This window comes from Oncorhynchus masou, unplaced genomic scaffold (assembly GCF_036934945.1).
Source record: "Oncorhynchus masou masou isolate Uvic2021 unplaced genomic scaffold, UVic_Omas_1.1 unplaced_scaffold_1209, whole genome shotgun sequence".
Lineage (NCBI taxonomy): Eukaryota > Metazoa > Chordata > Actinopteri > Salmoniformes > Salmonidae > Oncorhynchus > Oncorhynchus masou.
In genome coordinates, this window is record NW_027001878.1 from 110,241 (window position 1) to 182,329 (window position 72,089).

At 43.7% G+C, this 72,089-nt stretch overlaps 1 protein-coding gene across 1 annotated transcript; it reads right to left on the reverse strand.

Annotated features, from left to right (window-relative positions):
* Positions 1 to 3,869: 3,869 nt before the first annotated feature.
* Positions 3,870 to 41,508, reverse strand: LOC135529915 (NLR family CARD domain-containing protein 3-like). The gene is made up of 11 exons (XM_064958321.1): positions 41,380 to 41,508; positions 33,645 to 33,761; positions 14,658 to 14,774; positions 14,338 to 14,422; positions 13,960 to 14,208; positions 11,849 to 13,599; positions 9,763 to 9,936; positions 9,488 to 9,661; positions 6,065 to 6,238; positions 5,738 to 5,784; positions 3,870 to 5,287 (listed from the first exon to the last, which is right to left on the reverse strand). Exons 1-11 carry the CDS (start codon positions 41,502 to 41,504, stop codon positions 4,764 to 4,766), a joined length of 3,537 nt encoding a protein of 1,178 aa, XP_064814393.1. The 5' UTR covers positions 41,505 to 41,508; the 3' UTR covers positions 3,870 to 4,763.
* Positions 41,509 to 72,089: the final 30,581 nt, after the last annotated feature.

The window sequence follows — 72,089 nt, forward strand, 5'->3', positions numbered from 1 at the left end:
GAAGTCACTGTAGAAACAGAACAGAAACACGTCAAACGTTTTTTTTAAAGTCAATCCTCAGGTTGTTTTTAAAATACATATTCGAAAATATATCAACCGGGTGTGTAGGTTTTTCAGTAACACCGGGAGAAACAATGGCCGCTTTACTCTGTAGCGCAAAACTCACTCTGAGAGCCCCCACCTATCCACTTACGCAATGTGATCTTTCACGCTCATTTTTCAAAATAAAAGCCTGAAACCATGTCTAAAGACTGTTGTCACCTTAGGGAAGCCATAGAAAAAGGAATCTGGTTGATATCCCTTTAAATGGATGATAGGCATGCAAAGGAACAGAGAGGTTTCAAAATAAGAGGCACTTCCTGATTGGATTTTCCTCAGGTTTTCGCTTGCAATATCAGTTCTGTTATACTCACAGACAATATTTTTACAGTTTTGGAAACTTTAGAGTGTTTTCTATCCTAATCTGACAATTATATGCATATTCTCATTTCTGGGGCTGAGAAATAGGCCGTTTCAAATGGGTACATTTTTTAGCCAAAAACGAAAATACTGCCCCCTACACGCAAAAGGTTAAGCATTAAACAAAAGTGTGTACACTATTTTAAAAATCTAATCTTGTGTTTACAGAGGACGCCAACAAGAATACATCAGGCATTATGGACCCTACCGGTGACTGACTTCGGCGCTCAGGACATACATAGTAAAACACCTAAACTGATGATAATTTCAACGCTGTAAATATTATCTAGGATGCCCAGCTGCTGCCGGGACTAATTGATTTGGATCATCCAACATTAGATGTTATAACTATTGAAGATGCAAAAAGGTGTTTTAAGAAATACATTTGGTTGATTGATAAAAAATAATATAACATTATTATTATTATTATCATCATAATCTTTATTATTATTATGTTACAGGTGAGACATACCCAGAAATGTCAACATCTTGTCAAGTGCTCATATCTGTACAGCAGTGTTACGACTTCTATAAATGGTGAGTGGAGGACTCAAACGCAGCGAGCAGGTAATTCAGTATGTGGATCTTTTATTCCAAAGACAGCGGACACACGGACATGCAAAACCAGGGCGCATGAAACAACCTGTCCAAAATACACCGGACTAAATCTGTCCGGAAAATAGAGATCACACTAATACACCAACACCAATAAACAGAGAACAAGCCCACACAATACCCAGCGGGCCTAGTGCCCTTAAATAGCCTACAAACAACACTAACTCAAAACAGGTGTAACCAATTAGACCCAATTAACAGAAACAAACAGAAAGGGAATCGATGGCAGCTAATAGGCCGGCGACGACGACCGCCGAGCCCCGCCCCAACAGGAAAGGCACCATCTTCGGCGGGATTCGTGACATCTGGGTTGTAACAGGCTGCCTGGAAAATTAAATGTCTTTGGCCCCATTACAACAAAAACTATAAGTACAATGTTGTCCTCATCAATGTAATTTACAAAAACAGAATATTCAAACCGTTCTGTATATGAGGTCCCCTGCTCAATACTTTCATCAAACTGTCCAATGTTTCCAACAATTCACACCATTTTCCATTTCTCAATAGGATCCTGATTGTCCTCAACCACAGCAATATGTTCCTCAGTCACGTGATCTTCATTCACTTCAGTATTGTCCTCAACCACAGCAATATGTTCCTCAGTCACGTGATCTTCATTCACTTCAGTATGTCCTCAAATATAGCAATATGTTCCTCAGTCACGTGACCTTCATTCACTTCAGTATTGTCCTCAACCACAGCAATATGTTCCTCAGTCACGTGATCTTCATCCACTTCAGTATTGTCCTCAACCACAGCAATATGTTCCTCAGTCACGTGACCTTCATTCACTCCAGTATTGTCCTCAACCACAGCAATATGTTCCTCAGTCACGTGATCTTCATTCACTTCAGTATTGTCCTCAACCACAGCAATATGTTCCTCAGTCACATGATCTTCATTCACTTCAGTATTGTCCTCAACAACAGCAATATGTTCCTCAGTCACATGATCTTCATCCACTTCAGTATTGTCCTCAACCACAGCAATATGTTCCTCAGTCACGTGATCTACATTCACTTCAGTATTGTCCTCAACCACAGCAATATGTTCCTCAGTCACGTGATCTTCATTCACTTCAGTATTGTCCTCAACCACAGCAATATGTTCCTCAGTCACGTGATCTTCATTCACTTCAGTATTGTCCTCAACCACAGCAATATGTTCCTCAGTCACATGATCTTCATTCACTTCAGTATTGTCCTCAACCACAGCAATATGTTCCTCAGTCACGTGATCTTCATTCACTTCAGTATTGTCCTCAACCACAGCAATATGTTCCTCAGTCACGTGATCTTCATCCACTTCAGTATTGTCCTCAACCACAGCAATATGTTCCTCAGTCACGTGATCTTCATTCACTTCAGTATTGTCCTCAACCACAGCAATATGTTCCTCAGTCACGTGATCTTCATCCACTTCAGTATTGTCCTCAACCACAGCAATATGTTCCTCAGCCACGTGATCTTCATCCACTTCAGTATTGTCCTCAACCACAGCAATATGTTCCTCAGTCACGTGATCTTCATCCACTTCAGTATTGTCCTCAACCACAGCAATATGTTCCTCAGTCACGTGATCTTCATCCACTTCAGTATTGTCCTCAACCACAGCAATATGTTCCTCAGTCACGTGATCTTCATCCACTTCAGTATTGTCCTCAACCACAGCAATATGTTCCTCAGTCACGTGATCTTCATCCACTTCAGTATTGTCCTCAACCACAGCAATATGTTCCTCAGTCACGTGATCTTCATCCACTTCAGTATTGTCCTCAACCACAGCAATATGTTCCTCAGTCACGTGATCTTCATTCACTTCGCTCATTTAGCAGTTTTTAATTCCAAAGTTCTTTGGTTTAAGTGTAATTAACGTCCTGTCCTTTAATCACTATATATTATTACTATATATATATTATATATGTATATTCCTCCCTTTTTAATCAAGTTGTTTTCCCGCTCCGACATCCGTCTCGAATCCGTTTCTGCCTCCATGATGATGTTAACTCTCTCTGTTAGCTCCACTTCCCTCCATGATGATGTTAACTCTCTCTGTTAGCTCCACTTCCCTCCATGATGATGTTAACTCTCTCTGTTAGCTCCACTTCCCTCCATGATGATGTTAACTCTCTCTGTTAGCTCCACTTCCCTCCATGATGATGTTAACTCTCTCTGTTAGCTCCACTTCCCTTCATGATGATGTTAACTCTCTCTGTTAGCTCCACTTCCCTCCATGATGATGTTAACTCTCTCTGTTAGCTCCACTTCCCTTCATGATGATGTTAACTCTCTCTGTTAGCTCCACTTCCCTCCATGATGATGTTAACTCTCTCTGTTAGCTCCACTTCCCTCCATGATGATGTTAACTCTCTCTGTTAGCTCCACTTCCCTCCATGATGATGTTAACTCTCTCTGTTAGCTCCACTTCCCTCCATGATGATGTTAACTCTCTCTGTTAGCTTCACTTCCCTTCATGATGATGTTAACTCTCTCTGTTAGCTCCACTTCCCTTCATGATGATGTTAACTCTCTCTGTTAGCTCCACTTCCCTCCATGATGATGTTAACTCTCTCTGTTAGCTCCACTATGCACTTGCCTCTGCTAGTAATACACTGTGTTAACATTAGCCTAGACTGAACCACAGAAAATAACAGTTTTAAACAGTTGTAAAACAACTTCTTCCAGAAAGAATAGTTCCTGTAGATTCAGACTCATCGCCAATCTTTTGTTATGTTTTGTGGGTTTCATTACCTCGTCTGTATAACAATTCAATAATGATGAGACGGGAGACAGGAATCAGTTCAACCATTTATCTGGAACGTGATCATCTCAACACATACAAACCCCCATGATGCTCTGCGGCACAACCCCAAATACACAACAAATACATCAATAAATGAGTAAATGGACAGTAAACAAAACTCAGAGGACTTTAAATGTTCAGTTCTAGAAAGTAGGGCCATGGGACAGGGTCAGAAAGGTCAGTATGTTTGATACCTGGTTACAGAAGTGACATAACAAGCATAAGGTCCATTATAACACAGTGAAGTAGGGCCATGGGACAGGGTCAGAAAGGTCAGGATGTTTGATAACTGGTTACAGAGGTGACATAACAAGCATAAGGTCCATTATAACACAGTGAAGTAGGGCCATGGGACAGGGTCAGAAAGGTCAGTATGTTTGATACCTGGTTACAGAGGTGACATAACAAGCATAAGGTCCATTATAACACAGTGAAGTAGAGGTGGGAGCTAAAAGCAGACATGGACAGTGAGACGGTGTGAGGAGGTCAGGGGTCAAACACTAGATCAGGACAGGTAGAAATGGCAGGGCTGGAAATAGACAGAGACACATTCTGATCATGGCTCAGTCCTGACCTGACACCCAATCAGAAGATGCCATAACAAAGTCCTGACCTGAGACACCCAATCAGAAGATTTCATAACAAAGCCCTGACCTGAGACAGCCAATCAGAAGATGCCATAATAAAGTCCTACCATAAAGTCCTAACATAAAACATTTACAACTGATCTTTTTTATTACACTGAACAATAAAATTAACCGTGTGTGTGTCAATGTGTGTGTGTGTGTGTATGTGTGTGTGTGTGTGTATGTGTGTGTGTGTCTGTGTGTGTGTGTGTGTATGTGTGTGTGTGTCTGTGTGTGTGTGTCTGTGTGTCAGGTTATTATTTACAGGGACACTGAGGATTCATCACAAACCCAAATCCCTGCATAGAGGGGCTCAGTGAATATGGAGGTGAATGTGATCAGGTGGGTCAGTGTGTCAGAGGAGGCTCTATAGAAGGACAGAGTGCCGGCTGGCCAGTCCAGATACACTCCTACTCTGTGGTGGCTGGAGGAGGGGACGTCTATGGTAGTGGGTTTATTATTGTGCCAGGCTCTGTAACTGTTGTCAGAGCAGAACAGAGTCCAGGACTTGTCATTCCATCCAAGACAACAGTTCTTAACCCTTCCTCTCCTGCTGATTCCTTTATATGTCACTCCAATAGCAGCCCTTCTCCCACTCCACTCTACCTCCCAGTAACAGCGCCCAGTCAGACCCTCTCTACACAGCACCTGTCTACAGTCCTCAAATCTCTCTGGGTGATCAGGATACGGCTGCTCCTCTCTCCTACATGTCACCTTTCTGTTCTCCTCAGACAGAGAGAGGAGTCTGTTTACTGTGTTTGGGTCCAGTGTGAGATCACAGACATCTGATGGATGAAACCAGACACAATATTAGAAATCATCATCATTCACATTAGAATGTTAACTCACTTTTCACTCATTCATTTAATGTAGATGTTTCTAGGTATCAAAAGGAGAAGTTAAGGTAACTTGAGACTTGTTGAATGATCATATGTTACACTGTATGGTAATATAAAACACACTTATTCACATTAATCACACACACACACACACACACACACACACACACACACACATCATGAACACAAACACATTTCTTATGTAACACGACCACGCACACACAGACACACACATTGCCAAAGCAACTCTTTGTAAACTTTGGTGTCCCTGATTTCTGCTTCTGTAGAACTACAGCTGATATTTAATATGACCAAGTCAGTAATGATGGTGGTCTTTGACTTAACTTGAATTAAGACTTATTCTTGGTCATATTCTTCACAGCAGTCAACACTCACATTTTCTAAGTCCAGGTTTCATTCTGTTCTCTCCACAATGTTCCACACTGTAGCAGTAAGCAGAAGAACAGACAGTCATTGAGGGATACACCTGAACACACACACACACACACACACACACACACACACACACACACAGGACAGACGCGGATATACAGCATATAACTTTAAGCAAATGTTTGTCTGTGTGTGTGTGTATGTGTGTGTGTGTGTCACTGGACACACACAGATATAATTCTGTCCAAGTGGTGGTCAGAATGTTTGTCTTAACTAGCCTGATAAGTCCAACATGTCTGATATGAACATTGACATAAACCCTCTACATACTTGAGTTTCTCCAGTCTGCAGTGTGGATCCTCCAGTCCAGCAGAGAGCAGTCTGACTCCTGAGTCTCCTGGGTGATTGTAGCTCAGGTCCAGCTCTCTCAGGTGTGAGGGGTTTGACCTCAGAGCTGAGACCAGAGAAGCACAGCCTTCCTCTGTGACTAGACAGCCTGACAGCCTGCAAAGAGTCAAATCATATTAAAATCACACTGATAGTATTTGGTAGTGAAAATAGTGGCAGTATATTTTTTCAACATATTCAGATACATCAGTGTCCTGAAACCTGCCATATCTATTCATAAAATAGTGTATCATCATAAAAAATGACAAATGATCAAATCATCACCTGAGGATAGAAACATGTAAAGTACAAATATTATAGTAGACTGACCAGACCAGTTTAAAATGCAGTATCAGTCAGAAGACAGACAGTGAGGAATCAGATTTAGATTGTATTGAGTATACAGTCCACACCATATCTATTTAGACAGTGAGGTATCAGATTTAGATTGTATTGAGTATACAGTCCACACCATATCTATTTAGACAGTGAGGTATCAGATTTAGATTGTATTGAGTATACAGTCCACACCATATCTATTTAGACAGTGAGGAATCAGATTTAGATTGTATTGAGTATACAGTCCACACCATATCTATTTAGACAGTGAGGTATCAGATTTAGATTGTATTGAGTATACAGTCCTCACCATATCTATTTAGACAGTGAGGTATCAGATTTAGATTGTATTGAGTATACAGTCCACACCATATCTATTTAGACAGTGAGGTATCAGATTTAGATTGTATTGAGTATACAGTCCACACCATATCTATTTAGACAGTGAGGAATCAGATTTAGATTGTATTGAGTATACAGTCCACACCATATCTATTTAGACAGTGAGGTATCAGATTTAGATTGTATTGAGTATACAGTCCACACCATATCTATTTAGACAGTGAGGTATCAGATTTAGATTGTATTGAGTATACAGTCCACACCATATCTATTTAGACAGTGAGGTATCAGATTTTGATTGTATTGAGTATACAGTCCACACCATATCTATTTAGACAGTGAGGAATCAGATTTAGATTGTATTGAGTATACAGTCCTCACCATATCTATTTAGACAGTGAGGTATCAGATTTAGATTGTATTGAGTATACAGTCCACACCATATCTAGTTTGACATTTATTTATTTATTTACATAGTTAGACAGTGTAGCTAACATTTTAAATGTGTCTCTCTCACTTTATGTACAATGCCTTGAGAAAGTTTTCGGCCCCCTTGAACTTTGCCACCTTTTGCCACATTTCAGGCTTCAAACATAAAGATATAAAACTGTATTTTTTTGTGAAGAATCAACAACAAGTGGGACACAATCATGAAGTGGAACGACATTTATTGGATATTTCAAACCTTTTTAACAAATCAAAAACTGAAAAATTGGGCGTGCAAAATTATTCAGCCCCTTTACTTTCAGTGCAGCAAACTCTTTCCAGAAGTTCAGTGAGGATCTCTGAATGATCCAATGTTGACCTAAATGACTAATGATGATAAATACAATCCACCTGTGTGTAATCAAGTCTCCGTATAAATACACCTGCACTGTGATAGTCTCAGAGGTCCGTTAAAAGCGCAGAGAGCATCATGAAGAACAAGGAACACACCAGGCAGGTCCGAGATACTGTTGTGAAGAAGTTTAAAGCCGGATTTGGATACAAAAAGATTTCCCAAGCTATAAACATCCCAAGGAGCACTGTGCAAGCGATAATATTGAAATGGAAGGAGTATCAGACCACTGCAAATCTACCAAGACCTGGCCGTCCCTCTAAACTTTCAGCTCATACAAGGAGAAGACTGATCAGAGATGCAGCCAAGAGGCCCATGATCACTCTGGATGAACTGCAGAGATCTACAGCTGAAGTGGGAGACTCTGTCCATAGGACAACAATCAGTTGTGTATTGCACAAATCTGGCCTTTATGGAAGAGTGGCAAGAAGAAAGCCATTTCTTAAAGATATCCATAAAAAGTGTCGTTTAAAAAGTTTGCCACAAGCCACCTGGGAGACATACCAAACATGTGGAAGAAGGTGCTCTGGTCAGATGAAACCAAAATTGAACTTTTTGGCAACAATGCAAAATGTTATGTTTGGCGTAAAAGCAACACAGCTCATCACCCTGAACACACCATACCCACTGTCAAACATGGTGGTGGCAGCATCATGGTTTGGGCCTGCTTTTCTTCAGCAGGGACAGGGAAGATGGTTAAAATTGATGGGAAGATGGATGGAGCCAAATACAGGACCATTCTGGAAGAAAACCTGATGGAGTCTGCAAAAGACCTGAGACTGGGACGGAGATTTGTCTTCCAACAAGACAATGATCCAAAACATAAAGCAAAATCTACAATGGAATGGTTCAAAAATAAACATATCCAGGTGTTAGAATGGCCAAATCAAAGTCCAGACCTGAATCCAATCGAGAATCTGCGGAAAGAACTGAAAACTGCTATTCACAAATGCTCTCCATCCAACCTCACTGAGCTCGAGCTGTTTTGCAAGGAGGAATGGGAAAAAATTTCAGTCTCTCAATGTGCAAAACTGATAGAGACATACCCCAAGCGACTTACAGCTGTAATCGCAGCAAAAGGTGGCGCTACAAAGTATTAACTTAAGGGGGCTGAATAATTTTGCAACCCCAATTTGAGTTTTTGATTTGTTAAAAAAGTTTGAAATATCCAATAACTGTCGTTCCACTTCATGATTATGTCCCACTTGTTGTTGATTCTTCACAAAAAAATACAGTTTTATATCTTTATGTTTGAAGCCTGAAATGTGGCAAAAGGTCGCAAAGTTCAAGGGGGCCGAATACTTTCGCAAGGCACTGTATCTAGTCCCACCGTTTGAAGAAGTCATAAATATTCTGACAAATTAACGTATAGTGTATTAAACTTGTCAAAAGTTAATTATTTGGTCCCATATTCTTTAAATACAATGACTACATCAGCCTGTGACTGGCATGATTGAGAAAAATTATGAATGAATCATGAATAATGATGAGTGAGAAAGTTACAGAGGCTACAACAAAACATACTAACCTCTCACCATTACCAATAACAGAGTCTACAACAAAACATACTAACCTCTCACCATTACCAATAACAGAGGCTACAACAAAACATACTAACCTCTCACCATTACCAATAACAGATTAACCATTAACCTCAAATAAAAGGTGACATTCTGTACTGTTGCCTAATTTGAAACATTGTATCTCAAATCCAAAATGTTGGAGCACCAAATGTAAAACTAAGCTTCACTGTCCAAACACATATGGTGTGGACTATGTGTGTCTGGTAAACAAATGTGGATCTGGTGAACAGTTATCACTTGTTGACCAACTACAGGAATACTGACCTCAGAGTCTCCAGTTTACAGTGGGGATTCTCCAGTCCATCAGAGAGCAGCTTCACTCCTGAATCCTTCAGGTCATTGTTACTCAGGTCCAGCTCTCTCAGGTGTGAGGGGTTTGAGACCAGAGCTGAGACCAGAGAAGCACAGCCTTCCTCTGTGACTAGACAGCCTGACAGCCTGCAAAGAGTCAAAACATATTAAAACCACTGGACTGGTTTTAGCGAGCCTGAAAAGTCAAACATGTCTGATATGAACATTGACATAAACCCTCTACATACTTGAGTTTCTCCAGTCTGCAGTGTGGATCCTCCAGTCCAGCAGAGAGCAGTCTTACTCCTGAGTCTCCTGGGTGATTGTAGCTCAGGTCCAGCTCTCTCAGGTGTGAGGGGTTTGACCTCAGAGCTGAGACCAGAGAAGCACAGCCTTCCTCTGTGACTTCACAGCCTGACAGCCTGACAAAGAGATCATCATGACTTCACAAACACACAGTTAAATTAACACCAGTAGTGTAGAAGGACAATGGCAGATGCATTTGGTTTATTCTCTCAAACAGCATATATATTCATCTTCCGTTTCCTAGAATTGTTTGCTCATACAGTGCATTGCGAAGGTATTCGGCCCCCTTGAACTTTGCGAACTTTTGCCACATTTCAGGCTTCAAACATAAAGATATAAAACTGTATTTTTTTGTGAAGAATCAACAAGTGGGACACAATCATGAAGTGGAACGACATTTATTGGATATTTCAAACTTTTTTAACAAATCAAAAACTGAAAAATTGGGAGTGCAAAATTATTCAACCCCTTTACTTTCAGTGCAGCAAACTCTCTCCAGAAGTTCACTGAGGATCTCTGAATGATCCAATGTTGACCTAAATGACTAATGATGATAAATACAATCCACCTGTGTGTAATCAAGTCTCCGTATAAATGCACCTGCACTGTGATAGTCTCAGAGGTCCGTTAAAAGCGCAGAGAGCATCATGAAGAACAAGGAACACACCAGGCAGCTCCGAGATACTGTTGTGAAGAAGTTTAAAGCCGGATTTGGATACAAAAAGATTTCCCAAGCTTTAAACATCCCAAGGAGCACTGTGCAAGCGATAATATTGAAATGGAAGGAGTATCAGACCACTGCAAATCTACCAAGACCTGGCCGTCCCTCTAAACTTTCAGCTCATACAAGGAGAAGACTGATCAGAGATGCAGCCAAGAGGCCCATGATCACTCTGGATGAACTGCAGAGATCTACAGCTGATGTGGGAGACTGTCCATAGGACAACAATCAGTCGTATATTGCACAAATCTGGCCTTTATGGAAGAGTGGCAAGAAGAAAGCCATTTCTTAAAGATATCCGTAAAAAGTGTTGTTTAAAGTTTGCCACAAGCCACCTGGGAGACACACCAAATATGTGGAAGAAGGTGCTCTGGTCAGATGAAACCAAAATTGAACTTTTTGGCAACAATGCAAAACGTTATGTTTGGCGTAAATGCAACACAGCTCATCAACCTGAAGACACCATACCCACTGTCAAACATGGTGGTGGCAGCATCATGGTTTGGGCCTGCTTTTCTTCAGCAGGGACAGGAAGATGGTTAAAATTGATGGGAAGATGGATGGAGCCAAATACAGGACCATTCTGGAAGAAAACCTGATGGAGTCTGCAAAAGACCTGAGACTGGGATGGAGATTTGTCTTCCAACAAGACAATGATCCAAAACATAAAGCAAAATCTACAATGGAATGGTTCAAAAATAAACATATCCAGGTGTTAGAATGGCCAAGTCAAAGTCCAGACCTGAATCCAATCGAGAATCTGTGGAAAGAACAGAAAACTGCTGTTCACAAATGCTCTCCATCCAACCTCACTGAGCTCTAGCTGTTTTGCAACGAGGAATGGGAAAAAATTTCAGTCTCTCGATGTGCAAAACTGATAGAGACATACCACCAAGCGACATATAGCTGGAAACGCAGCAAAAGGTGGCGCTACAAAGTATTAACTTAAGGGGGCTGAATAATTTTTCACGCCCAATTTTTCAGTTTTTGATTTGTTAAAAAAGTTTGAAATATCCAATAAATGTCGTTCCACTTCATGATTGTGTCCCACTTGTTGTTGATTCTTCACAAAAAATACAGTTTTATATCTTTATGTTTGAAGCCTGAAATGTGGCAAAAGGTTGCAAAGTTCAAGGGGGGCGAAAACTTTCGCAAGGCACTGTATTGTTATACTAATGTGAAAATCCAATAATTTATTCCATATGTTTTTCAAAATAATATATTATACATATTATAATACATATTTTTCTCTAAACTGAATATTTCTTCCTCATGATTAGTTCTTAAATGTAATTTTATTTTCTCACAGAACAGCTCTGGAGGCTTTGACCACTGGCAGCAGCCTCAGAAGACCTTCCTCTGATCTGGAGTATTTCTTCAGGTCAAACACATCCAGCTCCTTTTCTGAAGTCAGCAACACGAAGACTAGAGCTGACCACTGTGCAGGTGACAGGTTGGGTTTTGAGAGACTTCCTGAGCTCAGGTAGAATTGGATCTCTTCCACTAGAGAATGGTCATTCAGTTCATTCAGACAGTGGAACAGATTGATGCTCCTCTCTGGAGAGAGATTCTCCCTGATCTTCTCCTTGATGTACTTGACTGTTTCTTCATGGGTCTGTGAGCTGGTTCTTGTCTTTGTCAGTAGACCTCGTAAGTGCTTCTGATTGGACTCCAGTGAGAGGCCCAGGAGGAAGCGGAGGAAAAGGTCCAGGTTTCCCGTCTCACTTTGTAAGGCTTTATCCACAGCACTCTTGTAGAAAGCAACTTCAGGCTCGTCTTTTGTTTGCAGTTTGTCCAGTAGATTCTCATTGTTGTTGATGAATGAGAGGAACACATATACAGCAGCCAGAAACTCCTGAATGCTCAGATGAACAAAGCAGTACACCTTGTCCTGGTAGAGCACACATTCCTCTTTAAAGAGCTGTGTGCACAATCCTGAGTACACTGAGGCTTCATTAACATCAATGCCAGACTCTTTCAGGTCTTCTTCATAGAAAATCAGATTGCCCTTCACAAGCTGTTGAAAAGCCAGTTTTCCCAGGGACAGAATGCTCTCTTTATTCCAGTGTGGACCTGTCTCTTCTTTCCCAAGATACTTGTTATTCTTCTGTTTGGTATGAAACTCCACAAGGTGTGTGTACATCTCAGTCAGAGTCTTGGGCATCTCTTCTCTCTTATGTTTCAGCATGTGTTCAAGGACTGTTGCAGAAATCCAACAGAAGACTGGAATGTGGCACATGATGTGGAGGCTCCTTGATGTCTTTATGTGTGAGATGATTCTGCTGGCCAGGTCCTCATTACTGAATCTCTTCCTGAAGTACTCCTCCTTCTGTGGGTCATTGAACCCTCGTACCTCTGTCACCTGGTCAACACACACTGAAGGGATCTTATTGGCTGCTGCAGGTCGGGTAGTTATCCAGACGAGAGCAGAGGGAAGCAGATTTCCCTTGATGAGATTTGTCAGCAGAACATCCACTGAGGTTGACTCTGTGACGTCCCAACAGATCTTGTTCTTCTGGAAGTCTAGGGGCAGTCGGCACTCATCCAGACCATCAAAGATGAACAGAACTTTGTACTTGTCATAGATGGAGATTCCTGATTGTTTGGTTTCAATTGAGAAGTGATTGAGAAGTTCAATGAAAGTGTGTTTGTCCTCTTTCATCAAATTCAGCTCCCGGAAAGGGAATGAAAATACAAATTGGACATCCTGATTTGCTTTTCCTTCAGCCCAGTCCAGAATGAACTTCTGCACAGAGACTGTTTTTCCAATGCCAGCGACTCCCTTTGTCAGCACAGTTCTGATACGTTTGTCTTGTCCAGTTAAGGGTTTGAAGATGTCGTTACATTTGATTGCAGTCTCTGGTCTTGCTTGTTTCCTGGTTGTTGTCTCAATCTGTCTCAGCTCATGTTCATTATTGACCTCTCCTGTTCCACCCTCTGTGATGTAGAGCTCTGTGTAGATCTTATTGAGAAGTGTTGGGTTTCCTTGTTTAGCGATCCCCTCAAATACACATTGAAACTTCTTCTTTAGATTAGATTTGATTTCACGTTGGCAAATCTGAATGAAGAAATACCACAGAGGATTTTAATATTACGTCTGTTTTAATGCCTACAGTATTGTAGGACCGTTATAAAGTTGTAATTTATAATAATTTGTTCTCGTAACTGACTATCTAAATCTGTAAATGTTTTCATAATGCATTACAGACAGGTGTGACTGATTACATTATTATTGGTATTATTGATGGGATTATTAATGTTCTCTCTTTCTCTAAATTAATCAGCACAGCACATCCCTGCTGCTACTTCATGAGGTCACTAGGTGTTGTGTTAAGGCTGCTACAATATCATTGAGTTACACAGCTACTTTAGCTGTAATTTAGCTACAGCTGTTAAATGTTATAAAACATCATTCATCATGAGTCAGACAGATCTTACTTTTCTCCAGTGTGTCAGCAAGCTCCTTCTGGTTCATTTTCCTCAGGATGTGCAGTGTGATCTTCAGAGCCCCCTCTCTGGCACTGCTCTCCTGCTTCTCATCTTCAGCATCCACCACTTCCTTATCCTGCTTCTGACTCTCAAAGCCTTCTGGGAGTTCTGGACTAAGAATCCTCTTGAACATCTTCAGCTCGTTCTTCACAAATGTCATAATTTTCTGTTCAAGCATCTGAAATAAATAAAGTAAATAAGTTAAGCAAGAGAAGAAATGCTTTCTCATTAACACATTAATGAATGATTGACAGATCAACTTTACTTGAGGTAAACAAAAACAAATGTACATAACAGGACCACATACACTGAATATGGAGGCCAGGTCTGTTTGATGACTCTGGGAAGACTGACCACTGAGAATCTTTGACTCTGATCCCCCCTGTTGGTTTCTGTGGACAAAACATGAGATTACATCTCTTCATCCAGGGAGTACACACACACAAACACACACACACAGGGATGGAATGTTGTGTTTGTTTAATATTGTTTTTGGACTATGAAAATGGACAAAAGGATTAGCCTATGGATTATGAAAACAACAACAATAAATGAGAAAATGGGAGATGAGAAATGACTAGAGACTGTTGTTTAACTCACTGACCAGGACCCATGAGTTCTTCTTACCTTTGTTCAGTAGAAAAGTCTCCCTCTCTAAAGTTTAGAGGAGGATTCATAGACCAGTCACTCTTCATGGACACACAGCTGGGAACAGGGGAGGCTGGTCTCTCCTGCTTGATTGGACTTCAACACAACAGAGACAAACATTACATCTCTCATCTACTCTGAGCTCAGATGGGGAAACGTAAGAAGAGTTTCATTCCTAAACGATATATATCACTTTTCAGAAATGTTCATAAATTAGCGTTTACTGCTTAAAAAAATTATGAAAGAGATTGGTGATTCTTCACTATCTAATCAGGGCATCGGATTGTTCAATGATAGACATGTTTTTGTTCAATATCTATCACTTGATGGTTTCATTTCAGAGAGACAAATATTTTTTGGGCTAAATGCTACATATCTGCCTCATTCTCATATAAATCAGTAGTACCACTAGAACAGCTGAGTAACATAACACCTGCCTCAGACCACTAGAACAGCTGAGTAATCTAACACCTGCCTCAGATCACTAGAACAGCTGAGTAATCTACCACCTGTCTCAGACCACTAGAACAGCTGAGTAATCTACCACCTGTCTCAGACCACTAGAACAGCTGAGTAATCTAACACCTGCCTCAGACCTCTAGAACAGCTGAGTAATCTAACACCTGTCTCAGACCACTAGAACAGCTGAGTAATCTAACACCTGCCTCAGATCACTAGAACAGCTGAGTAATCTAACACCTGCCTCAGACCACTAGAACAGCTGAGTAATCTACCACCTGTCTCAGACCACTAGAACAGCTGAGTAATCTAACACCTGCCTCAGACCTCTAGAACAGCTGAGTAATCTAACACCTGTCTCAGACCACTAGAACAGCTGAGTAATCTAACACCTGCCTCAGATCACTAGAACAGCTGAGTAATCTAACACCTGTCTCAGACCACTAGAACAGCTGAGTAATCTAACACCTGTCTCAGACCACTAGAACAGCTGAGTAATCTAACACCTGTCTCAGACCACTAGAACAGCTGAGTAATCTAACACCTGCCTCAGACCACTAGAACAGCTGAGTAATCTAACACCTGTCTCAGACCACTAGAACAGCTGATTGTGTTGTGTGATGTTTTTTGCCCTTCCACGTGACTTTATGCACAGAAGATGTCTGCTAAACATAGAATCACATGGTTTATCCGTCTCTCTGTGACCTCCGACAAATTCAGAAAGTTGACACAATGACAACGTGGCCCATGTAGCACATCTCTGAGTTCAGGAGTGACATTCCACAGATTCTAACAGATGTTGAACTGAAACCCAACTCCTATTTACAATTCGATACTGACCATTAGTACTCTAGTACTCTCGTCCTCTCAAACTCTGTGTTGTGTATTTATCTTCAAAATATTCTTACAATAGGGAAAGATTTGAATGGCGAAAACTGATCCGAGAGCAGCGATCCCCTTCTTTAGATCCTGTCAGTATTGATACATGATTCACCAGACGTGATACCTTGTAGTGCTGCTGATCCAGTTTCTACTGGTCTGACTGAGGATATGAACTCTGACCTGTTCACCAGACGTGATACCTTGTTGTTGCTCTCTCTCTCTCTCTCTCTCTCTCTCTCTCTCTCTCTCTCTCTCTCTCTCTCTCTCTCTCTCTCCGATCAATACATAAAACCGATGTATTGGTTGGTGATTGGTATTGGCGATGGCTCGAAGACCGGTGACGCCGAACGCTGTCCGAACAAGGAGAGGGACCGACTTCGGCGGAAGTCATGACAACACCTCTGAATGCTCGGCTATGAAAAGCCAACCAACGTTTTTTTTTTTTTTTCCCACCTTTATTTAACCAGGTAGGCTAGTTGAGAACAACTTCTCATTTACAACTGCGACCTGGCTTGGCTGAGGTGCACCCGTATACGGCTCTGAAACCAGATTGCACAGCGGAGAAGGTACGGTGGGATTCGAGATGGTCAGTGATCTGTTTGTTAACTTGACTTTCGAAGACCTTAGATAGGCAGGGCAGGATGGATATAGGTCTGTAACAGTTTGGGTCCAGGGTGTCTCACCCTTTGAAGAGGGTGATGACCGCGGCAGCTTTCCAATCCTTCGGGATCTCAGACGATACGAAAGAGAGGTTGAAAAGGCTGGTAATAGGGGTTGCGACAATGGCGGCGGATAGTTTCAGAAATAGAGGGTCCAGATTGTCAAGCCCAGCAGATTTGTATGGGTCCAGGTATTGCAGCTCTTTCAGAACATCTGCTATCTGGATTTGGGTAAAGGAGAAGCTGGGGAGGCTTGGGCGAGTAGCTGCGGGGGTGGCGGAGCTGTTGGCCGAGGTTGGAGTAGCCAGGAGGAAGGCATGGCCAGGCGTTGAGAAATGCTTGTTGAATTTTTCGATTATCATGGATTTATCGGTGGTGACCCTGTTACCTAGCCTCAGTGCAGTGGGCAGCTGGGAGGAGGTGCTCTTGTTCTCCATGGACTTTACAGTGTCCCAGAACTTTTTGGAGTTAGAGCTATAGGATGCACATTTCTGCTTGAAAAAGCTGGCCATGCTTTCCTGACTGACATTTACATTACATTTAAGTCATTTGGCAGACGCTCTTATCCAGAGCGACTTACAAATTGGTGAATTCACCTTATGACATCCAATACACGCTGACTGCGTGTATTGGTTCCTGACTTCCCTGAACAGTTGCATATCGCGGGGACTATTCGATGCTATTGCAGTCCGCCACAGGATGTTTTTGTGCTGGTCGAGGGCAGTCAGGTCTGGAGTGAACCAAGGGCTATATCTGTTCTTCGTTCTGCATTTTTTGAACGGAGCATGCTTATCTAAGAGGGTGAGGAATTTACTTTTAAAGAATGACCAGGCATCCTCAACTGACGGGATGAGGTCAATATCCTTCCAGGATACCCTGGCCAGGTCGATAAGAAAGGCCTGCTCGCAGAAGTGTTTTAGGTAGCGTTTGACAGTGATGAGGGGTGGTCGTTTGACCGCGGACCCGTAGCGGATACAGGCAATGAGGAAGTGATCGCTGAGATCCTGATTGAAGACAGCAGAGGTGTATTTGCAGGGCAAGTTGGTCAGGATAATGTCTATGAGGGTGCCCATGTTTAGGATTTAGGGTTGTAGCTGGTGGGTTCCTTGATGATTTGTCTGAGATTGAGGGCATCTAGCTTAGATTGTAGGACTGCCGGTGTGTTAAGCATATCCCAGTTTAGGTCACCTAACAGAAGCTAGATGGGGGGCGATCAATTCACAAATGGTGTCCAGGGCACAGATGGGAGCTGAGGGGGGTCGTTAGCAGGCGGCAACAGTGAGAGACTTATTTCTGGAGAGTCATTTTTTTTATTAGAAGTTCGAACTGGTTGGGTATGGACCTGGAAAGTATGACATTGCTTTGCAGGCTATCTCAGCAGTGGAATGCAACTCCTTCCCCTTTGGCAGTTCTATCTTGACGGAAAATGTTATAGTTGGGTATGGAAATCTCAGAATTTTTGGTGGCCTTCCTAAGCCAGGATTCAGATACGGCAAGGACATCAGGGTTGGCAGAGTGTGCTAAAGCAGTGAGTTAAACAAACTTAGGGAGGAGGCTTCTGATGTTGACATGCATGAAACCAAGGCTTTTTCGATCACAGAAGTAAACAAATGAGGGTGCCTGGGGACATGCAGGGCCTGGGTTTACCTCCACATCACCCGAGTAACAGAGCAGGAGAAGGATGAGGGTGCGGCTAAAGGCTATCAAACCTGGTCGCCTAGAGCGTTGGGGACAAAGATTAAAAAGAGCAGATTTCTGGGAGTGGTAGAATATATTCAGGTCATAATGTGCAGACAGGGGTATGGTGGGGTGCGGGTACAGCGGAGGTAAGCCCAGGCACTGGGTGATGATAAGAGAGGTTGCATCTCTGGAGATGCTGGTTGTAATGGGTGAGGTCACTGCATGTGTGGGAGGTGGGACAAAGGAGGTATCAGGGGTATGAAGAGTGGAACTAGGGGCTCCATTGTAAACTAAAACAATGATAACGTACCTGAACAACAGTATACAAGGCATATTGACATTTGAGTGAGACATACAGCGAGGCATACAGTAATCACAGGTGTTGAATTGGGAAAGCTAGCTAAAACAGTAGGTGAGACAACAACAGCTGATCAGCTAACACAACAACAGCAGGTAAAATGGTGGTGACTAGGCAGGGAGGGTCAGATTAACTACACACAGAGCCTGAGTGCGGCTGGGGCCGACAGATAAAATAAATAAACAGAATGAAGTACCGTGATTAATGGAGAGTCCAGCAGGCATCAGCTATGTGGCCAAGTGATCATAGTGTCCAGCAGGCATCAGCTATGTGGCCAAGTGATCATAGTGTCCAGCAAGCATCAGCTATGTAGCCAAGTGACCATAGTGTCCAGGGGGCAGCAGTAGATGGAACAGGGAAGCCGCCACTACGCTAGCACGCGGGCGACACGGCGTTTAAAGTTAGTAGCCTGGGGGTGGTAGGGGGGTCTGCTCAGACGGAGGTTGAAGGCACAGAGGATAGAATATACGTCGGCAGACCAGTCGTATAGCTTGTAGCTAATTAGCTGATTAGCTTCTGGTGGTTCTTGAATGTGTTCTAAAATGAAAAATAATAGTGATTCCGTATCACATTGGGTGAGGCAGGTTTACTCCTGAGGTACTGACCCAATCGCACCCTCTATAACCATTGTTGTTTGACCCTGCTAGTAGGGTATGAACATTTGAACATCTTGAAGAATGATTTGAACTTAATGGCCATGTTCTCTTATTATCTCTCCCCAGCACAGACAGAAGAGGACTGGTCACCCCTCAGAGCCTGGTTCCTCTCTAGGTTTCTTCCTATGTTCGTAACTTTCTAGGGAGTTTTTCTAGCCACCGTGCTTCAACATCCGAACATGATCTCTTCAGCACGAGACGACTATTACACCCAACGACGTGTTTCTGCCAATGAGCTTCAAATCAGATCAAATTGTATTTCTCACATGAGCCGAATACAATAGGTGTACACTTTACTGTGAAATGCTGACTGATAAGCTCTTTCCCAACAATGCAGTTAAAAGTACAAAAAATGTGCTAAAAAAACAATAATGAGACTATAAGGAGAACCAGTACTGAGTCAACGTGCAGGGTACCAGGTAGTTGAGGTAATAATGAGACTATAAGGAGAACCAGTACTGAGTCAATGTGCAGGGTACCAGGTAGTTGAGGTAATAATGAGGATATAAGGAGTACCAGTACTGAGTCAATGTGCAGGGTACCAGGTAGTTGAGGTAATAATGAGACTATAAGGAGTACCAGTACTGAGTCAATGTGCAGGGTACCAGGTAGTTGAGGTAATAATGAGTCTATAAGGAGAACCAGTACTGAGTCAATGTGCAGGGTACCAGGTAGTTGAGGTAATAATGAGACTATAAGGAGTACCAGTACTGAGTCAATGTGCAGGGTACCAGGTAGTTGAGGTAATAATGAGTCTATAAGGAGAACCAGTACTGAGTCAATGTGCAGGGTACCAGGTAGTTGAGGTAATAATGAGACTATAAGGAGTACCAGTACTGAGTCAATGTGCAGGGTACCAGGTAGTTGAGGTAATAATGAGTCTATAAGGAGTATCAGTACTGAGTCAATGTGCAGGGTACCAGGTAGTTGAGGTAATAATGAGACTATAATTGAGATAGTATATACATGTAGATAGGGGTAAAAGTGACTACACAATCTGGATAGAGTTTACATCTCCACATCCAGGGAGTGCACACACACACACACACACACACACACAGGGAGGGAATATTGTGTCTGTTTAATGTTGTTTAGGACTATGAAAATTGACAAAATGATTAGCCTATGGATTATGAAAACAACAAAAATAAATGGGAAAATGGGAGAGGAGAAATGACTAGAGACAGTGTTGTTTAACTCACTGACCATGACCCATGAGTTCTTCTTACCTTTGTTCAGTAGAAAGGTCTCCCTCTCTAAAGGATATAGGAGGACTCATAGACCGGTCACTATCACAGCTGGATACAGGGGAGGCTGGTCTCTCCTGCTTGATTGGTCTTCAACACAACAGAGACAAACATTACATCATCTACTCTGAGCTCAGATTCCAAAAAGCTATATGTCACTTTTCAGAAATGTTCATAAATGAGCTTTTATTGTTTATAGAAATTATGAATGAGATGTTTTTTTCACTATCTAATCATGACATGGGGTCGTTCAGTGACAGACATGTATTTGTTCAATGTCTTTCACTTGATGTTTCATTTCAGAGAGAAAAATCATCATGTTTATTTTGCTAAATGCTATATATCTGCCTCACTCTCAGAGAAATCAGTGATACTGCTAGGTTTTACACAGTAATAATATATATCAGTCTCACTCTCAGTGAAATCAGTAGTACTGCTAGGTTTTACACAATAATAATATATATCTGCCTCACTCTCAGTGAAATCAGTAGTACTGCTGGTTTTACACAGTAATAATATATATCTGCCTCACTCTCAGAGAAATCAGTAGTACTGCTAGGTTTTATACAGTATTAATGTATATCTGCCTCACTCTCAGTGAAATCAGTAGTACTGCTAGGTTTTATACAGTAATAATATATATCTGCCTCACTCTCAGAGAAATCAGTAGTACTGCTAGGTTTTACACAGTAATAATATATATCTGCCTCACTCTCAGAGAAATCAGTAGTACTGCTAGGTTTTACACAGTAATAATATATATCTGCCTCACTCTCAGAGAAATCAGTAGTACTGCTAGGTTTTATACAGTAATAATATATATCTGTCTCACTCTCAGAGAAATCAGTAGTACTGCTAGGTTTTACACAGTAATAATATATATCTGCCTCACTCTCAGAGAAATCAGTAGTTCTGCTCGGTTTGACAGAGTTTCATAAAGAACTGTACAAATGATACATTTGACATCAATATACAACATTTTTTAAACCATTATTAAATACAGTAATATAAGATTTGTATTTAAACATTTAGTTTTGAAATCAGCAAATGTTTTTATCCAGGGCCTGGGGTAGGGGTACCAGGAAAACAATGAGACTATAAGGAGTACCAGTACTGAGTCAATGTGCAGGGTACCAGGTAGTTGAGGTAATAATGAGACTATAAGGAGAACCAGTACTGAGTCAATGTGCAGGGTACCAGGTAGTTGAGGTAACAATGAGACTATAAGGAGAACCAGTACTGAGTCAATGTGCAGGGTACCAGGTAGTTGAGGTAATAATGAGACTATAAGGAGTACCAGTACTGAGTCAATGTGCAGGGTACCAGGTAGTTGAGGTAATAATGAGACTATAAGGAGTATCAGTACTGAGTCAATGTGCAGGGTACCAGGTAGTTGAGGTAATAATGAGACTATAAGGAGAACCAGTACTGAGTCAATGTGCAGGGTACCCGGTCGTTGAGGTAATAATGAGACTATAAGGAGCACCAGTACTGAGTTGATGTGCAGGGTACCATGTAGTTGAGGTAATAATGAGACTATAATTGAGGTCAAATGTACATGTAGGTAGGGATTAAAGTGACTAGACAATCTAGACAATTTTACATCTACTCATCCAGGGAGTACACACACACACACACACACACACACACATTCCGACACACACATTCCGACACACACAGGGAGGGAATGTGTGTTCGTTTAATATTGTTTTAGGACTATGAAAAGGGACAAAATTATTAGCCTATGGATTATGAAAACAACAACAATAAATGGGAAAATGGGAGAGGAGAAATGACTAGAGACAGTGTTGTTTAACTCACTGACCAGGACCCATGACTTCTTCTTACCTTTGTTCAGTAGAAAAGTCTCCCTCTCTAAACTGTATAGGTTGTTCCATAGACCAGTCACTCTTCATGGACACACAGCTGGAAACAGGGGAGGCTGGTCTCTCCTGCTGGATTGGACTTCAACACAACAGAGACAAACATTACATCTCTCATCTACTCTGAGCTCAGATGGGGAAACATAAGAAGAGTTTCATTCCAAAACACTATATATCACTTTTCAGAAATGTTCATAAATTAGCTTTTATTGTTTAAAGCATTTCTGAAAGAGATTGGTGTGTTTTTTCACTATCTAATCATGGTATGGGATTGATATGTAGAGATATGTATTTGTTTAAAATCACTTGATGTCTTCATTCAGGGAGACAAATTAATCATGTTTTTTTTCCGCAAAATGCTATATATTTGCCTCACTCTCAAATGTTACCGACCGGAATAATGAGGCTATAAGGAGAACCAGTACTGAGTCAATGTGCAGGGTACCAGGTAGTTGAGGTAATAATGAGACTATAAGGACTACCAGTACTGAGTCAATGTGCAGGGGTACCAGGTAGTTGAGGTAATAATGAGACTATATGGAATACCAGTACTGAGTCAATGTGCAGGGTACCAGGTAGTTGAGGGAATAATGAGACTATAAGGAGTACCAGTACTGAGTCAATGTGCAGGGTACCATGTGGTTGAGGTAATTGAGGTAATATCCACATGTAGGTCAGGGTATAAGTGACTAGGCAATCAGAATATAGATTACATCTCTTTATCCAGTATTTGTGACATGGGATTGTTCAATGACAGACATGTATTTGTTGAACATCTATCACTTGATGGTTTCCTTTCAGAGAGACAAATAATCACGTTTTATTTCCTGAATGCTATATACAGTGCCTTGCGAAAGTATTCGGCCCCCTTGAACTTTGCGACCTTTTGCCACATTTCAGGCCTCAAACATAAAGATATAAAACTGTATGTTTTTGTGAAGAATCAACAACAAGTGGGACACCATCATGAAGTGGAACGACATTTATTGGATATTTCAAACTTTTTTAACAAAGCAAAAACTGAAAAATTGGGCGTGCAAAATTGTTGATTCTTCACAAGAAAAATACAGTTTTATATCTTTATGTTTGAAGCCTGAAATGTGGCAAAAGGTCGCAAAGTTCAAGGGGGCCGAATACTTTCGCAAGACACTGTATCTGCCTCACTCTTGGTGAAATCAGTAGTGCTGCTAGGTTTTATACAGTAATAATATATATCTGCCTCACTCTCAGAGAAATCAGTCGTACTGCTAGGTTTTACACAGTAATAATGTATATTGCCTCACTCTCAGTGAAATCAGTAGTACTGCTAGGTTTTATACAGTAATAATATATATCTGCCTCACTCTCAGAGAAATCAGTCGTACTGCTAGGTTTTACACAGTAATAATATATATCTGCCTCACTCTCAGAGAAATCAGTAGTTCTGCTAGGTTTTGCACAGTCAAATGTGAACAACCGGCTCGAATTGGTCATATGTCGCACCGCTTGAAAATTTGCAGTGGTGTTTTTCACATTGGACCAAAGTAGAGTTTCAGGGCTAGAAAATGGTATATCATACGCTACAGTTGAATAACAATGGGAAAGTAATTATGTTTTGAACGGTGATTAACTTGTAACCTCACGTTTGAGGTAGACTATCGGACCACCATTTCATTATGTTTGCAATTGCAACAAATAATCTGCTCAGACCCCAACCAAGGAACATCAAAAGTCGTGCTACAAATTCACAGACAACACAAAGATTCCTTGATGTCCTTCCAGATTCCCTCTGTCTACCCAAGGATGCCAGAGAACAAAAATCAGTAAACCACCAAACTGAGGAACTCAATTTAACCTTGCGCAATACCCTAGATGCAGTTGCACCCCTAAAAACTAAAAACATTTCTCATAAGAAACTTGCTCCCTGGTGCACAGAAAATACCCGAGCACTGAAGCAAGCTTCCATAAAACTGGAACGGAAATGGCACCACACCTCTTTAAATCTGCGTATTCCTTCAAAGCTCAGTTGTCCTGAGTCTGCACAACTCTGCCAGGACCTAGGATCAAGAGAGACACTCAAGTGTTTTAGTACTATATCTCTTGACACAATGATGAAAATAATCATGGCCTCTAAACCTTCAAGCTGCATACTGGACCCTATTCCAACTAAACTCCTGAAAGAGCTGCTTCCTGTGCTTGGCCCTCCTATGTTGAAGGAACATAAACTGCTCTCTATCCACCGGATGTGTACCAAACTCACTAAAAGTGGCAGTAATAAAGCCTCTCTTGAAAAAGCCAAACCTTGACCCAGAAAATATAAAAAACTATCGGCCTACATCGAATCTTCCATTCCTCTCAAAAATGTTAGAAAAGGCTGTTTTGCAGCAACTCACTGCCTTCCTGAAGAGAAACAATGTATACGAAATGCTTCAGTCTGGTTTTAGACCCCATCATAGCACTGAGACTGCACTTGTGAAGGTGGTAAATGACATCTTAATGGCATCGGACCGAGGCTCTGCATCTGTCCTCGTGCTCCTAGACCTTAGTGCTGCTTTTGATACCATCGATCACCACATTCTTTTGGAGAGATTGGAAACCCAAATTGGTCTACACAGACAAGTTCTGGCCTGGTTTAGATCTTATCTGGCAGGAAAGATATCAGTGTGTCTCTGTGAATGGTTTGTCCTCTGACAAATCAACTGTAAATTTCGGTGTTCCACAAGGTTCCGTTTTAGGACCACTATTGTTTTCACTATATATTTTACCTCTTGGGGATGTTATTCGAAAACATAATGTTAACTTTCACTGCTATGCGGATGACACACAGCTGTACATTTCAATGAAACATGGTGAAGCCCCAAAATTTCCCTTGCTAGAAGCATGTGTTTCAGACATATGGAAGTGGATGGCTGCAAACTTTCTACTTTTAAACTCGGACAAAACAGAGATGCTTGTTCTAGGCCCTAAGAAACAAAGAGATCTTCTGTTGAATCTGACAATTAATCTTAATGGTTGTACAGTCGTCTCAAATAAAACTGTGAAGGACCTCGGCGTTCCTCTGGTCCCTGATCTCTCTTTTGAAGAACATATCAAGACCATTTCAAGGACAGCTTTTTTCCATCTACGTCACATTGCAAAAATCAGAAACTTTCTGTCCAAAAATGATGCAGAAAAATTAATCCATGATTTTGTCACTTCTTGGTTAGACTACTGCAATGCTCTACTCTCCGGCTACCCTGATAAAGCACTAAATAAACTTCAGTTAGTGCTAAATACGGCTGCTAGAATCCTGACCAGAACCAAAAAAAATTATCATATTACTCCAGTGCTAGCCTCTCTGCACTGGCTTCCTGTCAAAGCAAGGGCTGATTTCAAGGTTTTACTGCTAACCTACAAAGCATCACATGGGCTTGCTCCTACCTATCTCTCTGATTTGGTCCTGCCGTACATACCTACACGTACGCTACGGTCACAAGACGCAGGCCTCCTAATTGTCCCTAGAATTTCTAAGCAAACAGCTGGAGGCAGGGCTTTCTCCTATAGAGCTCCATTTTTATGGAACGGTCTGCCTACCCATGTCAGAGACGCAAACTCGGTCTCAACCTTTAAGTCTTTACTGAAGACTCATCTCTTCAGTGGGTCATATGATTGAGTGTAGTCTGGCCCAGGAGTGGGAAGGTGAACGGAAAGACTCTGGAGCAACGAACCGCCCTTGCTGTCTCTGCCTGGCCGGTTCCCCTCTTTCCACTGGGATTCTCTGCCTCTAACCCTATTACAGGGGCTGAGTCACTGGCTTACTGGGGCTCTCTCATACCGTCCCTGGTAGGGGTGCGTCACCTGAGTGGGTTGATTCACTGATGTGGTCATCCTGTCTGGGTTGGCGCCCCCCTTGGGTTGTGCCGTGGCGGAGATCTTTGTGGTCTATACTCAGCCTTGTCTCTGGATGGTAATTTGGTGGTTGAAGATATCCCTTTAGTGGTGTGTCATGTTCCGGTTCCGGTTGGAGCGAGCGGTCGCATCTACACTTCGGTCCGCAGGTAGTATAACTTTTCATTACATTTCGTTATAGTACAACGGTTTGATTTGTCTAATCTTAGCAATTTATTCTTAGCTAGCTACATAGCCGTCTTTGTATCAACGATAATTGCATAATTATCGTATTTCGTCGTCCTAACGTATCTGCCCAGCAGCTAGCTAAGCAGCTAGCTAACATCCACTGTCCACCAGCACTGTAGAAACTATTACACTCAACTGAACGACTCGATTAGCGTAGTGTCAGCTAGCTACATAGTTGTCTTCGCTGTCTTCGTATCCAAGATAATTGTGCAGTTTAGAGTGTGTAGACTTAGAGTGATTATCTTAATTTACCGAGGTTAGCTAGCCAGCTATTTGTCGTCCTTAACGTAGGAAATGCTGCTAGCTAGCTAGCCAACAGCTAGCCAACCTCTACCGAATTGAACTCCAACTACCCGGTCAACATTCCGCGTCGCTCCACAGGTAGTATCACATTTTCATTTCACTTCATTACAGTACAACGGTTTGATTTGTTTGATCGTAGCTAGCCAGCTACATAGCCGTCTTTGTATCTAAGACAATTGTGTAGTCTAGAGCGATTTTCTAGGTTAGCTGGCCAGCTATTGTCGTTCTTTTAACGTAGCTAGCCAGCTAGCCCCGAATAGCAGCACTGTAGTAACTATTACAGTACAACGGTTTGTTTTGTTTGATCGTAGCTAGCTAGCTACATAGCCGTCTTTGTATCTAAGACAATTGTGTAGCCTTGAGCGATTTTCTAGGTTAGCTGGCCAGCTATTGTCGCTCTTTTAACGTAGCTAGCCAGCTAGCCCCCGAATAGCAGCACTGTAGTAACTATTACAGTACAACGGTTTGTTTTGTTTGATCGTAGCTAGCTAGCTACATAGCCGTCTTTGTATCTAAGACAATTGTGTAGCCTAGAGCGATTTTCTAGGTTAGCTGGCCAGCTATTGTCGTTCTTTTAACGTGGCTAGCCAGCTAGCCCCCGAATAGCAGCACTGTAGTAACTATTACAGTACAACGGTTTGTTTTGTTTGATCGTAGCTAGCTAGCTACATAGCTGTCTTTGTATCTAAGACAATTGTGTAGCCTAGAGCGATTTTCTAGGTTAGCTAGCCAGCCATTGTCGTTCTTTTAAGGTAACGTAACGCAATCAACCTGCTAGCTAGCCAGCTAGCCCCCGAATAGCAGCACTGTAGAAACTATTACACTCGACGGAACGACTTGATTAGTGTAGTGTCAACATCGCAGCCACTACCAGCTAGCCTACTCCAGCAGTACTGTATCATTTCAATCATTTTAGTAATAAGATTCTTGCTACGTAAGCTTAACTTTCTGAACATTCGAGACGTGTAGTCCACTTGTCATTCCAATCTCCTTTGCATTAGCGTAGCCTCTTCTGTACCCTGTCAACTATGTGTCTATCTATCCCTGTTCTCTCCTCTCTGCACAGACCATACAAACGCTCCACACCGCGTGGCCGCGGCCACCCTAATCTGGTGGTCCCAGCGCGCACGACCCACGTGGAGTTCCTGGTCTCCGGTAGCCTCTGGAACTGCCGATCTGCGGCCAACAAGGCAGAGTTCATCTCAGCCTATGCCTCCCTCCAGTCCCTCGACTTCCTGGCACTGACGGAAACATGGATCACCACAGATAACACTGCTACTCCTACTGCTCTCTCTTCGTCCGCCCACGTGTTCTCGCACACCCCGAGAGCTTCTGGTCAGCGGGGTGGTGGCACCGGGATCCTCATCTCTCCCAAGTGGTCATTCTCTCTCTCTCCCCTTACCCATCTATCTATCGCCTCCTTTGAATTCCATGCTGTCACAGTTACCAGCCCTTTCAAGCTTAACATCCTTATCATTTATCGCCCTCCAGGTTCCCTCGGAGAGTTCATCAATGAGCTTGATGCCTTGATAAGCTCCTTTCCTGAGGACGGCTCACCTCTCACAGTCCTGGGCGACTTTAACCTCCCCACGTCTACATTTGACTCATTCCTCTCTGCCTCCTTCTTTCCACTCCTCTCCTCTTTTGACCTCACCCTCTCACCTTCCCCCCCTACTCACAAGGCAGGCAATACGCTCGACCTCATCTTTACTAGATGCTGTTCTTCCACTAACCTCATTGCAACTCCCCTCCAAGTCTCCGACCACTACCTCGTATCCTTTTCCCTCTCGCTCTCATCCAACACTTCCCACACTGCCCCTACTCGGATGGTATCGCGCCGTCCCAACCTTCGCTCTCTCTCCCCCGCTACTCTCTCCTCTTCCATCCTATCATCTCTTCCCTCTGCTCATACCTTCTCCAACCTTTCTCCTGATTCTGCCTCCTCAACCCTCCTCTCTTCCCTTTCAGCATCCTTTGACTCTCTATGTCCCCTATCCTCCAGGCCGGCTCGGTCCTCCCCTCCCGCTCCGTGGCTCGATGACTCATTGCGAGCTCACAGAACAGAGCTCCGGGCAGCCGAGCGGAAATGGAGGAAAACTCGCCTCCCTGCAGACCTGGCATCCTTTCACTCCCTCCTCTCTACATTTTCCTCCTCTGTCTCTGCTGCTAAAGCCACTTTCTACCACTCTAAATTCCAAGCATCTGCCTCTAACCCTAGGAAGCTCTTTGCCACCTTCTCCTCCCTCCTGAATCCTCCTCCCCCCCCCCTCCTCCCTCTCTGCAGATGACTTCGTCAACCATTTTGAAAAGAAGGTCGACGACATCCGATCCTCGTTTGCTAAGTCAAACGACACCGCTGGTTCTGCTCACACTGCCCTACCCTGTGCTCTGACCTCTTTCTCTCCTCTCTCTCCAGATGAAATCTCGCTTCTTGTGACGGCCGGCCGCCCAACAACCTGCCCGCTTGACCCTATCCCCTCCTCTCTTCTCCAGACCATCTCCGGAGACCTTCTCCCTTACCTCACCTCGCTCATCAACTCATCCCTGACCGCTGGCTACGTCCCTTCCGTCTTCAAGAGAGCGAGAGTTGCACCTTCTGAAAAAACCTACACTCGATCCCTCCGATGTCAACAACTACAGACCAGTATCCCTTCTTTCTTTTCTCTCCAAAACTCTTGAACGTGCCGTCCTTGGCCAGCTCTCCCGCTATCTCTCTCAGAATGACCTTCTTGATCCAAATCAGTCAGGTTTCAAGACTAGTCATTCAACTGAGACTGCTCTTCTCTGTATCACGGAGGCGCTCCGCACTGCTAAAGCTAACTCTCTCCTCTGCTCTCATCCTTCTAGACCTATCGGCTGCCTTCGATACTGTGAACCATCAGATCCTCCTCTCCACCCTCTCCGAGTTGGGCATCTCCGGCGCGGCCCACGCTTGGATTGCGTCCTACCTGACAGGTCGCTCCTACCAGGTGGCGTGGCGAGAATCTGTCTCCTCGCCACGCGCTCTCACCACTGGTGTCCCCCAGGGCTCTGTTCTAGGCCCTCTCCTATTCTCGCTATACACCAAGTCACTTGGCTCTGTCATAACCTCACATGGTCTCTCCTATCATTGCTATGCAGACGACACACAATTAATCTTCTCCTTTCCCCCTTCTGATGACCAGGTGGCGAATCGCATCTCTGCATGTCTGGCAGACATATCAGTGTGGATGACGGATCACCACCTCAAGCTGAACCTCGGCAAGACGGAGCTGCTCTTCCTCCCGGGGAAGGACTGCCCGTTCCATGATCTCGCCATCACGGTTGACAACTCCATTGTGTCCTCCTCCCAGAGCGCTAAGAACCTTGGCGTGATCCTGGACAACACCCTGTCGTTCTCAACCAACATCATGGCGGTGGCCCGTTCCTGTAGGTTCATGCTCTACAACATCCGCAGAGTACGACCCTGCCTCACACAGGAAGCGGCGCAGGTCCTAATCCAGGCACTTGTCATCTCCCGTCTGGATTACTGCAACTCGCTGTTGGCTGGGCTCCCTGCCTGTGCCATTAAACCCCTACAACTCATCCAGAATGCCGCAGCCCGTCTGGTGTTCAACCTTCCCAAGTTCTCTCACGTCACCCCGCTCCTCCGCTCTCTCCACTGGCTTCCAGTTGAAGCTCGCATCCGCTACAAGACCATGGTGCTTGCCTACGGAGCTGTGAGGGGAACGGCACCGCAGTACCTCCAGGCTCTGATCAGGCCCTACACCCAAGCAAGGGCACTGCGTTCATCCACCTCTGGCCTGCTCGCCTCCCTACCATTGAGGAAGTACAGTTCCCGCTCAGCCCAGTCAAAACTGTTCGCTGCTCTGGCCCCCCAATGGTGGAACAAACTCCCTCACGACGCCAGGACAGCGGAGTCAATCACCACCTTCCGGAGACACCTGAAACCCCACCTCTTCAAGGAATACCTAGGATAGGATAAGTAATCCTTCTCACCCCCCTTAATGATTTAGATGCACTATTGTAAAGTGGCTGTTCCACTGGATGTCAGAAGGTGAATTCACCAATTTGTAAGTCGCTCTGGATAAGAGCGTCTGCTAAATGACTTAAATGTAAATGTTAAATGTGTGGGGGCTGTGCTTTGGTAAAGTGGGTGGGGTTATATCTTTCCTGTTTGGCCCAGTCTGGGGGTGTCCTCGGATGGGGCCACAGTGTCTCCTGACCCCTCCTGTCTCAGCCTCCAGTATTTATGCTGCAGTAGTTTATGTGTCGGGGGGCTAGGTTCAGTTTGTTATATCTGGAGTACTTCTCCTGTCCTATTCGGTGTCCTGTGTGAATCTAAGTGTGCGTTCCCTAATTCTCTCCTTCTCTCTTTCTATCTCTCTCTCGGAGGACCTGAGCCCTAGGACCATGTCCCAGTACTATCTGACATGATGACTCCTTGCTGTCCCAGTCCACCTGAGTGTGCTGCTGCTCCAGTTTCAACTGTTCTGCCTTATTATTATTCGACCATGCTGGTCATTTATGAACATTTGAACATCTTGGCCATGTTCTGTTATAATCTCCACCCGGCACAGCCAGAAGAGGACTGGCCACCCCACATATGCTCTCTCTAATTCTCTCTTTCTTTTTCTCTCTCGGAGGACCTGATCCCTAGGACCATGCCCCAGGACTACCTGACATGATGACTCCTTGCTGTCCCCAGTCCACCTGACCGTGCTGCTGCTCCAGTTTCAACTGTTCTGCCTTATTATTATTCAACCATGCTGGTCATCTATGAACATTTGAACATCTTGGCCATGTTCTGTTATAATCTCCACCCGGCACAGCCAGAAAAGGACTGGCCATCCCACATAGCCTGGTTCCTCTCTCGGTTTCTTCCTAGGTTTTGGCCTTTCTAGGGAGTTTTTCCTAGCCACCGTGCTTCTACACCTGCATTGCTTGCTGTTTGGGGTTTTAGGCTGGGTTTCTGTACAGCACTTCGAGATATCAGCTGATATACGAAGGGCTATATAAATAAATAAATTTGATTTGATTTTGAGAAAATGTCCTTTGAATGTTTTGGTTCCTACTGGAGAGCTCTTCTTTGTCTACAGGGCTGTCACTTTGGCAGATAATGTCACCCATCTAAATACATTATTTTTTAAATAATTAACTAAATGTAAAATGTTTTTGGTTTATGGCAGTTTCATTTTTTTAAGGAATAAATTGTTGTTTTATGGTTGTACATTTACACTGTTATACAAGCTGTACACTCACTACTTGACATTGTAGCAAAGTGTCATTTCTTCAGTGTTGTCACATGAAAAGATATGCTCAAATATGTACAAAAATGTGAGGGGTGTACTCACTTTTGTCATATACTGTATATATAATATATATATTTAATTATCTAAATGTATGATGTTTTTCGTTGATGTCATTTGAATTGTCTGTTATGCTATAATGGTTATTTTTTATTTATTTTTTATTTGTGAGTGGCAAAATTAACTAGAAAATGTTATATTTGACAATTCTGAGTAATACTACATTAGCAAGGAATAACACATTATTCAGTACTACTGCAGTTGCTACATAATTCCAATAGATGGCAGCATAAGACCACTAATGACATTTCAGAAGATTAGTTTAGTTTTCTCCCTGGATACACCACCACTCCCCTCACAGGAAAACTCATGTGTGCTTCTTCCTGTCCCTTTCCACACTGCTAACACAAGAGGAAGGACTGAAAAAGCATTTAACAGATTACTGTGAAGTCATATAATGATGATTCATGTTTATTATTCACCTGTTTTGAAATGATTCTTCACTTTACTATAACGATAATCAATAAGCCGGAACATTCAGTCACCTCTGGTCGAGAAAAAATTATTTTCCATGTACATTATTGTCAAATTCATCAACCAGCATCGAGCCAGACTGGAAGATGCACTCTTGTCTTATCTATTCAGAGGTTGTTAACTCGCAACTGAGAAATGAAGAAAATATTTTTTAATGTAGACTAGAGTTGAGGTTAAGATTACTTTTTATAATGTATTTTATAATGTTAATACTGAGGTTGAAGTTGTGATGAGTGATGATTTGCGCGGGGTTCAATACCTGCTATAATCACTATTTTGTTGCTGTACCAAAAGCAACACAGCCCTAATACAAGATATATCTAATTAAAGTAATGAGTTACCATTTTAGAAAATCATGGGACATATAGGCTCTATAAAGCATAGACATATAGACATATAGTTTGTGGTTGAATGCTATTTTATGTCAATCATATTGCTGCTTGTTGCCTGTAACTGATGCTTCGTGGTCGTATGCTGCCATCTATTGGAAATATTTGGAAATTAAAGGTTATTAATTCACAAACAGACATTGGTGAGGCAGCTGAGAAATAAAGTGTATTTTTCTCATTAATTACTTAGATCAGTCTCAAAACTTTTTTCGGTGACATCTGCTGATGTAAAAAGGGCTTTATAAATACATTTGATTGATTGTTTGGTTTAGTTTTTTTAAGGCAAAAAACTGTATGGGTTTATAGCTCTCTTCCTCCTCCCTGCGGACTTATACGGTACTACATAACTCATTAGCAACACCTGCTAATTTGACTACTATTAAAATTGTTTTAGGACTATGAAAATGGAAATGGAAATAAGGAGTAGCCTATGGATTATGAAAACAACAAAAGAAATGGGAAAATGAGGGTGGAGAAATGACGAGAGACAGTGTTGTTTAACTCACTGACCAGGACCCATGAGTTCTTCTTACCTTTGTTCAGTAGAAAAGACTCCCTCTCTAAACTCTATAGGTTGATTCATAGACTGGTCACTCTTCATGGACACACAGCTGGGAACAGGGGAGACTGGTCTCTCCTGCTGGATTGAACTTCAACACAACAGAGACAAACATTACATCTCTGATCTACTCTGAGTGGCCTTATGTGGGTACTACATAACTCATTCACAACACCTGCTTGGCTCATAAACTGAGGTAGCAACTGTGTCAGATCTACAAATCAATGAGCTAGACTCCATTTGTTTTCCAACTAAGTGAACCTGTACAAAATTCGCTCAATCCGATGACTACGAATTAAGATTTAGATGCACATCAAATTACCCAGCAGCCATTTAGAAAAAATGTCGTAAAACAAATAGTAATCTTATTTAAAAAATGTAGCCATTTAGAAACAACAATTAGTCAAAAAAACGTATTATTAATATATTATATATTAACTGATAATAATAATAATTTAATAAAGATATACCCATCTAAAATATATTAACTAATAATAATAATAATTTAATAAAGATATACCCATCTAAAATCTATTAACTAATAATAATAATAATTTAATAAAGATATACCCATCTAAAATATATTAACTGATAATAATAATAATTTAATAAAGATATACCCATCTAAAATATATTAACTGATAATAATAGTAATTTAATAAAGATATAACCATCTAAAATCTATTAACTAATAATAATAATAATTTAATAAAGATATACCCATCTAAAATCTATTAACTAATAATAATAATAATTTAATAAAGATATACCCATCTAAAATATATTAACTGATAATAATAGTAATAGTAATTTAATAAAGATATACCCATCTAAAATATATTAACTGATAATAATAGTAATTTAATAAAGATATACCCATCTAAAATATATTAACTGATAATAATAGTAATTTAATAAAGATATAACCATCTAAAATCTATTAACTGATAATAATAGTAATAGTAATTTAATAAAGATATACCCATCTAAAATATATTAACTGATAATAATAGTAATTTAATAAAGATACACCCATCTAAAATATATTAACTGATAATAATAATAATTTAATAAATATATACCCATCTAAAATCTATTAACTGATAATAATAATAATTTAATAAATATATACCCATCTAAAATCTATTAACTGATAATAATAATAATAATAATTTAATAAAGATATACCCATCTAAAATATATTAACTGATAATAATAATAATTTAATAAAGATATACCCATCTAAAATATATTAACTGATAATAATAATAATTTAATAAAGATATACCCATCTAAAATCTATTAACTGATAATAATAGTAATTTAATAAAGATATACCCATCTAAAATCTATTAACTGATAATAATAGTAATTTAATAAAGATATACCCATCTAAAATATATTAACTGATAATAATAATAATTTAATAAAGATATACCCATCTAAAATATATTAACTGATAATAATAATACTTTAATAAAGATATACCCATCTAAAATCTATTAACTGATAATAATAATAATTTAATAAAGATATACCCATCTAAAATATATTAACTGATAATAATAATAATTTAATAAATATATACCCATCTAAAATATATTAACTGATAATAATAATAATTTAATAAAGATATACCCATCTAAAATATATTAACTGATAATAATAGTAATAATAATTTAATAAAGATACACCCATCTAAAATCTATTAACTGATAATAATAGTAATTTAATAAAGATATACCATCTAAAATCTATTAACTGATAATAATAATAATTTAATAAAGATATACCCATCTAAAATATATTAACTGATAATAATAGTAATATTAATTTAATAAAGATACACCCATCTAAAATCTATTAACTGATAATAATAATAGTAATTTAATAAAGATATACCCATCTAAAATCTATTAACTGATAATAATAATAATTTAATAAAGATATACCCATCTAAAATCTATTAACTGATAATAATAGTAATAATAATTTAATAAAGATACACCCATCTAAAATCTATTAACTGATAATAATAATAATAATAATTTAATAAAGATATACCCATCTAAAATCTATTAACTGATAATAATAATAATTTAATAAAGATATACCCATCTAAAATATATTAACTGATAATAATAATAATAATAATTTAATAAAGATACACCCATCTAAAATCTATTAACTGATAATAATAGTAATAATAATTTAATAAAGATATACCCATCTAAAATCTATTAACTGATAATAATAATTTAATAAAGATATACCCATCTAAAATCTATTAACTGATAATAATAATAATTTAATAAAGATATACCCATCTAAAATATATTAACTGATAATAATTGTAATAATAATTTAATAAAGATATACCCATCTAAAATCTATTAACTGATAATAATAATAATTTAATAAAGATATACAAATCTAAAATCTATTAACTGATAATAATAGTAATATTAATTTAATAAAGATACACCCATCTAAAATCTATTAACTGATAATAATAATAATTTAATAAAGATACACCCATCTAAAATCTATTAACTGATAATAATAGTAATAATAATTTAATAAAGATATACCCATCTAAAATCTATTAACTGATAATAATAGTAATAATAATTTAATACAGATATACCCATCTAAAATCTATTAACTGATAATAATAATAATAATAATTTAATACAGATACACCCATCTAAAATCTATTAACTGATAATAATAGTAATTTAATAAAGATATACCCATCTACAATCTATTAACTGATAATAATAATAATTTAATAAAGATATACCCATCTAAAATCTATTAACTGATAATAATAATAATAATAATTTAATAAAGATACACCCATCTAAAATCTATTAACTGATAATAATAATAATTTAATAAAGATATACCCATCTACAATCTATTAACTGATAATAATAATAATTTAATAAAGATATACCCATCTAAAATCTATTAACTGATAATAATAGTAATTTAATAAAGATATACCCATCTAAAATATATTAACTGATAATAATAGTAATTTAATAAAGATATACCCATCTAAAATATATTAACTGATAATAATAGTAATTTAATAAAGATACACCCATCTAAAATCTATTAACTGATAATAATAATAATAATAATTTAATAAATATATACCCATCTAAAATATATTAACTGATAATAATAGTAATTTAATAAAGATATACCCATCTAAAATCTATTAACTGATAATAATAGTAATTTAATAAAGATATACCCATCTAAAATATATTAACTGATAATAATAGTAATTTAATAAAGATATACCCATCTAAAATCTATTAACTGATAATAATAGTAATTTAATAAAGATATACCCATCTAAAATATATTAACTGATAATAATAATAATTTAATAAATATATACCCATGTAAAATATATTAACTGATAATAATAATAATTTAATAAAGATATACCCATCTAAAATATATTAACTGATAATAATAGTAATAATAATTTAATAAAGATACACCCATCTAAAATCTATTAACTGATAATAATAGTAATTTAATAAAGATATACCATCTAAAATCTATTAACTGATAATAATAATAATTTAATAAAGATATACCCATCTAAAATATATTAACTGATAATAATAGTAATATTAATTTAATAAAGATACACCCATCTAAAATCTATTAACTGATAATAATAATAGTAATTTAATAAAGATATACCCATCTAAAATCTATTAACTGATAATAATAATAATTTAATAAAGATATACCCATCTAAAATCTATTAACTGATAATAATAGTAATAATAATTTAATAAAGATACACCCATCTAAAATCTATTAACTGATAATAATAATAATAATAATTTAATAAAGATATACCCATCTAAAATCTATTAACTGATAATAATAATAATTTAATAAAGATATACCCATCTAAAATATATTAACTGATAATAATAATAATAATAATTTAATAAAGATACACCCATCTAAAATCTATTAACTGATAATAATAGTAATAATAATTTAATAAAGATATACCCATCTAAAATCTATTAACTGATAATAATAATTTAATAAAGATATACCCATCTAAAATCTATTAACTGATAATAATAATAATTTAATAAAGATATACCCATCTAAAATATATTAACTGATAATAATTGTAATAATAATTTAATAAAGATATACCCATCTAAAATCTATTAACTGATAATAATAATAATTTAATAAAGATATACAAATCTAAAATCTATTAACTGATAATAATAGTAATATTAATTTAATAAAGATACACCCATCTAAAATCTATTAACTGATAATAATAATAATTTAATAAAGATACACCCATCTAAAATCTATTAACTGATAATAATAGTAATAATAATTTAATAAAGATATACCCATCTAAAATCTATTAACTGATAATAATAGTAATAATAATTTAATACAGATATACCCATCTAAAATCTATTAACTGATAATAATAATAATAATAATTTAATACAGATACACCCATCTAAAATCTATTAACTGATAATAATAGTAATTTAATAAAGATATACCCATCTACAATCTATTAACTGATAATAATAATAATTTAATAAAGATATACCCATCTAAAATCTATTAACTGATAATAATAATAATAATAATTTAATAAAGATACACCCATCTAAAATCTATTAACTGATAATAATAATAATTTAATAAAGATATACCCATCTACAATCTATTAACTGATAATAATAATAATTTAATAAAGATATACCCATCTAAAATCTATTAACTGATAATAATAGTAATTTAATAAAGATATACCCATCTAAAATATATTAACTGATAATAATAGTAATTTAATAAAGATATACCCATCTAAAATATATTAACTGATAATAATAGTAATTTAATAAAGATACACCCATCTAAAATCTATTAACTGATAATAATAATAATAATAATTTAATAAATATATACCCATCTAAAATATATTAACTGATAATAATAGTAATTTAATAAAGATATACCCATCTAAAATCTATTAACTGATAATAATAGTAATTTAATAAAGATATACCCATCTAAAATATATTAACTGATAATAATAGTAATTTAATAAAGATATACCCATCTAAAATCTATTAACTGATAATAATAGTAATTTAATAAAGATATACCCATCTAAAATATATTAACTGATAATAATAGTAATTTAATAAAGATATACCCATCTAAAATCTATTAACTGATAATAATAATAATTTAATAAAGATATACCCATCTAAAATCTATTAACTGATAATAATAATAATTTAATAAAGATATACCCATCTAAATTCTATTAACTGATAATAATAATAATTTAATAAAGATATACCCATCTAAAATCTATTAACTGATAATAATAATTTAATAAAGATATACCCATCTAAAATATATTAACTGATAATAATAATAATTTAATAAAGATATACCCATCTAAAATCTATTAACTGATAATAATAATAATAGTAATTTAATAAAGATACACCCATACCATTTCCGGAGACCTTCTCCCTTACCTCACCTCGCTCATCAACTCATCCCTGACCGCTGGCTACGTCCCTTCCGTCTTCAAGAGAGCGAGAGTTGCACCCCTTCTGAAAAAACCTACACTCGATCCCTCCGATGTCAACAACTACAGACCAGTATCCCTTCTTTCTTTTCTCTCCAAAACTCTTGAACGTGCCGTCCTGGCCAGCTCTCCCGCTATCTCTCTCAGAATGACCTTCTTGATCCAAATCAGTCAGGTTTCAAGACTAGTCATTCAACTGAGACTGCTCTTTCTGTATCACGGAGGCGCTCCGCACTGCTAAAGCTAACTCTCTCTCCTCTGCTCTCATCCTTCTAGACCTATCGGCTGCCTTCGATACTGTGAACCATCAGATCCTCCTCTCCACCCTCTCCGAGTTGGGCATCTCCGGCGCGGCCCACGCTTGGATTGCGTCCTACCTGACAGGTCGCTCCTACCAGGTGGCGTGGCGAGAATCTGTCTCCTCGCCACGCGCTCTCACCACTGGTGTCCCCCAGGGCTCTGTTCTAGGCCCTCTCCTATTCTCGCTATACACCAAGTCACTTGGCTCCGTCATAACCTCACATGGTCTCTCCTATCATTGCTATGCAGATGACACACAATTAATCTTCTCCTTTCCCCCTTCTGATGACCAGGTGGCGAATCGCATCTCTGCATGTCTGGCAGACATATCAGTGTGGATGACGGATCACCACCTCAAGCTGAACCTCGGCAAGACGGAGCTGCTCTTCCTCCCGGGGAAGGACTGCCCGTTCCATGATCTCGCCATCACGGTTGACAACTCCATTGTGTCCTCCTCCCAGAGCGCTAAGAACCTTGGCGTGATCCTGGACAACACCCTGTCGTTCTCAACCAACATCATGGCGGTGGCCCGTTCCTGTAGGTTCATGCTCTACAACATCCGCAGAGTACGACCCTGCCTCACACAGGAAGCGGCGCAGGTCCTAATCCAGGCACTTGTCATCTCCCGTCTGGATTACTGCAACTCGCTGTTGGCTGGGCTCCCTGCCTGTGCCATTAAACCCCTACAACTCATCAAGAACGCCGCAGCCCGTCTGGTGTTCAACCTTCCCAAGTTCTCTCACGTCACCCCGCTCCTCCGCTCTCTCCACTGGCTTCCAGTTGAAGCTCGCATCCGCTACAAGACCACGGTGCTTGCCTACGGAGCCGTGAGGGGAACGGCACCGCAGTACCTCCAGGCTCTGATCAGGCCCTACACCCAAACAAGGACACTGCGTTCATCCACCTCTGGCCTGCTCGCCTCCCTACCACTGAGGAAGTACAGTTCCCGCTCAGCCCAGTCAAAACTGTTCGCTGCTCTGGCCCCCCAATGGTGGAACAAACTCCCTCACGACGCCAGGACAGCGGAGTCAATCACCACCTTCCGGAGACACCTGAAACCCCACCTCTTCAAGGAATACCTAGGATAGCATAAGTAATCCTTCTCACCCCCCCCCCCTTAATGATTTAGATGCACTATTGTAAAGTGGCTGTTCCACTGGATGTCAGAAGGTGAATTCACCAATTTGTAAGTCGCTCTGGATAAGAGCGTCTGCTAAATGACTTAAATGTAAATGTAAATGTAAAATCTATTAACTGATGATAATAGTAATACTAATGTAATAAAGATATACCCATCTAAAATCTATTAACTGATAATAATAATAATAATAATTTAATACAGATATACCCATCTACAATCTATTAACTGATGATAATAATAATTTAATACAGATATACCCATCTAAAATCTATTAACTGATTATAATAATAATTTAATAAAGATATACCCATCTAAAATCTATTAACTGATAATAATAATAATAATAATTTAATAAAGATATACCCATCTAAAATCTATTAACTGATGATAATAATAATTTAATACAGATATACCCATCTAAAATATATTAACTGATAATAATAGTAATTTAATAAAGATATACTCATCTAAAATATATTAACTGATAATAATAATAATGTAATAAAGATATACCCATCTAAAATCTATTAGTCAAAAATCTGAGAAGGTACACATTAGCAACCATTTCTGATGAAAAAACAAATGTGATGCATTTTGGAAATAAACTCTTAATAATTATTTAAAAAATTCTCATCTCACCTCTTAGCTTTGGTGTCATGTTCCCCAGAGAGACACATTTTAGAGGCAGGTCCCCCCTCCTCTCTCTCCCCAGAGAGACGCCTTTTAGAGGCAGGTCCCTCCTCTCTCTTCCCAGAGAGACTCATTTTAGAGCACTGACCCCTAAACAGAGATCAAGCATGTTGGTTGTGTTTAACACAGTGACAACTAAACAGAGATCCAACATGGAAGTTGTGGTTAACACAGTGACAACTAAACAGAGATCCAACATGTTGGTTGTGGTTAACACAGTGACAACTAAACAGAGATCCAACATGTTGGTTGTGGTTAACACAGTGACAACTAAACAGAGACCCAGCATGTTGGTTGTGGTTAACACAGTGACAAGTAAACAGAGATCCAACATGTTGGTTGTGTTTAACACAGTGACAACTAAACAGAGATCCAACATGTTGGTTGTGTTTAACACAGTGACAACTAAACATAGATCCAACATGTTGGTTGTGTTTAACACAGTCATTTTTGAATGTCAATTGTTCTCATTTATTCATTTAACTCTTTGAGAAATAAAACATTTACTAACAGACATAGAAACAGTCAGGTGATTTAATGTCGTGACATTTCATCTCCATGGCAACTGTCTGTAATAATAATAAGTCACTGTTTGTTAAGGGAGTTCTAGACAGTACAGCAACAATAATAATAATAATAATAATAAGTCACTGTTTGTTAAGGTAGTTCTAGACAGTACAGAAACAATAATAATAATAATAATAATAATAAGTCACTGTTTGTTAAGGTAGTTATAGACAGTACAGCAACAATAATAATAATAATAATAAGTCACTGTTAGTTAAGGTAGTTCTAGACAGTACAACAACAATAATAATAATAATAATAATAATAAGTCACTGTTTGTTAAGGTAGTTATAGACAGTACAGCAACACAAGGCCATGTCTCACACTCATTTTTATTATTTAAAGGTGGGCTATTTATTGTCTTTCAATCTGTTATTTTCTAAACGTATCTGAGGATGTAGACAGAAGGGATAAAACTGGAATGATTGATCTGAGGAGGAAATCATTGATCCATTCAGAAATGTTTTTTTGCATCAAGTAAGAGATGTTATATTATGTAAAGTAGACTAGGTTATAATGTATAGTAGTGGGTTGTTAGTGATATGTTATATTATGTAAAGTAGGCTAGGTTATAATGTATAGTAGTGGTTTGTTAGTGATATGTAGATGTTATATTATGTAAAGTAGGCTAGGTTGAGGATCCCGTTGGTGGCACCGGGATCCTCATCTCTCCCAAGTGGTCATTCTCTCTTTCTCCCCTTACCCATCTGTCTATCGCCTCCTTTGAATTCCATGCTGTCACAGTTACCAGCCCTTTCAAGCTTAACATCCTTATCATTTATCGCCCTCCAGGTTCCCTCGGAGAGTTCCTCAATGAGCTTGATGCCTTGATAAGCTCCTTTCCTGAGGACGGCTCACCTCTCACAGTCCTGGGCGACTTTAACCTCCCCACATCTACCTTTGACTCATTCCTCTCTGCCTCCTTCTTTCCACTCCTCTCATCTTTTGACCTCACCCTCTCACCTTCCCCCCCTACTCACAAGGCAGGCAATACGCTCGACCTCATCTTTACTAGATGCTGTTCTTCCACTAACCTCATTGCAACTCCCCTCCAAGTCTCCGACCACTACCTTGTATCCTTTTCCCTCTCGCTCTCATCCAACACTTCCCACACTGCCCCTACTCGGATGGTATCGCGCCGTCCCAACCTTCGCTCTCTCTCCCCCGCTACTCTCTCCTCTTCCATCCTATCATCTCTTCCCTCTGCTCATACCTTCTCCAACCTATCTCCTGATTCTGCCTCCTCAACCCTCCTCTCTTCCCTTTCTGCATCCTTTGACTCTCTATGTCCCCTATCCTCCAGGCCGGCTCGGTCCTCCCCTCCCGCTCCGTGGCTCGACGACTCATTGCGAGCTCACAGAACAGTGCTCCGGGCAGCCGAGCGGAAATGAAGGAAAACTCGCCTCCCTGCGGACCTGGCATCCTTTCACTCCCTCCTCTCTACATTTTCCTCCTCTGTCTCTGCTGCTAAAGCCACTTTCTGCCACTCTAAATTCCAAGCATCTGCCTCTAACCCTAGGAAGCTCTTTGCCACCTTCTCCTCCCTCCTTAATCCTCCTCCCCTCCCCCCTCCTCCCTCTCTGCAGATGACTTCGTCAACCATTTTGAAAAGAAGGTCGACGACATCCGATCCTCGTTTGCTAAGTCAAACGACACCGCTGGTTCTGCTCACACTGCCCTACCCTGTGCTCTGACCTCTTTCTCCCCTCTCTCATCAGATGAAATCTCGCTTCTTGTGACGGCCGGCCGCCCAACAACCTGCCCGCTTGACCCTATCCCCTCCTCTCTTCTCCAGACCATTTCCGGAGACCTTCTCCCTTACCTCACCTCGCTCATCAACTCATCCCTGACCGCTGGCTACGTCCCTTCCGTCTTCAAGAGAGCGAGAGTTGCACCCCTTCTGAAAAACCTACACTCGATCCCTCCGATGTCAACAACTACAGACCAGTATCCCTTCTTTCTTTTCTCTCCAAAACTCTTGAACGTGCCGTCCTTGGCCAGCTCTCCCGCTATCTCTCTCAGAATGACCTTCTTGATCCAAATCAGTCAGGTTTCAAGACTAGTCATTCAACTGAGACTGCTCTTCTCTGTATCACGGAGGCGCTCCGCACTGCTAAAGCTAACTCTCTCTCCTCTGCTCTCATCCTTCTAGACCTATCGGCTGCCTTCGATACTGTGAACCATCAGATCCTCCTCTCCACCCTCTCCGAGTTGGGCATCTCCGGCGCGGCCCACGCTTGGATTGCGTCCTACCTGACAGGTCGCTCCTACCAGGTGGCGTGGTGAGAATCTGTTTCCTCGCCACGCGCCTCACCACTGGTGTCCCCCAGGGCTCTGTTCTAGGCCCTCTCCTATTCTCGCTATACACCAAGTCACTTGGCTCTGTCATAACCTCACATGGTCTCTCCTATCATTGCTATGCAGACGACACACAATTAATCTTCTCCTTTCCCCCTTCTGATTACCAGGTGGCGAATCGCATCTCTGCATGTCTGGCAGACATATCAGTGTGGATGACGGATCACCACCTCAAGCTGAACCTCGGCAAGACGGAGCTGCTCTTCCTCCCGGGGAAGGACTGCCCGTTCCATGATCTCGCCATCACGGTTGACAACTCCATTGTGTCCTCCTCCCAGAGCGCTAAGAACCTTGGCGTGATCCTGGACAACACCCTGTCGTTCTCAACTAACATCAAGGCGGTGGCCCGTTCCTGTAGGTTCATGCTCTACAACATCCGCAGAATACGACCCTGCCTCACACAGGAAGCGGCACAGGTCCTAATCCAGGCACTTGTCATCTCCCGTCTGGATTACTGCAACTCGCTGTTGGCTGGGCTCCCTGCCTGTGCCATTAAACCCCTACAACTCATCCAGAACGCCGCAGCCCGTCTGGTGTTCAACCTTCCGAAGTTCTCTCACGTCACCCCGCTCCTCCGCTCTCTCCACTGGCTTCCAGTTGAAGCTCGCATCCGCTACAAGACCACGGTGCTTGCCTACGGAGCTGTGAGGGGAACGGCACCGCAGTACCTCCAGGCTCTGATCAGGCCCTACACCCAAACAAGGGCACTGCGTTCATCCACCTCTGGCCTGCTCACCTCCCTACCACTGAGGAAGTACAGTTCCCGCTCAGCCCAGTCAAAACTGTTCGCTGCTCTGGCCCCCCAATGGTGGAACAAACTCCCTCACGACGCCAGGACAGCGGAGTCAATCACCACCTTCCGGAGACACCTGAAACCCCACCTCTTCAAGGAATACCTAGGATAGTATAAAGTAATCCTTCTCACCCCCCCCCCTTAAATGATTTAGATGCACTATTGTAAAGTGGCTGTTCTACTGGATGTCAGAAGGTGAATTCACCAATTTGTAAGTCGCTCTGGATAAGAGCGTCTGCTAAATGACTTAAATGTAAATGTAAATGTAGGTTATAATGTATAATAGTGGGTTGTTAGTGATATGTTATATTATTTAAAGTAGGCTAGGTTATAATGTATAATAGTGGGTTGTTAGTGATATGTTATATTATGTAAAGTAGACTAGGTTATAATGTATAATAGTGGGTCGTTAGTGATATGTAGATGTTATATTATGTAAAGTAGACTAGGTTATAATGTATAGTAGTGGGTCGTTAGTGATATGTAGATGTTATATTATGTAAAGTAGACTAGGTTATAATGTATAGTAGTGGGTCGTTAGTGATATGTTATATTATGTAAGGGAATTCCCCCCTGAAATGGACAAAAATGAATGGGAAACCATTGGCATAGTACAAACCATGTACACGATGGCCAATACCACCCAAATCGGCGTTGATTCATGCAAAATGTTTTGCAAATGCCATATGGCAATTGCCAGTTCTAACACTTCAAAAATCCAACAGGTGGCGTGTGCGCTCCACCTTGGTTTTTCATATAGGAAAGTCAACATCCAAAAGCCAAATTTTGAAAAAATGAATTTTTTGTCAACAACTTATCACCTCTTAAAAAAGTGCTTTCTGGACCGTTTTTCGAAATTCTTTAGCTTTTTTTGCCAATTACACATGTGTAAGAACTGTATGAATATACCTTTGTCCAACTTTACTATCATAATTTTTTTATTTTTTACTTGTGCATTAGGCATATGTTTTCTCCATTTGGAATATGATTTCACAGGAAGTCAAAAGTCAAAAATAGCTAAATTTTATAAAAACTTCACACACCCTTAAAAAGTGGCATATGTTTTGTGGGGGCCAAATGTCATAAGAAATTTGAAATGCTCAAAAATCCTACAGAAATGCAAAATTGACTGGCTTGATGAACTCGGGATGGCCGGGCAGTGATTGTTGTTCCTTTCCATCACTCGTGGTGTTGATTTCATCATGTCCATTTGTTCATGTTTTCTCACTCTTGCAAAGTCACTGTGCATTTGCAATATGGTTAACTGGGCATTCACCATCACAAATTTGTCATGCTATAAAAATCGTGCAGGAATGCCAAATTGACTGGCCCGATGACCTCGGGATGGCTGGGCAGTGATTCTGGTACCTCTCCATCGCTCGTTAGGGTTGATTTCAGAATGTCACTTTTGGTGATGGTACCTCACTGTTAAAACATATTGCAAATGTTTTCTCACTTTTGCAAATTCACTGTGCATTTGCAATATGGTTAACTGGGCATTCACCATCACAAATTTGTCATGCTATAAAAATCGTGCAGGAATGCCAAATTGACTGGCCCGATGACCTCGGGATGGCTGGGCAGTGATTCTGGTACCTCTCCATCGCTCGTTAGGGTTGATTTCAGAATGTCACTTTTGGTGATGGTACCTCACCGTTTAAACATATTGCAAATGGACAAGAGTCACCAGCAAGTCATCGTCCATCATTCAATTTGATATCATTCTGACACCAAACTGATACAAACTGACACCAAACCCACTTTTCCCAACTCGTTTAGGAGCCAAGTATCACATACTTCAGAGCTGGCCCAAAATTCAGAAGGCCTTCGGTTCAAACCATAAAAAAAAACATAAAACACGTAGTTACGTTCTAGCTGTGGGTCCATTTCTTGTGTTATGTGTAGGCCTAGCTGAGGCGACCCCGAATCCCAAGTTTCGGCTCGATAGGTCATTTGGTGTCCGAGTAAAACCCTAATTGGTGCTGAAAATCCACTTTTTTCAATTACTTGCTACGGGGTCCTTGAATGAGCTATCGGACAGAAACGTTGGGTTCTGTCTCTATGGGCCGAGACGGTCACAATGCACCTAGTCTTGTTACTCTGGGGCATTTTTAAATGTCGCCATTTTCGTAATGGTCAAAATGAATTGTAGTCATTGCAAATGTACGAGGCTGTTTCTCGGTCCGAGAACCTTCTAGAGCGACGTAACTCACCACGCACTATCGACCTGAGGTCTAGAACAGGATTCTACAGTTTCAGAACTCTAGGTCTGACGGTTCTTTAAAAGTTCCAACAAGGTTAACTAATGTAGGGATTGTATGTCTCTACGCACCCCAATGGGTCCCTACTTCCAAGCTGTGTGTGTGTGTGATTTAGTTTTCCTTTGAAATTTTATGGGAAAAATGACTGATTTACAGTTCATGGGGGTTGCCTAATCACATATATGAAGTTTTGGAAAGATCTGTTTTTTTTAACCCCTCGAAACAGCCCATGAGACACACTTATTAGGTCACTTCCGGTTGGCACAGGAAGCTATAACTCAACACACATCCTCATTGGTGTATTCCATTACAGAATCCTGAGTCTTAAGTCTTTACCATAAAAACTGACTGATTTACACAGGGTTGAATGCACTATGTCTATCAAACTGCAGGCAGGGTATGGGTATACATTTTAGGGTGATTTTAACCACTTCCGGTTGGTCCAGGAAGCTTAGAATCGACACAGGTAGACCTTATAGTGGCCTGATGGACTGGTACCGAAGACAGGTTCATACAGCATTCATAACCAATATAGGCTCCAGGTTGAATTTATGGGAGTAGGCAATGTATTCCTATGGGGAGAGATATCATTGTATTCTATGAACACCCTGTTTCACTGTTAAGGGTTAATGCCACACGGTCAAACTTAGGCTTGCACGGATCGGAAGGACCTTAGGAAAATTCCTGTGGTTGAATTGTCTTTCTAAACCTAACGGTTCCGCCGATGTCACCCAAAATCAAATGACGTGGTGCAGGCTTAATTTTGGGCCTACTTTTCTCAATCCACTTTTTTCAATTACTTGCTACGGGGTCCTTGAATGAGCAATCGGACAGAAACGTTGGGGTCCGTCTCTATGGGCCGAGCCGGTTTCAATGCACCTAGTCTTGTGTCTCTGAGACTTTTCTAAATGTCACCATTTTCGTAATGGTCAAAATGAATTGAAGTAATTGCAAATGTACGAGGCTGTTTCTCGGTCCGAGAACCTTCTAGAGCCACCTAACTCACCACGCACTATCGACCTGAGGTCTAGAACAGGTTTCTAAAGTTTCGGAACTCTAGGTCTGACGGTTCTTTTTTAGCTCGAACAAAGCTAACTATTGGAGGCAGTTTCAGTCTCTACGCACCCCAATACGTCCCTCCTTCCAAGTTGTGTATCTGTGTGATTTAGTTTTCCTTTGAATTTTTATGGGGAAAATGACTGATTTACAGTTCATGGGGGTTGCCTCATCACACATATGAAGTTTTGGACAGATCTGATTTTTGTAACCTTTCCAAACAGCCCCTGAGACACCAATTATGGCACAGGAAGCTATAAGTCAACACATATCCTCATTGGGGTATGCTTTTACAGAATCCTGAGTTTTAAGTCTTTACGTTAAGAATTGACTGATTTACACAGGGTTCAATGCACGATGTCTATCAAATTGCAGGCAGGGTATGGATATACACTTTCAGGGTGATTTTAAGCACTTGCGGTTGGTCCAGGAAGCTTAGAATCGACACAGGTAGACCTCATAGTGTCCTGATTGACTGTCATCAAAGACAGGTTCATAAGGCATTCATAACCCACATAGGCCTCAGGTTGAATTTAGAGGAGCAGGCAATGTATTCCTATGGGGAGAGTAGTCAATGCAAACTGTTTGATGTAAACACCTTCTTTTAACTGTGAAGGGTTAATGCCACACGGTCAAGGTTAGGCTTGCACAGATCGGGAGGACCTTAGGAACATTCCTGTGTTTGAATTGTCCTTCTAAACCTAACGGTTCCGCCGCTGTCACCCAAAATCAAATGATGTTGTGGTGCAGGCTTCATTTTGGGCCTACTTTTCTAATGGTCGCTACGCTTAGACCGAGCGAGCTACGGTCAAGCGGGATATCTCGTTGAACTCGGCACGCCTTGGGATTATGTTTATGCCATTGCCTGCTCTCTGTGTCTTTAAACACAGCGCTTTGTCACTCCATCCTTGCTGTGTGTGTGTGTGTGAGCTTTTCTTAGACATCTGTTGGGAGAAATGACTGATTTTACAGTTCAGGAGGGTTGCCTAATCACACATATGAAGTTTTGAAAATATCTGACCTTTTTAACCCTTGGATACAGCCACTATGACACCATTTAAGGCACTTCCTGTTGGCACAGGAAGCTATAAATAAACTCATATCCTCATTGGTGTATGCCTTTACAGAATCCTGAGTTTTAAGTCTTTACGTTAAGAACTGAGTTATTTACGGAGGGTTTAGTGAGTGTGTGTTATATCAGAAAATCATAGAAAATCACAGAAATCTCGCAGAGCTCCGCAGCACACTTTGAAAATATTCGTATGAACACCCTGCAACTGGATCTATAACTGTTGAAAAAAAACACCTATATTTGAACATCACAAATCTGTCATTGTACGATTTCTCTTAAATGACGATAGATAAATGGCTGATTTTTTTGTTATTGACACCGGAGGCTCCTTGACTTTGACGTGAAGTGAAAAAATAATTTCTCTATTTTCATTTTGGACCTTTAATCCCAGAAAAATGGCCATAACTCAAAAACCGTTGAGGCCTAGACGCCATCTTGTTCGGGGCCAACTGCCCATTATGCCAAACCTATGCTCACCAAGTTTCGGCTTCGAACTATTTTCAGTTTTCGAGATAAGGCCCGTCGTGATTCGTGATGTTTTGTCAAATTGCAGTATGATTGCTTATGCCCTCTTGTGGGATTTTCCGGGATAGCGGAAAAATTACCAAAATTTGATTATTTTATAAAACGAAAACCGAATGTCCGACAAAGTTCATTTGATGACTTCCCGGTAGGTCTGGCCCTGCCGCTCGGCCCGACGCTGTCCCCGAATTTAACAAATGTTTTCGCACGTCTAGTAAGGGACGGTACATTTGCAATATGGACTTTCTCACTAACCATACAGAAAATGTCGAAATGTTCCCTTAAGGTATGTAAAGTAGACTAGGTTATAATGTATAGTAGTGGGTTGTTAGTGATATGTAGATGTTATATTATGTAAAGTAGACTAGGTTATAATGTATAGTAGTGGGTTGTTAGTGATATGTTATATTATGTAAAGTAGACTAGGTTATAATGTATAGTAGTTGGTTGTTAGTGATATGTAGATGTTATATTATGTAAAGTAGACTAGGTTATAATTAATACGAGTGTGTTGTTAGTGATATGTAGATGTTATATTATGTAAAGTAGACTAGGTTATAATGTATATTAGTTGGTTGTTAGTGATATGTTATATTATGTGAAGTAAACTAGGTTATTTTGTATTTTTTTTATTTAACCAGGCAAGTCAGTTAAGAACAAATTCTTATTTTCAATGACAGCCTGGGAACAGTGGGTTAACTGCCTGTTCAGGGGCAGAATGACAGATTTGTCAGCTCGGGGGTTTGAACTCGCAACCTTCTGGTTACTAGTCCAACGCTCTAACCACTAACCACTAGGCTACCCTGCCGCCCCGGCATAGTAATGGGTTGTTAGTGATATGTTATATTATGTTATATATTATATTATGTAAAGTAGACTAGGTTATAATGTATACGAGTGGGTTGTTAGTGATATGTAGATGTTATATTATGTAAAGTATGCTAGGTTATAATGTATAATAGTAGTTTGTTATTGATAAGCAGATCAAGGTCTATACCTCGGATATAGCCTACATATCATAGATGACCAGTCTAAACCTGTTCAGATCAGTTGACAGAGAACATCAGGTTTGTCAGCATGGTAAGTGATCATAACCTTATAATAGTTTGTTGGTAGACCAGACCTACGAGAGTCTGCCCGTGTTTCCTACCTATCAACACATTTATTTAATGTTACAGAGAAATATGTGTCACAGTTTCAACAGCCATTTTCTAACTGCGTAGGCTACAAACACATTTTTAATTTAATTTGAGGAAATCACATAACTTACAGTCACTTACCAACTGGCCACCTGGCCCATAGAGAATAAAGGACTATGCTGTGGCCCTCACCAACTGGCCACCTGGCCCATAGAGAATAAAGGACTATGCTGTGGCCCTCACCAACTGGCCACCTGGCCCATAGAGAATAAAGGACTATGCTGTGGCCCTCACCAACTGGCCACATGGTCCATAGAGACTAAAGGACCATGCTGTGGCCCTCACCAACAGGCCATATGGTCCATAGAGACTAAAGGACTATGCTGTGGCCCTCACCAACTGGCCATATGGTCCATAGAGACTAAAGGACTATGCTGTGGCCCTCACCAACTGGCCATATGGTCCATAGAGACTAAAGGACCATGCTGTGGCCCTCACCAACTGGCCATATGGTCCATAGAGACTAAAGGACTATGCTGTGGCCCTCACCAACTGGCCACATGGTCCATAGAGACTAAAGGACTATGCTGTGGCCCTCACCAACTGGCCATATGGTCCATAGAGAATAAAGGACTATGCTGTGGCCCTCACCAACTGGCCACATGGTCCATAGAGACTAAAGGACTATGCTGTGGCCCTCACCAACTGGCCATCTGGCCCGTAGAGACTAAATGACTATGCTTTGGCCCTCACCAACTGGCCACCTGTCCCATAGAGACTAAAGGACAATGCTGTGGCCCTCACCAACTGGGCATCTGGTCCATAGAGAATAAAGGACTATGCTGTGGCCCTCACCAACTGGCCACCTGGTCCACAGAGACTAAAGGACTATGCTGTGGCCCATAGAGACTAAAGGACTATGCTGTGTTCCATAGAGACTAAAGGACTATGCCGTGGCCCTCACCAACTGGCCATCTGGTCCATAGAGACTAAAGGACCATGCTGTGGCCCTCACCAACTGGCCATCTGATCCATAGAGACTAAAGGACCATGCTGTGGCCCTCACCAACTGGCCATCTGGTCCATAGAGACTAAAGGACCATGCTGTGGCCCTCACCAACTGGCCATATGGCCCATAGAGACTAAATGACTATGCTGTGGCCCTCACCAACTGGCCATATGGTCCATAGAGACTAAAGGGCCATGTTGTGGCCCTCACCAACTGGCCATCTGTGCCATAGAGACTAAAGGACTATGCTGTGGCCCTCACCAACTGGCCATCTGGTCCATAGAGACTAAAGGACTATGCTGTGGCCCTCACCAACTGGCCATCTGGCCCATAGAGACTAAAGGACTATGCTGTGGCCCTCACCAACTGGCCATCTGGTCCATAGAGACTAAAGGACTATGCTGTGGCCCTCACCAACTGGCCATCTGGTCCATAGAGACTAAAGGACTATGCTGTGTTCCATAGAGACTAAAGGACTCTGCTGTGGCCCTCACCAACTGGCCATATGGTCCATAGAGACTAAAGGACCATGCTGTGGCCCTCACCAACTGGCCATATGGTCCATAGAGACTAAAGGACCATGCTGTGGCCCTCACCAGCTGGCCATATGGTCCATAGAGACTAAAGGACCATGCTGTGGCCCTCACCAACTGGCCATATGGTCCATAGAGACAAAAGGACCATGCTGTGGCCCTCACCAACTGGCCATAGGGCCCATAGAGACTAAAGGACTATGCTGTGGTCCTCACCAACTGGCCACCTGGTCCATAGAGACTAAAGGACTATGCTGTGGCCCTCACCAACTGGCCACCTGTCCCATAGAGACTAAAGGACTATGCTGTGGCCCTCACCAACTGGCCACCTGGTCCATAGAGACTAAAGGACTATGCTGTGGCCCTCACCAACTGGCCATCTGGCCCATAGAGACTAAAGGACTATGCTGTGTTCCATAGAGACTAAAGGACCATGCTGTGGCCCTCACCAACTGGCCATCTGGTCCATAGAGACTAAGGGACCATGCTGTGGCCCTCACCAACTGGCCATCTGGCCCATAGAGACTAAATGACTATGCTGTGGCCCTCACCAACTGGCCACCTGGTCCATAGAGACTAAAGGACCATGCTGTGGCCCTCACCAACTGGCCATCTGGTCCATAGAGACTAATGGACCATGCTGTGGCCCTCACCAACTGGCCATCTGGCCCATAGAGACTAAATGACTATGCTATGGCCCTCACCAACTGGCCATCTGGTCCATAGAGTCTAAAGGGCTACGCTGTGGCCCTCACCAACTGGCCACCTGGCCCATAGAGACTAAAGGACTATGCACTCTACGCTCCACATCAAGCCATCTCTGGACAGGACACTAAATAACTGAATGGTACTACATTATCTCTCTGTTCATCTCTCTTAGATATATTTATACTGATACTGTAAATGTGGACATCCACTGTTTATCAACTGCATATCCACTGTAATGTTTATCGACTGTACTGTTTATCAACTGTATATCAACTTTATATCCTCTGTACTGTATATCAACTGTACGGTATATCAACTGTATATCCACTGTAATGTTTATCAACTGTATATCCACTGTACTGTATATCAACTGTACTGAATATCAACTGTACTATATATCAACTGTACTGTATAGCCACTATACTGTATATAAACGGTATATCAACTGTACTGTATATCAACTGTACTGAATATCAACTGTACTATATATCAACTGTACTGTATAGCCACTATACTGTATATAAACGGTATATCAACTGTACTGTATATCAACTGTATATCCACTGTAATGTTTATCAACTGTATATCCACTGTACTGTATATCAACTGTAATGAATATCAACTGTACTATATATCAACTGTACTGTATAGCCACTGTACTGTATATAAACGGTATATCCAATGTACTGTATATCAACTGTATAGATACTGTACTGTATATCAACTTTATATCCACTGTACTGTATATCAACTGTATAGCTACTGTACTGTATATCAACTGTATATCCACTGTACTGTATATCAACTGTATATCCAATGTACTGTATATCAACTGTATATCCACTGTACTGTATATCAACTGTATATTCACTGTACTGTATATGTGTATATCCACTGTACTGTATATCAACTGTATAGCCACTGTACTGTATATCAACTGTATATCCACTGTACTGTATATCAACTGTATATCCACTGTACTGTATATCAACTGTATATCCACTGTACTGTATATCAACTGTATATCCACTGTACTGTATATCAACTGTATATCCACTGTACTGTATATCAACTGTATATCCACTGTACTGTATATCAACTGTATATCCACTCTACTGTATATCAACTGTATATTCACTGTACTGTATATCAACTGTATATCCACTGTACTGTATATCAACTGTATATCCACTGTACTGTATATCAACTGTATATCCACTGTACTGTATATCAACTGTATATCCACTCTACTGTATATCAACTGTATATCCAATGTACTGTATATCAACTGTACATCCACTGTACTGTATATCAACTGTATATCCACTCTACTGTATATCTACTGTATATCCACTGTACTGTATATCAACTGTATATTCACTGTACTGTATATCAACTGTATATCCACTGTACTGTATATCAACTGTATATCCACTGTACTGTATATCAACTGTATATCCACTGTACTGTATATCAACTGTATATCCACTGTACTGTATATCAACTGTATATCCACTGTACTGAATATCAACTGTATAGCCACAGTACTGTATATCAACTGTATAGCCACAGTTCATTCTCTTATAGCTCTATGCTCCCTCTATCCAGTTTACGCCCAAGGCTTCGTTCAGGTTTCAGCATCAGGCAGGTATAAACAGCCGAGTCGTAGGCTACAACCTGGGTTGTATTCATTAGTTTACTCCACAGCCAACCGTTTTAAATGTTACAGAAACATTTTATTCCAAACACTGTAGAACGTGACCTAAACGGTTTCTGATACATGTTGCTATGGTTGGCACTAATGAATACACACAACCTGTTTTGTGGAAGTGTAATTTGATGTTAGGCTTTCCACAATATTTATTTGTCTCGCTTTCACACAACTGAGTGAAAAGCATAAAAAGTAGATTGTTTGTTGCTTGTTGTGTTTTACGCCTGTTGTGAGAAGACAAGTCTACAGACCTATGATACAGTAGGAGATCACGCTGGTCTATAGACCTATGATGCAGTAGGAGATCACCCTGGTCTATAGACCTATGATGCAGTAGGAGATCACCCTGGTCTATAGACCTATGATGCAGTAGGAGATCACCCTGGTCTATAGACCTATGATACAGTAGGAGATCACGCTGGTCTATAGACCTATGATGCAGTAGGAGATCACCCTGGTCTATAGACCTATGATACAGTAGGAGATCACCCTGGTCTATAGACCTATGATACAGTAGGAGATCACCCTGGTCTATAGACCTATGATGCAGTAGGAGATCACCCTGGTCTATAGACCTATGATACAGTAGGAGATCACGCTGGTCTATAGACCTATGATGCAGTAGGAGATCACCCTGGTCTATAGACCTATGATACAGTAGGAGATCACCCTGGTCTATAGACCTATGATGCAGTAGGAGATCACCCTGGTCTATAGACCTATGATACAGTAGGAGATCACCCTGGTCTATAGACCTATGATACAGTAGGAGATCACCCTGGTCTATAGACCTATGATACAGTAGGAGATCATTCTGGTCTATAGACCTATGATACAGTAGGAGATCACCCTGGTCTATAGACCTATGATACAGTAGGAGATCACCCTGGTCTATAGACCTATGATACAGTAGGAGATCACCCTGGTCTATAGACCTATGATACAGTAGGAGATCACGCTGGTCTATAGACCTATGATATAGTAGGAGATCACCCTGGTCCATAGACCTATGATACAGTAGGAGATCACCCTGGTCTATAGACCTATGATACAGTAGGAGATCACCCTGGTCTATAGACCTATGATACAGTAGGAGATCACGCTGGTCTATAGACCTATGATACAGTACACTCTTAGAATAAAGGGTTCCAAACAGGTCCTCCGTCTGTCCCCATAGGAGATTATTTTGGGTTCCTGGAACAGAACACTCTGTGGAAAGGGTTCTTCATGGAAGCCAAAAGGTACCAAAAAGGGTTCTACAAAGGGTTAACCTATGGGGACAGCCAAAAAACCCTTTCCGATTCTAGATAGTGTAGGAGCGATCACCCTGGTGCACACAGATGGGCACAGAACGAATTCACCCCATGCATCTAATTAATATCAAAAACATTTTAAGGAGAGTATGCCTATTATAACACTGTCCACCAGAAAATCATCAACTATATGAATACACATAACAATATCATCAACTATATGAATACACATAACAATATCATCAACTATATGAATACACACAACAATATCATCAACTATATGAATACACATAACAATATCATCAACTATATGAATACACATAACAATATCATCAACTATATGAATACACATAACAATATTATCAACTATATGAATACACATAACAATATCATCAACTATATGAATACACATAACAATATCATCAACTATATGAATACACATAACAATATCATCAACTATATGAATACACATAACAATCGTTGTCTTACCTTTTATCTCTCAATAGAAACAGAGTCTGCATGATCATTCGGTCATCGAAAGTTACTTTTATTTGCTCTGCTCATTTACATATCAGGTTCTGCCTGTTCTCTCTCCCTCCCTCTCTCTTTATAGCTCTTACAATGTGACTTGGCTTACATTCTACAACTGTCTGGAACTCTGAGGGAGGGATGTGACACCATTCTTAGTAGCTCCTCTCTCACCAGGGGTAGCAGCTCCTCTCTCACCAGGGGTAGCAGCTCCTCTCTCACCAGGGGTAGCAGCTCGTCTCTCTCACCAGGGGAAGCAGCTCCTCTCTCACCAGGGGTAGCAGCTCCTTTCTCTCACCAGGGGTAGCAGCTCCTCTCTCTCACCAGAGGTAGCAGCTCCTCTCTCACCAGGGGTAGCAGCTCCTCTCTCCCCAGGGGTAGCAGCTCCTCTCTCCCTAGGGGTAGCAGCTCCTCTCTCTCACCAGGGGTAGCAGCTCCTCTCTCTCACCAGGGGTAGCAGCTCCTCTCTCTCACCAGAGGTAGCAGCTCCTCTCTCACCAGGGGTAGCATCTCCTCTCTCCCCAGGGGTAGCAGCTCCTCTCTCTCACCAGAGGTAGCAGCTCCTCTCTCACCAGGGATAGCAGCTCCTCTCTCCCTAGGGGTAGCAGCTCCTCTCTCCCTAGGGGTAACAGCTCCTCTCACCAGGGGTAGCAGCTCGTCTCTCTCACCAGGGGTAGCAAGCTCCACTCTCTCACCAGGGGGAGCAGCTCCTCTCTCACCAGGGGTAGCAGCTCCTCTCTCCCCAGGGGTAGCAGCTCCTCTCTCCCCAGGGGTAGCAGCTCCACTCTCCCCAGGGGTAGTAGCTCCTCTCTCACCAGGGGTTGCAGCTCCTCTCTCACCAGGGGTAGCAGCTCCTCTCTCTCACCAGGGGTAGCAGTTCCTCTCTCCCCAGGGGTTGCAGCTCCTCTCTCCCTCGGGGTAGCAGCTCCTCTCTCCCTGGGGGTAGCAGCTCCTCTCTCACCAGGGGTAGCAGCTCCTCTCTCCCCAGGGGTAGCAGCTCCTCTCTCCCTAAGGGTAGCAGCTCCTCTCTCACCAGGGGTAGCAGCTCCTCTCTCCCCAGGGGTAGCAGCTCCTCTCTCCCTAAGGGTAGCAGCTCCTCTCTCCCCAGGGATAGCAGCTCCTCTCTCCCCAGGGGTAGCAGCTCCTCTCTCCCTAGGGGTAGCAGCTCCTCTCTCACCAGGGGTAGCAGCTCCCCTCTCTCACCAGGGGTAGCAGCTCCTCTCTCTCACCAGGGGTAGCAGCTCCTCTCTCTCACCAGGGGTAGCAGTTCCTCTCTCCCCAGGGGTTGCAGCTCCTCTCTCCCTCGGGGTAGCAGCTCCTCTCTCCCTGGGGGTAGCAGCTCCTCTCTCACCAGGGGTAGCAGCTCCTCTCTCTCACCAGGGGTAGCAGCTCCTCTCTCTCACCAGAGGTAGCATCTCCCCTCTCCCCAGGGGTAGCAGCTCCCCTCTCCCCAGGGGTAGCAGCTACTCTCTCCCCAGGGGTAGCAGCTCCTCTCTCACCAGGGGTAGCAGCTCCTCTCTCCCTAGGGGTAGCAGCTCCTCTCTCCCTAGGGGTAGAAGCTCCTCTCTCCACGGGGGTAGCAACTCCTCTCTCACCAGAGGTAGCTGCTCCTCTCTCCCCAGGGGTAGCAGCTCCTCTCTCTCACCAGAGGTAGCAGCTCCTCTCTCACCAGGGGTAGCAGCTCCTCTCTCCCCAGGGGTAGCAGCTCCTCTCTCCCTAAGGGTAGCAGCTCCTCTCTCCCCAGGGATAGCAGCTCCTCTCTCCCCAGGGGTAGCAGCTCCTCTCTCCCTAGGGGTAGCAGCTCCTCTCTCCCTGGGGGTAGCAGCTCCTCTCTCACCAGGGGTAGCAGCTCCTCTCTCTCACCAGGGGTAGCAGCTCCTCTCTCTCACCAGAGGTAGCAGCTCCTCTCTCACCAGGGGTAGCAGCTCCTCTCTCCCTAGGGGTAGCAGCTCCTCTCTCCCTAGGGGTAGCAGCTCCTCTCTCCCTGGGGGTAGCAGCTCCTCTCTCACCAGGGGTAGCAGCTCCTCTCTCCCCAGGGGTAGCAGCTCCTCTCTCCCCAGGGGTAGCAGCTCCTCTCTCTCACCAGGGGGAGCAGCTCCTCTCTCACCAGGGGTAGCAGCTCCTTTCTCCCTAGGGGTAGCAGCTCCTCTCTCCCCAGGGGTAGCAGCTCCTCTCTCCCCAGGGGTAGTAGCTCCTCTCTCACCAGGGGTAGCAGCTCCTCTCTCTCACCAGGGGTAGCAGCTCCTCTCTCTCACCAGGGGTAGCAGTTCCTCTCTCCCCAGGGGTTGCAGCTCCTCTCTCCCTCGGGGTAGCAGCTCCTCTCTCCCTGGGGGTAGCAGCTCCTCTCTCACCAGGGGTAGCAGCTCCTCTCTCTCACCAAAGGGTAGCAGCTCCTCTCTCTCACCAGAGGTAGCAGCTCCCCTCTCCCCAGGGGTAGCAGCTCCCCTCTCCCCAGGGGTAGCAGCTACTCTCTCCCCAAGGGTAGCAGCTCCTCTCTCCCCAGGGGTAGCAGCTCCTCTCTCACCAGGGGTAGCAGCTCCTCTCTCCCTAGGGGTAGCAGCTCCTCTCTCCCTAGGGGTAGCAGCTCCTCTCTCCCTGGGGGTAGCAGCTCCTCTCTCACCAGGGGTAGCTGCTCCTCTCTCCCCAGGGGTAGCAGCTCCTCTCTCTCACCAGAGGTAGCAGCTCCTCTCTCACCAGGGGTAGCAGCTCCTCTCTCCCCAGGGGTAGCAGCTCCTCTCTCCCTAAGGGTAGCAGCTCCTCTCTCCCCAGGGATAGCAGCTCCTCTCTCCCCAGGGGTAGCAGCTCCTCTCTCCCTAGGGGTAGCAGCTCCTCTCTCCCTGGGGGTAGCAGCTCCTCTCTCACCAGGGGTAGCAGCTCCTCTCTCTCACCAGAGGTAGCAGCTCCTCTCTCACCAGGGGTAGCAGCTCCTCTCTCCCTAGGGTAGCAGCTCCCTCTCCCTAGGGGTAGCAGCTCCTCTCTCCCTGGGGGTAGCAGCTCCTCTCTCACCAGGGGTAGCTGCTCCTCTCTCCCCAGGGGTAGCAGCTCCTCTCTCTCACCAGAGGTAGCAGCTCCTCTCTCACCAGGGGTAGCAGCTCCTCTCCCCCCGGGGGTAGCAGCTCCTCTCTCCCCAGGGGTAGCAGCTCGTCTCTCACCAGGGGTAGCAGCTCCTCTCTCACCAGGGGTAGCAGCTCGTCTCTCTCACCAGGGGTAGCAGCTCGTCTCTCTCACCAGGGTAGCAGCTCCTCTCTCACCAGGGGTAGCAGCTCCTCTCTCACCAGGGGTAGCAGCTCCTCTCTCACCAGGGGTAGCAGCTCCTCTCTCACCAGGGGTAGCAGCTCGTCTCTCTCACCAGGGGTAGCAGCTCCTCTCTCACCAGGGGTAGCAGCTCATCTCTCTCACCAGGGGTAGCAGCTCGTCTCTCTCACCAGGGGTAGCAGCTCGTCTCTCTCACCAGGGGTAGCAGCTCCTCTCTCACCAGGGGTAGCAGCTCCTCTCTCCCTAGGGGTAGCAGCTCCTCTCTCACCAGGGGTAGCAGCTCCTCTCTCTCACCAGGGGTAGCAGCTCCTCTCTCTTACATTTACATTTACATTTAAGTCATTTAGCAGACGCTCTTATCCAGAGCGACTTACAAATTGGTGAATTCACCTTCTGACATCCAGTGGAACAGCCACTTTACAATAGTGCATCTAAATCATTTAAGGGGGGTGAGAAGGATTACTTATCCTATCCTAGGTATTCCTTGAAGAGGTGGGGTTTCAGGTGTCTCCGGAAGGTGGTGATTGACTCCGCTGTCCTGGCGTCGTGAGGGAGTTTGTTCCACCATTGGGGGGCCAGAGCAGCGAACAGTTTTGACTGGGCTGAGCGGGAACTGTACTTCCTCAGTGGTAGGGAGGCGAGCAGGCCAGAGGTGGATGAACGCAGTGCCCTTGTTTGGGTGTAGGGCCTGATCAGAGCCTGGAGGTACTGCGGTGCCGTTCCCCTCACAGCTCCGTAGGCAAGCACCATGGTCTTGTAGCGGATGCGAGCTTCAACTGGAAGCCAGTGGAGAGAGCGGAGGAGCGGGGTGACGTGAGAGAACTTGGGAAGGTTGAACACCAGACGGGCTGCGGCGTTCTGGATGAGTTGTAGGGGTTTAATGGCACAGGCAGGGAGCCCAGCCAACAGCGAGTTGCAGTAATCCAGACGGGAGATGACAAGTGCCTGGATTAGGACCTGCGCCGCTTCCTGTGTGAGGCAGGGTCGTACTCTGCGGATGTTGTAGAGCATGAACCTACAGGAACGGGCCACCGCCATGATGTTGGTTGAGAACGACAGGGTGTTGTCCAGGATCACGCCAAGGTTCTTAGCGCTCTGGGAGGAGGACACAATGGAGTTGTCAACCGTGATGGCGAGATCATGGAACGGGCAGTCCTTCCCCGGGAGGAAGAGCAGCTCCGTCTTGCCGAGGTTCAGCTTGAGGTGGTGATCCGTCATCCACACTGATATGTCTGCCAGACATGCAGAGATGCGATTCGCCACCTGGTCATCAGAAGGGGGAAAGGAGAAGATTAATTGTGTGTCGTCTGCATAGCAATGATAGGAGAGACCATGTGAGGTTATGACAGAGCCAAGTGACTTGGTGTATAGCGAGAATAGGAGAGGGCCTAGAACAGAGCCCTGGGGGACACCAGTGGTGAGAGCGCGTGGCGAGGAGACAGATTCTCGCCACGCCACCTGGTAGGAGCGACCTGTCAGGTAGGACGCAATCCAAGCGTGGGCCGCGCCGGAGATGCCCAACTCGGAGAGGGTGGAGAGGAGGATCTGATGGTTCACAGTATCGAAGATGAGAGGTAGCATCTCCCCTCTCCCCAGGGGTAGCAGCTCCCCTCTCCCCAGGGGTAGCAGCTACTCTCTCCCCAGGGGTAGCAGCTCCTCTCTCACCAGGGGTAGCAGCTCCTCTCTCCCTAGGGGTAGCAGCTCCTCTCTCCCTGGGGGTAGCAGCTCATCTCTCACCAGGGGTACCAGCTCCTCTCTCCCCAGGGGTAGCAGCTCCTCTCTCTCACCAGGGGGAGCAGCTCCTCTCTCACCAGGGGTAGCAGCTCCTTTCTCCCTAGGGGTAGCAGCTCCTCTCTCCCCAGGGGTAGCAGCTCCTCTCTCCCCAGGGGTAGTAGCTCCTCTCTCACCAGGGGTAGCAGCTCCTCTCTCTCACCAGGGGTAGCAGCTCCTCTCTCTCACCAGGGGTAGCAGTTCCTCTCTCCCCAGGGGTTGCAGCTCCTCTCTCCCTCGGGGTAGCAGCTCCTCTCTCCCTGGGGGTAGCAGCTACTCTCTCCCCAGGGGTAGCAGCTCCTCTCTCACCAGGGGTAGCAGCTCCTCTCTCCCTAGGGGTAGCAGCTCCTCTCTCCCTGGGGGTAGCAGCTCATCTCTCACCAGGGGTACCAGCTCCTCTCTCCCCAGGGGTAGCAGCTCCTCTCTCTCACCAGGGGGAGCAGCTCCTCTCTCACCAGGGGTAGCAGCTCCTTTCTCCCTAGGGGTAGCAGCTCCTCTCTCCCCAGGGGTAGCAGCTCCTCTCTCCCCAGGGGTAGTAGCTCCTCTCTCACCAGGGGTAGCAGCTCCTCTCTCTCACCAGGGGTAGCAGCTCCTCTCTCTCACCAGGGGTAGCAGTTCCTCTCTCCCCAGGGGTTGCAGCTCCTCTCTCCCTCGGGGTAGCAGCTCCTCTCTCCCTGGGGGTAGCAGCTCCTCTCTCACCAGGGGTAGCAGCTCCTCTCTCCTTGGGGGTAGCAGCTCCTCTCTCCCTAGGGGTAGCAGCTCCTCTCTCTCACCAGGGGTAGCAGCTCCTCTCTCACCAGGGGTAGCTGTTCCTCTCTCCCCAGGGGTAGCAGCTCCTCTCTCTCAGCAGGGGTAGCAGCTCCTCTCTCCCCAGGGGTAGCAGCTCCTCTCTCCCCAGGGGTAGCAGCTCGTCTCTCTCACCAGGGGTAGCAGCTCGTCTCTCTCACCAGGGGTAGCAGCTCCTCTCTCACCAGGGGTAGCAGCTCCTCTCTCACCAGGGGTAGCAGCTCCTCTCTCCCTGGGGGTAGCAGCTCCTCTCTCACCAGGGGTAGCAGCTCCTCTCTCTCTCCAGGGGTAGCAGCTCCTCTCTCTCACCAGAGGTAGCAGCTCCTCTCTCACCAGGGGTAGCAGCTCCTCTCTCCCTAGGGGTAGCAGCTCCTCTCTCCCTAGGGGTAGCAGCTCCTCTCTCCTTGGGGGTAGCAGCTCCTCTCTCCCTAGGGGTAGCAGCTCCTCTCTCTCACCAGGGGTAGCAGCTCCTCTCTCTCACCAGGGGTAGCAGCTCCTCTCTCACCAGAGGTAGCAGCTCCTCTCTCACCAGGGGTAGCATCTCCTCTCTCCCCAGGGGTAGCAGCTCCTCTCTCTCACCAGAGGTAGCAGCTCCTCTCTCACCAGGGGTAGCAGCTCCTCTCTCCCTAGGGGTAGCAGCTCCTCTCTCCCTAGGGGTAACAGCTCCTCTCTCACCAGGGGTAGCAGCTCGTCTCTCTCACCAGGGGTAGCAAGCTCCACTCTCTCACCAGGGGGAGCAGCTCCTCTCTCACCAGGGGTAGCAGCTCCTTTCTCCCTAGGGGTAGCAGCTCCTCTCTCCCCAGGGGTAGCAGCTCCACTCTCCCCAGGGGTAGTAGCTCCTCTCTCACCAGGGGTAGCAGCTCCTTTCTCTCACCAGGGGTAGCAGCTCCTCTCTCTCACCAGAGGTAGCATCTCCCCTCTCCCCAGGGGTAGCAGCTCCCCTCTCCCCAGGGGTAGCAGCTACTCTCTCCCCAGGGGTAGCAGCTCCTCTCTCACCAGGGGTAGCAGCTCCTCTCTCCCTAGGGGTAGCAGCTCCTCTCTCCCTAGGGGTAACAGCTCCTCTCTCACCAGGGGTAGCAGCTCGTCTCTCTCACCAGGGGTAGCAAGCTCCACTCTCTCACCAGGGGGAGCAGCTCCTCTCTCACCAGGGGTAGCAGCTCCTTTCTCCCTAGGGGTAGCAGCTCCTCTCTCCCCAGGGGTAGCAGCTCCACTCTCCCCAGGGGTAGTAGCTCCTCTCTCACCAGGGGTAGCAGCTCCTCTCTCTCACCAGGGGTAGCAGCTCCTCTCTCTCACCAGGGGTAGCAGCTCCTCTCTCTCACCAGGGGTAGCAGTTCCTCTCTCCCCAGGGGTTGCAGCTCCTCTCTCCCTCGGGGTAGCAGCTCCTCTCTCCCTGGGGGTAGCAGCTCCTCTCTCACCAGGGGTAGCAGCTCCTCTCTCTCACCAGGGGTAGCAGCTCCTCTCTCTCACCAGAGGTAGCATCTCCCCTCTCCCCAGGGGTAGCAGCTCCCCTCTCCCCAGGGGTAGCAGCTACACTCTCCCCAGGGGTAGCAGCTCCTCTCTCACCAGGGGTAGCAGCTCCTCTCTCCCTAGGGGTAGCAGCTCCTCTCTCCCTAGGGGTAGAAGCTCCCTCTCTCCACGGGGGTAGCAACTCCTCTCTCACCAGAGGTAGCTGCTCCTCTCTCCCCAGGGGTAGCAGCTCCTCTCTCTCACCAGGGGTAGCAGCTCCTCTCTCACCAGGGGTAGCAGCTCCTCTCTCCCCAGGGGTAGCAGCTCCTCTCTCCCTAAGGGTAGCAGCTCCTCTCTCCCCAGGGATAGCAGCTCCTCTCTCCCCAGGGGTAGCAGCTCCTCTCTCCCTAGGGGTAGCAGCTCCTCTCTCCCTGGGGGTAGCAGCTCCTCTCTCACCAGGGGTAGCAGCTCCTCTCTCTCAACAGGGGTAGCAGCTCCTCTCTCTCATCAGAGGTAGCAGCTCCTCTCTCACCAAGGGTAGCAGCTCCTCTCTCCCTAGGGGTAGCAGCTCCTCTCTCCCCAGGGGTAGCAGCTCCTCTCTCCCCAGGGGTAGTAGCTCCTCTCTCACCAGGGGTAGCAGCTCCTCTCTCTCACCAGGGTTAGCAGCTCCTCTCTCTCACCAGGGGTAGCAGTTCCTCTCTCCCCAGGGGTTGCAGCTCCTCTCTCCCTCGGGGTAGCAGCTCCTCTCTCCCTGGGGGTAGCAGCTCCTCTCTCACCAGGGGTAGCAGCTCCTCTCTCTCACCAAAGGGTAGCAGCTCCTCTCTCTCACCAGAGGTAGCAGCTCCCCTCTCCCCAGGGGTAGCAGCTCCCCTCTCCCCAGGGGTAGCAGCTACTCTCTCCCCAGGGGTAGCAGCTCCTCTCTCCCCAGGGGTAGCAGCTCCTCTCACCAGGGGTAGCAGCTCCTCTCTCCCTAGGGGTAGCAGCTCCTCTCTCCCTAGGGGTAGCAGCTCCTCTCTCCCTGGGGGTAGCAGCTCCTCTCTCACCAGGGGTAGCTGCTCCTCTCTCCCCAGGGGTAGCAGCTCCTCTCTCTCACCAGAGGTAGCAGCTCCTCTCTCACCAGGGGTAGCAGCTCCTCTCTCCCCAGGGGTAGCAGCTCCTCTCTCCCTAAGGGTAGCAGCTCCTCTCTCCCCAGGGATAGCAGCTCCTCTCTCCCCAGGGGTAGCAGCTCCTCTCTCCCTAGGGGTAGCAGCTCCTCTCTCCCTGGGGGTAGCAGCTCCTCTCTCTCTCCAGGGGTAGCAGCTCCTCTCTCTCACCAGAGGTAGCAGCTCCTCTCTGACCAGGGGTAGCAGCTCCTCTCTCCCTAGGGGTAACAGCTCCATTCTCCCTAGGGGTAGCAGCTCCTCTCTCCCTGGGGGTAGCAGCTCCTCTCTCACCAGGGGTAGCTGCTCCTCTCTCCCCAGGGGTAGCAGCTCCTCTCTCTCACCAGAGGTAGCAGCTCCTCTCTCACCAGGGGTAGCAGCTCCTCTCCCCCGGGGGTAGCAGCCCTCTCTCCCCAGGGGTAGCAGCTCGTCTCTCACCAGGGGTAGCAGCTCCTCTCTCACCAGGGGTAGCAGCTCGTCTCTCTCACCAGGGGTAGCAGCTCGTCTCTCTCACCAGGGGTAGCAGCTCCTCTCTCACCAGGGGTAGCAGCTCCTCTCACCAGGGGTAGCAGCTCCTCTCTCACCAGGGGTAGCAGCTCCTCTCTCCCCAGGGGTAGCAGCTCGTCTCTCTCACCAGGGGTAGCAGCTCCTCTCTCACCAGGGGTAGCAGCTCGTCTCTCTCACCAGGGGTAGCAGCTCGTCTCTCTCACCAGGGGTAGCAGCTCGTCTCTCTCACCAGGGGTAGCAGCTCCTCTCTCCCCAGGGGTTGCAGCTCCTCTCTCCCTCGGGGTAGCAGCTCCTCTCTCCCTGGGGGTAGCAGCTCCTCTCTCACCAGGGGTAGCAGCTCCTCTCTCTCACCAAAGGGTAGCAGCTCCTCTCTCTCACCAGAGGTAGCAGCTCCCCTCTCCCCAGGGGTAGCAGCTCCCCTCTCCCCAGGGGTAGCAGCTACTCTCTCTCCAGGGGTAGCAGCTCCTCTCTCCCCAGGGGTAGCAGCTCCTCTCTCACCAGGGGTAGCAGCTCCTCTCTCCCTAGGGGTAGCAGCTCCTCTCTCCCTAGGGGTAGCAGCTCCTCTCTCCCTGGGGGTAGCAGCTCCTCTCTCACCAGGGGTAGCAGCTCCTTTCTCCCTAGGGGTAGCAGCTCCTCTCTCCCCAGGGGTAGCAGCTCCTCTCTCCGCAGGGGTAGTAGCTCCTCTCTCACCAGGGGTAGCAGCTCCTCTCTCTCACCAGGGGTAGCAGCTCCTCTCTCTCACCAGGGGTAGCAGTTCCTCTCTCCCCAGGGGTTGCAGCTCCTCTCTCCCCCGGGGTAGCAGCTCCTCTCTCCCTGGGGGTAGCAGCTCCTCTCTCACCAGGGGTAGCAGCTCCTCTCTCTCACCAGGGGTAGCAGCTCCTCTCTCTCACCAGAGGTAGCAGCTCCTCTCTCACCAGGGGTAGCAGCTCCTCTCTCACCAGGGGTAGCTGTTCCTCTCTCCCCAGGGGTAGCAGCTCCTCTCTCTCAGCAGAGGTAGCAGCTCCTCTCTCACCAGGGGTAGCAGCTCCTCTCTCCCCAGGGGTAGCAGCTCCTCTCTCCCCAGGGGTAGCAGCTCGTCTCTCTCACCAGGGGTAGCAGCTCGTCTCTCTCACCAGGGGTAGCAGCTCCTCTCTCACCAGGGGTAGCAGCTCCTCTCTCACCAGGGGTAGCAGCTCCTCTCTCCCTGGGGGTAGCAGCTCCTCTCTCACCAGGGTTAGCAGCTCCTCTCTCTCTCCAGGGGTAGCAGCTCCTCTCTCTCACCAGAGGTAGCAGCTCCTCTCTCACCAGGGGTAGCAGCTCCTCTCTCCCTAGGGGTAGCAGCTCCTCTCTCCCTAGGGGTAGCAGCTCCTCTCTCCCTGGGGGTAGCAGCTCCTCTCTCACCAGGGGTAGCTGCTTCTCTCTCCCCAGGGGTAGCAGCTCCTCTCTCTCACCAGAGGTAGCAGCTCCTCTCTCACCAAGGGTAGCAGCTCCTCTCTCCCCAGGGTTGCAGCTCCTCTCTCCCCAGGGGTAGCAGCTCGTCTCTCTCACCAGGGGTAGCAGCTCGTCTCTCTCACCAGGGGTAGCAGCTCCTCTCTCACCAGGGGTAGCAGCTCCTCTCTCACCAGGGGTAGCAGCTCCTCTCTCACCAGGGGTAGCAGCTCCTCTCTCACCAGGGGTAGCAGCTCGTCTCTCTCACCAGGGGTAGCAGCTCCTCTCTCACCAGGGGTAGCAGCTCGTCTCTCTCACCAGGGGTAGCAGCTCGTCTCTCTCACCAGGGGTAGCAGCTCCTCTCTCACCAGGGGTAGTAGCTCCTCTCTCACCAGGGGTAGTAGCTCCTCTCTCCCTAGGGGTAGCAGCTCCTCTCTCCCCAGGAGAGTACCACTGTTGAAATGCATGTTAGATGTCCTGGTGAAACCACACTTTAGGATTGGAATGCCTCAGTTCGATGTCCTGTTGAAACTACACTTTAGGATTGGAATGCCTCAGTTCGATGTCCTGGTGAAACTACACTTTAGGATTGGAATGCCTCAGTTAGATGTCCTGGTGAAACTACACTTTAGGATTGGAATGCCTCAGTTCGATGTCCTGGTGAAACTACACTTTAGGATTGGAATGCCTCAGTTAGATGTCCTGGTGAAACTACACTTTAGGATTGGAATGCCTCAGTTCGATGTCCTGGTGAAACTACACTTTAGGATTGGAATGCCTCAGTTCGATGTCCTGGTGAAACTACACTTTAGGATTGGAATGCCTCAGTTCGATGTCCTGGTGAAACTACACTTTAGGATTGGAATGCCTCAGTTCGATGTCCTGGTGAAACTACACTTTAGGATTGGCTTTACTCAAGTTGGTATCAATCACAACTAAAGTTGCCAAATAACTGTTTTCAAATGATCACTTTTATGCTGAACATAGACACTTCATATGCCCACTCACTCTGGAATGAGAAAAATATAATTTTTATTTCATTCAGCTGAATTCAATTATATTATTCCTAAAATAAAATCATATAATATAAAATCATGGCCCATCTGGTCTGCTCAATTATCAAGCCTACATCCTATGACATGGAGCATAGCCAGATAACATACAGTATCTAGTCTACCAAATGAACAAGCCTACAGTCTATAGCATACCCAGATAACATACAGTATCTAGTCAGCTAAATGAACAAGCCTACAGTCTATATCATAGCCAGATAACATACAGTATCTTGTCTGCTAAATTAACAAGCCTACAGTCTATAGCTTACCCAGATAACATACAGTATCTAGTCTACTAAATGAACAAGCCTACAGTCTATAGCATAGCCAGATAACATACAGTATCTAGTCAGCTAAATGAACAAGCCTACAGTCTATAGCATAGCCAGATAACATACAGTATCTAGTCTACTAAATGTACAAGTCTATAGCACAGCCAGATAACATACAGTATCTAGTCAGCTAAATGAACAAGCCTACAGTCTATATCATAGCCAGATAACATACAGTATCTTGTCTGCTAAATTAACAAGCCTACAGTCTATAGCATAGCCAGATAACATACAGTATCTTGTCTGCTAATTGAACAAGCCTACAGTCTATAGCATAGCCAGATAACATACAGTATCTTGTCTGCTAAATTAACAAGCCTACAGTCTATTGCATAGAGCATAGCCAGATAACATAAAGTAGGCGACTCATATTCTGTTAACCTGAAATACATTTTCTTCATATCATGTTGTTTTAGATCTGCCTAAAATAAATTATGGATTTATTGTGATGGTGAATATTAACTTTAGACTTTTTGAATGCAGATGTTCCAAAGGTGGTCATCAGCAGTTTGTATGAGGCTTGTAGACAGTGGTTTGTATGAGGCTTGTAGACAGTGGTTTGTATGAGGCTTGTAGACAGTGGTTTGTATGAGGCTTGTAGACAGTGGTTTGTATGAGGCTTGTAGACAGTGGAGGCCTGGAGTTGCTGAATGTGAATGTGGGTCTCCAACGTCATGACAGCTCTAGGTCTGTGTCTGGGTCTCCTACATCATGACAGCTCTAGGTCTGTGTCTGGATCTCCTACATCATGACAGCTCTAGGTCTGTGTCTGGGTCCCCTACATCATGACAGCTCTAGGTCTATGTCTGGGTCTCCTACATCATGACCTCCACAGCTCCAGGGCTGTGTCTGGGTCGCCTACATCATGACCTCCAGAGCTCTAGGTCTGTGTCTAGGTCTCCTACATCATGACCTCCACAGCTCTAGGTCTGTGTCTGGGTCTCCTACATCATGACCTCCAGAGCTCTAGGTCTGTGTCTGGGTCTCCTACATCATGACCTCCAGAGCTCTAGGTCTGTGTCTGGGTCTCCTACATCATGAAAACTCTAGGTCTGTGTATGGGTCTCCTACATCATGACAGCTCTAGGTCTGTGTCTGGGTCTCCTACATCATGACAGCTCTTGGTCTGTGTCTGGGTCTCCTACATCATGACCTCCACAGCTCTAGGTCTGTGTCTGGGTCTAGTACATTATGACAGCTCTAGGTCTGTGTCTGGGTCTCCTACATCATGACAGCTCTTGGTCTGTGTCTGGTTCTCCTACATCATGACCTCCACAGCTCTAGGTCTGTGTCTGGGTCTCCTACATCATGACCTCCAGAGCTCTAGGTCTGTGTCTGGGTCTCCTACATCATGACCTCCAGAGCTCTAGGTCTGTGTCTGGGTCTCCTACATCATGACAACTCTAGGTCTGTGTATGGGTCTCCTACATCATGACAGCTCTATGTCTGTGTCTGGGTCTCCTACATCATGACAGCTCTTGGTCTGTGTCTGGGTCTCCTACATCATGACAGCTCTTGGTCTGTGTCTGGGTCTCCTACATCATGACCTCCACAGCTCTAGGTCTGTGTCTGGGTCTATTACATTATGACAGCTCTTGGTCTGTGTCTAGGTCTCCTACATCATGACAGCTCTTGGTCTGTGTCTGGTTCTCCTACATCATGACCTCCACAGCTCTAGATCTGTGTCTGGGTCTCCAACATCATGACAGCTCTAGGTCTGTGTCTAGGTCTCCTACATCATGACAGCTCTAGGTCTGTGTATGTTCTCCTACATCATGACAGCTCTAGGTCTGTGTATGTTCTCCTACATCATGACAGCTCTAGGTCTGTGTATGTTCTCCTACATCATGACAGCTCTAGGTCTGTGTCTGGGTCTCCAACATCATGACAGCTCTAGGTCTGTGTATGTTCTCCTACATCATGACAGCTCTAGGTCTGTGTCTGGGTCTCCAACATCATGACAGCTCTAGGTCTGTGTATGTTCTCCTACATCATGACAGCTCTAGGTCTGTGTATGTTCTCCTACATCATGACAGCTCTAGGTCTGTGTCTGGGTCTCCAACATCATGACAGCTCTAGGTCTGTGTATGTTCTCCTACATCATGACAGCTCTAGGTCTGTGTCTGGGTCTCCAACATCATGACAGCTATAGGTCTGTGTATGTTCTCCTACATCATGACAGCTCTAGGTCTGTGTCTGGGTCTCCAACATCATGACAGCTCTAGGTCTGTGTCTGGGTCTCCAACATCATGACAGCTCTATGTCTGTGTCTGGGTCTCCTACATCATGACAGCTCTAGGTCTGTGTATGGGTCTCCTACATCATGACAGCTCTAGGTCTGTGTCTGGGTCTCCTACATCATCATCTTCCCTGCACAATCTAACCACAAATCTGTTGTTCTTTTCCCCTCCGTTCCTGGCTGCCCTCCCTCTTCCCTTCTCAGTTCAAGTTTGTTTATTATATACACATGATATACACTGTGTACAAAACATTAGGAAAACCTGTTTTTCCATGACAGACTGACCAGGTGAATCCAGGTGAAAGCTATGATCGCTTATAGATGTCACCTAGAGCTGTGTCGGTCAGACCATTTTGTCAGCCGGTGATTGTCATGCAGACTGACAGTCTCATGGTAATTGACCCTTAATTAACATCAATTCATTTAGCATGTCCTGGATTCCACGCAGAGACTACAAGCCACTGATACAGACCTTTGGAACATCTACATTTGAAAAGTCTAATAAATCCATGTAATATATTCTAACACCATCACAATAACTATATTATTTATTTTAGACAGGTACAAAGAAACATGGCATTAAGAAAATCTAGCCTCTTTCTGAAGAACACACTAAGAATCCAGGCTGTTTCACAACTGGCCGTGACTGGGAGTCCCATAGGGCGGTGCACAATTGGCCCAGCGTCATCCAGGTTTGACCCGGGGTAGGCCTTCATTCTTAATACGAACTTGTTCTTAACTGACGTGGCTAGTTAAATAAAGGTTCAATAAAATAATAATAATAATAATAATAATTAGGGGTTTAATTTGGTAAGTTGAAATGTAAAAAAGATTCTTACACAAACCTTTTCATCTTTAGAGTTCCTCTGGGAACCTTTACTAATCAATGGGTTCCTATTTTAACCTTTACTAATCAATGGGTTCCTATTTTAACCTTTACTAATCAATGGGTTCCTATTTTAACCTTTACTAATCAATGGGTTCATATTTTAACCTTTACTAATCAATGGGTTCCTATTTTAACCTTTACTAATCAATGGGTTCATATTTTAACCTTTACTAATCAATGGGTTCCTATTTTAACCTTTACTAATCAATGGGTTCATATTTTAACCTTTACTAATCAATGGGTTCCTATTTTAACCTTTACTAATCAATGGGTTCCTCCTATTTTAACCTTTACTAATCAATGGGTTCATATTTTAACCTTTAC

Coding starts and splice junctions, on each gene's coding strand:
- LOC135529915 (XM_064958321.1), bottom strand. CDS start 41,504: ATGAGTCTCTCTGGGAAGAGAGAGGAGGGACCTGCCTCTAAAAGGCGT. Junction 14,775..33,644: donor GTCTTTTCTACTGAACAAAG/GTAAGAAGAACT, acceptor GTTGTGTTGAAG/TCCAATCAAGCAGGAGAGAC. Junction 9,937..11,848: donor AAAGCCTCCAGAGCTGTTCT/GTGAGAAAATAA, acceptor TCTCTTTGTCAG/GCTGTCAGGCTGTGAAGTCA.